The 72,089-nt window shown below is 36.2% G+C and overlaps 3 protein-coding genes across 7 annotated transcripts; 2 read left to right on the forward strand and 1 right to left on the reverse strand.

Annotated features, from left to right (window-relative positions):
* Positions 1-13,350: 13,350 nt before the first annotated feature.
* LOC142625576 (putative RNA-binding protein C660.15) lies at positions 13,351-21,950 on the forward strand. 3 transcript variants are annotated; one of them, XM_075799213.1, is made up of 14 exons: positions 13,351-13,501; positions 13,689-13,838; positions 13,954-14,043; positions 18,963-19,028; positions 19,192-19,257; positions 19,385-19,470; positions 19,588-19,633; positions 19,813-19,867; positions 20,432-20,512; positions 20,605-20,736; positions 20,823-20,950; positions 21,035-21,139; positions 21,235-21,381; positions 21,636-21,950. In XM_075799213.1, exons 2-14 carry the CDS (start codon positions 13,821-13,823, stop codon positions 21,696-21,698), a joined length of 1,083 nt encoding a protein of 360 aa, XP_075655328.1. In that variant the 5' UTR covers positions 13,351-13,501; positions 13,689-13,820; the 3' UTR covers positions 21,699-21,950. The 3 variants fall into 3 exon arrangements, with proteins under 3 accessions (XP_075655328.1, XP_075655330.1, XP_075655329.1); XM_075799215.1 differs by having other exon boundaries at positions 21,235-21,375; XM_075799214.1 differs by having other exon boundaries at positions 13,372-13,501; positions 13,668-13,838.
* An 8,383-nt stretch (positions 21,951-30,333) lies between these two features.
* LOC142623676 (uncharacterized) lies at positions 30,334-34,546 on the reverse strand. 2 transcript variants are annotated; one of them, XM_075797118.1, is made up of 5 exons: positions 33,834-34,546; positions 32,421-32,808; positions 31,396-31,477; positions 30,929-31,150; positions 30,334-30,666 (listed from the first exon to the last, which is right to left on the reverse strand). In XM_075797118.1, exons 1-4 carry the CDS (start codon positions 34,408-34,410, stop codon positions 30,953-30,955), a joined length of 1,245 nt encoding a protein of 414 aa, XP_075653233.1. In that variant the 5' UTR covers positions 34,411-34,546; the 3' UTR covers positions 30,334-30,666; positions 30,929-30,952. The 2 variants fall into 2 exon arrangements, with proteins under 2 accessions (XP_075653233.1, XP_075653234.1); XM_075797119.1 differs by having other exon boundaries at positions 32,421-32,781; positions 33,834-34,545.
* A 13,281-nt stretch (positions 34,547-47,827) lies between these two features.
* On the forward strand, positions 47,828-56,280 carry LOC142624425 (zeaxanthin epoxidase, chloroplastic). 2 transcript variants are annotated; one of them, XM_075797989.1, is made up of 16 exons: positions 47,828-48,474; positions 49,916-50,078; positions 50,293-50,367; positions 50,766-50,866; positions 51,019-51,134; positions 52,284-52,495; positions 52,837-52,928; positions 53,357-53,471; positions 53,564-53,667; positions 54,094-54,139; positions 54,273-54,337; positions 54,435-54,521; positions 54,782-54,836; positions 54,946-55,034; positions 55,123-55,210; positions 56,064-56,280. In XM_075797989.1, exons 1-16 carry the CDS (start codon positions 47,963-47,965, stop codon positions 56,139-56,141), a joined length of 1,998 nt encoding a protein of 665 aa, XP_075654104.1. In that variant the 5' UTR covers positions 47,828-47,962; the 3' UTR covers positions 56,142-56,280. The 2 variants fall into 2 exon arrangements, with proteins under 2 accessions (XP_075654104.1, XP_075654105.1); XM_075797990.1 differs by having other exon boundaries at positions 47,858-48,474; positions 55,502-56,092.
* The last annotated feature ends 15,809 nt before the right edge of the window (positions 56,281-72,089 follow it).

The raw sequence follows: 72,089 nt of genomic DNA on the forward strand, positions 1-72,089 counted from the left end.
CCGTCCGAGGAGTAGATTTGTCCTTGGAATGTTAAGCCGAGGATACACAGTATACGTGGAGGACAGTAGAAAGAGCGGTGGAATGTCTAAAGTAAAGCTGCTACCACCGCCCATATATTAAAGACTCTGTAATTGATACGCTGACTGTATAGATGGAAGGATGACCCTAGTATAGAGCTTGGAACTTGGTCCCAAATCTCAGCGGGCTTTAGGGAAGAATGGATGGGACAAGTATCCAAAAATGAGGATTGCAACCATAAAGTGGAAGATGATGAAGAGAAGAGAAAGAGTATAAATAGGAGGGAAGGCATACGAAGAAATGGGAGGCTTTTTGAGAAAGAAAAAGGGTATGATGATCAATATTTGTATCCAAACTTGAGAAATACTATTAGAAACTATCCTCGGAAACAGTCCGAGGAGGAATTCTCAGTCTTACTCTTTGCAAACGATTCTTTGTTTTGTTCCATTGGGCCCAAAGCCCGTTCTTTTTGTAATTTTCTAAGCCATCCTTGAAATCTAAATTACAAACCCATCCTCTACAAATTCATTGTGAAGAAAGGCCTTTCAAGCCCATTTTCCTCCCAGTCGTGGTTTGGGAATTTGAATTGTGTCCTTACAATTGGCGCCGTCTGTGGGAATTTAGTCTTTAAGGAAGTTTAGGACATCATGGTAGGATCAGGACCACAACGCAGTGCGGAGTCCGTAGGCTCTCAGCGTGAGGATCACTCCTTGCATCCTGATCACGGAGAGAACCGAGAAGGAAGTGTACATACTACACACACCATCAGAAGTGCAAGTCATTCGCAAGGAGGAAGCAGAGCTCCTTATGAAAGAAATGCCAGGGCCATGCAGAAGGAGATTGACGGCCTAAGGAGGAGATTGCGCCACGAAAGGCGAAGGAGAACTCCTCCGGTCTCTGACCCCTCTTCGGAAGGATCCGAGGATGACAATTACGGGCAGAGATCCAGAACTCCCCCAGGTGAATATGTCTCTTTCGAAGAAGACAATCTGCATGGGAGGCGTGGCAGAGACTACCCCCCTAGGGGCTTAGGAAATGACGCAATGGGAAGAGCATTACACCAAATCTCCAGATCACCCTTCGCGCGCAGATTGGAAGAAGGAAGGTTGCCTCGGCACTTCACACAACCGGCCTTCACTCTTTACAATGGTCGGATGGATCCTGTGGAGCACGTAAGCCATTTCAGCCAGAGAATGGCAGTGCATTCCAGGAATGAAACTTTGTTATGCAAGATTTTTCCTTCTAGCCTAGGGCCCGTAGCCATGAGATGGTTTGACGGCTTAAGGGCAGGCTCCATTGATTCTTTCAAAGAGCTTACTAGGGCATTTGGTTCTCGCTTTATCACGTGCAGTAGAGTTCCTCGTCCATTAGATTCTTTACTATCCATGGCCATGAGGGAAGGGGAAACCCTGAAAACATATTCGGACCGGTATTGGGAAATGTTCAACGAAATTGACGGAGACTTTGACGATGTAGCAATAAGGACCTTCAAGGTCGGCCTACCAACGGAGCATGACTTGAGGAAATCCTTAATGAAGAAACCTGTCGAAGCGTACGTCGGCTGATGGATCGCATCGACGAGTACAAAAGGGTTGAGGAAGATCGGCGGCGGGGGAAAAGGCAAGGCGAAGGTTATCCCGCGAAAGGAGGGATTTCGGGTCGGACCGATACAACAACAATAGGCACACGCGGGATTTTCCGGGCAAAGTGGTCACATACCCCCACGAAGTGGTCAACACCGTCTTCGGAAGGCGGTGAAGCGACATTGTTGGAGAAAATAAGGCATGAGCCTTTTTTCAAATGGCCAAATAAAATGGCGGGGGACCACTTTGAGACGCAAACCAAAATCTCCCTTGCCATTATCACCGGGGAGAGAGGTCATACCAGGGGATTATCGCACTTTGTGGAATCATGCTGGAACAATTGGTTAAAGAGGGAAAGTGAAGCCGGTTACTACCGAACCCGACGGGCGAGGAACCGTCAAGAGTGGCGAACCACGACGGTCCTTCATCCAGGACCTCTACAGGTACTATCAATGTCATTTTGCACACTGGTAGGGTAGGCTCGGCTCCTTTCGGGGTAATGTTAGTGGCTCGAACATTGGCGAGGAGTCACGGGATCGGCCGAAGAGGATTAAGGCAAGTATCTGCCGGTCCTAAGTTTCTCTGAAGAGGACAAGATGGGGACCATCCGGCCTCGTGATGATGCCTTAGTGGTAACCCTCGAATAGGGAACTATGATGTAAAGAGGGTAATGGTTGATCAAGGCGATGGCGCGGATATCATGTACCACGACCTATTTAGAGGCTTGGAATTAAGAGTTGAAGATCTTATGCCGTATGACTCACCCTTGATAAGCTTCGAAGGGAGAGCTGTCGTTCCCGAAGGGACAAATTAGGCGTACTGTGCAATCTGGTCCGGAGGTGGTAGACGTAGATTTCATCGTGGTCGATGCTTATTCTCCCTATACAGCTATTGTGGCAAGACCTTGGCTGCATGCGTTAGGGGCTGTTTCCTCAACCTTGCATGTCAAAGTCAAATTTCATTCTGGAGACCAGGTGGTGGAGTTACTTGGGAGTCAGTCTGTGGCTCGACAATGTGTCACGGTTGCAATTCTGCGTCGACCAGAACCAGACTCATTTAAAGGTCAATCCAACTGTAGTGCCGAGGAGGCAACCACCTCGGAGGTCCTCCAAAGAACATTCTGAAGCCGTAAAAGAGGAAGTGCTCAAACTCAAAGAGGCAGGGACTATCAAAGAAGTGTTTTATCCTGAATGGTTAGCCCATACGGTGGTGGTGAAAAAGAAGAATGGGAAGTGGAGAGTTTGTGTAGACTTCACAGATTTAAACAAAGCTTGCCCGAAGGACTCATTCTCGATGTCTCGGATTGATCAATTGGTTGACGCTACTGTTGGACATCCTCGGATGAGTTTTCTTGACGCTTTCCAATGTTATCACCAGATACCTTTGGCCGTTGAGGACCAGGAGAAGACTGCATTCGTCACTCCGACAGGGAATTATCACTATAAGGTAATGCCCTTTGGTTTGAAAAACGCAGGGGCTACCTACCAAAGGATGATGACGAGAATGTTTGAGGCCCAGCTTGGAAAAACTATTGAGGTATACGTGGATGATATGGTGGTAAAGAGTAAAGAAGTTTCTGCACATCTGGAAGATCTGAGCAACACTTTTCAGAAGCTAAGAGAATATAAATTGCGGCTCAATGCCTCTAAATGCTCTTTCGGTGTGAAGTGAATCCTGCTCAGGTTAAGGCAATAAACAACTTACACCCACCTCGGAATCCTAAAGAAGTGCAAAGGCTAACAGGTATGACTGCTGCTCTCAACCGATTTATATCTCGGTCCGCGGACAGATGCAGACCTTTCTTTCAATTATTAAATAAATGGAAAGGTTTTGAATGGACCGAGGAGTGCGCAGTGGCTTTCCAACAGCTAAAAGAATATCTCTCGCGACCACCAGTTATGTCTCGACCAGAAGTGGATGAAATTCTGTTTGCATATATTGCGGTGGCCAACCATGCAGTTAGTTTGGTTCTTATCCGAGATGACAATAACATCCAGAGACCGGTTTATTATGTAAGTAAATCTCACACGGCAGCTGAGTTATTTACCACTTGGAGAAAGCTATCTTGGCGGTGGTACATGCTACACGAAGACTTCCCCATTACTTCCGGTCTCGTACGGTTGTTGTTCTTACATGACTCCCTCTTAAATCAATTCTACGAAGTGCGAGATTATATGGGAAGAATTGCCAAATGGGGAAGCTGTCCTAGGAGCTTTCGATATCAAGTATATGCCTCGCACCTCTATAAAGGGACAGGTCATCGCGGACCTTGTGGCGGAATTTCCTGCCGAGCCTTCGTTAGAAGACTATCAAGAAAGGCATGGGTAAAAAATCAGTAGGCATGATTTCGTGTGAAGGGCCTCCATTATGGAAAGTCCATGTTGATGGAGCGGCAAATCGAGAGGGATCGGGTATAGGACTAGTTTTGATATCCCCGAGAGGGAATTACTTTTGAGAAATCTTTGAGATTAGGATTCTCGGCCACCAACAACGAAGCGAGTATGAGGCCGTCCTCGCGGGGATGAACATGGTTCATAAAATGGGAGGAAAGACGGTGCCAAATGTTCTCGGATTCAACGCTTATTGGTGGTAGGCCAAGTAGAAGGGAAGCTAGAAGCAAGGGATTCCGAGATGCGAGAGTACCTAACTCGGGTCGAGGTATATGCAATCTAAATTTGAGTCTTTTTTACTATTGCATGTATCCGGATGTGGCAATACCCATGCGGAGCTCATTAGCCACGCTCGCAACGTCCTCGGCACGAAAGTCTACCACGAATTATCCTTGTTGAAGATCTGTTGAAACCCGGCTGGGACGGACGGTAACTCCACTCAAATTCTCCAAATTAGGAAGTGGGCCTAGTTGGATGGATCAAATAGTAACATTTCTCAGAAATGACATCACACTGGAGAAAAGTGAGAGCTGAGATAAAGTTCGCGGGAAAGCCACTTTCGTTTTTGGTTATCAGGGACCGAGAAATTGTACAAACGTTCCTTTTCGGACCATATTTGTTATGTATACACCCAGAGGCAACGGAGCTACTTTGGAAGAGTTACACGAAGGGATTTGTGGAAGTCACACGGGGGAAGGTCTTGAGCTCACGAGCCCTTACTCGGGGCTATTAGTGGCCAAATATGCGAGAGAGAAGCGCAAGATTATGCAAAGAAGTGCGACCAATGTCAAAGGTTCGCTCCAAATATACATCAACGGGGAGTCACTGAATCCTCTATCTAGCCCATGGCCTTTTGCTCGATGGGGCTTGGACATTGTTGGGCCCTTCCCCGAAGCAACGGGGAAACGGCGGTGGCTTCTCGTGGGAGCAGTTATTTCACCAAATGGGTTGAAGGCTGAGCCATTATCAAATATCGAGACATGGAAGCAAAAAAGTTTGTATGGAAGAATATCGTTACCGGGTTCGGCATCCCTCGTACTCTCATTTGAGATAACGGTTTACAATTTGATAGCAAAGCCTTTCGAAAATACGCGTGATACGGGCATTACGAATAGATATTCCACTCCGGCTTATCCCCAAGGAAATGGGCAGGCGAGGCTGTCAACAAAGTAATAGTGAGCGGACTCAAAAAGAGGTTGGGTGACGCCAAGGGGAAGTGGGTGGAAGAGCGCCACACGTCTTGTGGACGTATCGAACTACACCACGAAGATCCACGGGTGAAACACCTTTCGCCATGACTTATGGAGCCGAGCGAGTAATACCATTAGAAGCTGGGTTCCCGACACGAGGAAAAGCTCTTTCATTTCGAGATAGCAATGATGATCTATTAATGCGCAACTTAAACAAAGGTGAGGAACGACGAGAAAACGCCATGGTTCAACTAGCTTATTATCAGCATAAGCTCGAAGCGAGAGATATGATTCTCATGTGAAACTTCGACCTCTTGGACACTGGTGACTTAGTGTTAAGGAAAGTTTTGGGTACGACGAAGAATCTGCGTGGGGAAAATTGGGGCCCAATTTGGGAAGGACCTTATCGTATTACTTCGGTCGCAGGAATAGGGGCCTACAATCTGGAAGATTTGGACGAACGTGTTGTACAACGTCCCTGGAATGTAAATAATCTACGAAGGTACTATTATTAAATAAAAGGCACTTCGGCCGTTTTTTGTGGTAAACTACATTATATTCATTATCTTCGTTCGTCTAAGTATCAGAAATTTGAGCTTGGTATGCACAGATCCTCGGACCACATACCTCGTCTAAATTGATATTCTTTACTAAGTGTTAAACATAACCTAAGTTACGTCTGGTCCTCGGATCATCTACTTTGGGAAAATTAACATTTTAAATTTATTCGTCTAAGTATCAGATCTTTGCATGTCTAAATCAAAAGACCATATGCCTTATTTTTACATAGTACAACTAGAGATCCAAAATGAAGAATCAAATACCTAAAATGCATCACTTAATGTAGTTCCCGGCATAATTAAACCTTCCTGGAGTATCAATTTCAATTCAAGTTGTTGCTAATAACTTTGGTAAAAGACAAAGAGATGGTATTTATGGAATGATATGATCAAAACAGAGCAAAAAAGTAAGAATCATCTAAACAAGTAAAACAACATTCATGCTTATATTAAATTCAAAATAAATTACTTTTTCAATCACATTTAGAAATTACACTTAGAGATAAAATAAAAAAAAAAGAAAAAAAAAAAAGAGAAAGGCAGCAGGCATTCATTGTTTCAACTTGATCTTCAGAGGGCCTTTGGCGTCTTTAGGAGATGGAAGCTGGACCGAGGACTCAGCGGCAATTCCTTTGCCTTTGGGATCATCTATCAAGGGTATTGGATTAGCTTGATCACCCAACTCATCCTTCGAAGATTCCTGAAAGTCACTTGAGGGCTGTACGTCTTCAAGCGCCTTTTCTTGTACTGGATCAACTTGCTTAGGAGCATCTTCAGGAAGAGTTGAATCTTCAACCAAATCACCCCCTTGTCCTCAGATGATCCCTGGGCAGCTTCTTGGGCAGCTTCAGGAATGGAAGAAGCGCGAATTGCGGGAGGATAGTAGACATTCTCTGCTTTCCAAAGAGTGGAAGAGGCATCAACCCCAGCTTGGGAAAGTGCCTCATTCCACACTTGGAGGCAGTAATGCCTACATACCTCGGGAACCTGAGCCTTGAAGGTTTCGGTGACCTCCTTCACGCCTATATCATAACCGTCTTGTTCGGCTTGGTCCCTTGAGATCTCGGCCTCTTCTTTTGCTTTTTCAGCCTTTTTCTTTTCCTCAATGGCTTCCTCTTTGCCCTTGATGGCTTCCTCTTTGGCCTTCTCAGACTCGTTCAGATCTTTCTTGAGATCCTCTACGAGCCTTCGTGCTGCTGAGAGGTTATTGTCGGCTTCACGGAGCTTTAGGCGCTGATCCTCGGCTTGATTAGCCGTTGTCTTCAGATCAGCCTCCAAGCCTGCCTTATCACTCTCTGCCTTGGCCAACTTTGCTGTGACCTCCTGCAGTTTCTTCTTGTGAAGGTCCGAGATCTTTTGGGCGGTTTCACGCCTGGCTTCCTCGGCCCTCAGAGATTTGTAGGAGTTGATGGCAATCTCCTCTGCCCTATGGGCAGATTGAACGGCCTACGAACAAAACATATAAAAATTAGACATATATATATATATATATATATAGGAAATAAAAACAAAAGCCAAGGTTTTAGAGAAAGAAAACTTACCATTGCAAGCTCCTTCTTCAAAGTCATGAAGACGGTATGGTCCCTTTTCTTTCTCAGCTCAACCATATCCTCGGGGAGTAACAGCGCCTGCTCCAATGCATCCGCGACGCATGCAGCTGTCCCTTCATCGGAATTTCTAATGGACGCATCCACGGTAATGACCTCGTCGTCCATAGACATGTCAGGGAGCCATACAGGGGCACGCACGACCACCTGTTGGTCGGTTCTTCTTTCCGACCTAGTCTGCATAGTACGGGCCTGCTTTCCACCCTTTTCCACCTCGGGCTCCTTGGAAACAGAGCCCTTTCCTACTTCCACCACTTCCTTTCCTTTCGGCTGATCCCTTTTTCTTTTGAGATCAGCTATGTTGGTGCGTTGAGTTTGGGAGGATGGAGGAGGAGGAGGAAGCCTAGCTTCAGGGCCTTTGTCAGCACCCTTTTCTTGAGTCCGAGGGCGCACCTCTTTTGGTGGTTCTTGGACTTTAGGTCCCTTGTCAGCGCCCTCAAGGACATCCTTTAGGCTGGGCTTAATCTTTCGTTGAATGCCCATATTGTCAAATTCTTCAGTAGTAGCCTCTGAGATTTGGGTAGAGGTGCCGAGGATGGAAGTTGAATCTTCAGGAGAGTAGGGTTGATTAAAAACCTCAAACTCGTCCTCGGAATCTGATACCTCAACTATTTCTTCTTCTTCTTCCTTTACAGTAGAGTGGGAAGACGCGGCTTCACCAAGGGTTAATTTTGTGGAGAAAGGAACTGTGGGAATCCCAACTGGAACGAATTATGGTGGTTGGATTGGTTGGGTGACCAAGGTGCCTTGAGGAATGGTAGTCCCCTCCGGTAGCAAGAAACCTTCAACGGCAACACTGATCCGAGGAAGACGAGGATCGTGGGCTTTGATCACGCACTTCGGCGCCTGAAAAGCTTTGGATATCGGAGTGTAGCCGAGGATCAGATGAGCTGCTCGGAGTTGGCCGTCAGTGTGCACGAAAACCTCAACTTGTAGGATCCTATCCAACCGTCCGAAGTCAACGAGATTGGGATGACGATCCGCGGCGTCTGGATCTGTAGAGTTATCCAAGTAAAAGAGGGTAAGAATAAGTAAAAAGACAGAGGATAATAGTATGTAAAAGAAATTTCACCTGGAGTCCCTTCCCTTGTCGGACAGGGGAGGTCGTCGTGCCAATTTCCTGATATGATCAGGAAGTTATTTTTTAGGCCCTTATTTGATTCAGGCAGACATTGAATTAGCCTAACTTCTGGGTATCTAGATTTTAGGTAATACTCGTCTTTTTTGCTTAGGTAATGGAGGTTGTAAACCCAGTTCACGTCGTGGTGAGTGAGCCCTAGGTTCATCTTCTCATTTAAGGCATCTATGGAACCTAGGATCCTAAAGACATTTGGGGCGCACTGGGTGGGAGCTAATCTAAAAGCCTTAAGATAATCCCTAGTCACGGTTCCCATGGGGATTTTCATTCCCCCTTCGATGAACGCAATCATCGGGATTACAACTTCCCCCGTTTTTCTTTTTGTATAATACTCTTCCTCGTTACAGTACCTAATGGATACATCTGAGGGAATTTTGTACTTAACCTTAAACTGCTCTATTTTTTCGTTTGAATCTACCAGGGACGCAAATCTACCCATTCTTTTTTTGAAAAAAGGGGGGTGTGAAGAAAACTAACTACGCCGAGGATGAAAGACACAGTGAAAAAGAGAAGACGGGGAAGAAAAAGAAACAAAAGAAACAAAAGAAACAAAAAGTTGATAAGGAGGGGAAAGAGTATTGAAGAACTTACTTTTAAAAAAAGAAGAAAGCACGTCACCTCGGACAGGGTACTTGATAGAAAGAGAGAGTACAGGGAGATGGAAAGTGTGGCAGGTACGTTATGAGGTTTCTGTAGTGTGAAGAATTTTGAAGAAAATTAGTATTTATATGACAAAAGGTGTTTTGAAGCGGGCGAATTCCCGCCTCAACACAGGAATCGCTCTCGACCGTTGGATATGTGTCATATCAATGAAACGTGGGGGACATGGAAGCGCCAATAATAAATTCGGGGGCGTTTCGCATACCGAAGCATCGGGAACACGCGATGGGTAATTCAGAAGTTATTTCCGTTAGTAGTATTCCAGGATTCTGCAGGGTAGAAGGGTCTTTTAAGTCGAGATCCTATTTTCCTCCCGAGGTGAAAGAAAAATAAAGAATCTCGAGGGGCTATTGTAGGGGTATTGGGCCCAGTAATTTATGAAGGACGGCCCAACGAGGTCTTTTGGGCTAGAAACCCAAATTCGAAAACATCAAAATGATCGTGGAGTATTTAAGTGTCCCATACCGTCCGAGGAGTAGATTTGTCCTCGGAATGTTAAGCCGAGGATACACAGTATACGTGGAGGACAGTAGAAAGAGCGGTGGAATGTCTAAAGTAAAGCTGCTACCACCGCCCATATATTAAAGACTCTGTAATTGATACGCTGACTGTATAGATGGAAGGATGGGACCTGAGCATAGAGCTTGGAACTTGGTCCCAAATCCCAGCGGGCTTTAGGGAAGAATGGATGGGACAAGTATCCAAAAATGAGGATTGCAACCATAAAGTGGAAGATGATGAAGAGAAGAGGAGGAGTATAAATAGGAGGGAAGGCATACGAAGCAAGGGGAGGCTTTTTGAGAAAGAAAAAGTGTATGATAATCAATATTTGTATCCAAACTTGAGAAATACTATTAGAAACTATCCTCAGAAACAGTCCGAGGAGGAATTCTCAGTCTTACTCTTTGCAAACGATTCTTTGTTTTGTTCCATTGGGCCCAAAACCCGTTCTTTTTGTAATTGTCTAAGCCATCCTTGAAATCTAAATTACAAACCCATCCTTTACAAATTCATTGTGAAGAAAGGCCTTTCAAGCCCATTTTCCTCTCAGTCGTGGTTTGGGAATTTGAATTGTGTCCTTACAACTTGCATTGAAAAAATAGAATGAGATAAATTGGGTGGAATCCAGAAGGGATTACCTAAGAAGTTGGAAGAAGAGAATGAAGCAAAAGCAGCTGTAGGAAAGTCAGTAGCTGCAATAAGTGGAAGAACATGTGCCATCATTGATGCAACCTATGAAGCAGTTTGAGCACCAATGCCATTTTGAGTTCCAAAACCTGAAATTGATGCTGTATGAGCCTTCAAAAAATTGAGAAGTTGTTCACGTTGAACCTGAGAGATTGGACATTGAGGCTGAGTGGACTGTTGACAATTCTGAAAACCAAGACCACCAAAAGGGCCTCCAAGAGTTGATTGTGAAACACCAAAAGGAGTCTGCAAAGCTGTCTGAAAACCAATATCAGACTGAGTAGCACCACTAGATTGAACATTAGGAAGACCATCAAAACCAAAACTTCCTTTAACTTGATTAGCCATGGGCTTACTTCCACCTTTTGATTTATACCCTGGAGGGTATCCATGAAATTTGTAGCATTTATCTGCTATGTGATCAGTAAAGCCACAATAAGTGCAAACTGGCCTCTCCTTCTTGAATTTGCCCCCTTTGCCTCAATTGTTTCGAGCATGACCTTTGATTACCTTGAAAAGATCTATTACCATTCACATACATAGTAACATGATCCAATTACTGAATTGCATTAACAGTGTTGCCTATGCTTCTCCTCTTCTCTTCTTGCAAGATTAATGAACACACCTTGCTAAGAGAGGGAAAGGGCTTAATCAACCAAATCTGCCCAATTATATTACTATTTAAACTTTTGTACCGTTTGAAACTTTGAAACCTTAGCTGCTGCAAACAATTTTTTTTTAATCTCTATTTCTCTTCAAGAAAGGTTCATCTCAAACTCAAAGCTTTGTACGTAGTCAAATAGTCGTCGGCCATGGTTTTGAATCTTTTGATCCTTGTTATTGATTCTTTCAGTGCATGACTTTGTGGATTGTTTCGTATAGAAAGCTACATTTATGTGTCACCTACGAAAAGTTTATGGAGTAGTTGATGGCTATTAGAAGTAGACAAGGTGCTTCTTATATTTGGAATGGGGGATTTGGAGAAAAAATGCATTAAATTTGGAACTATAAGAGTTTGTTTGGATGGAATAATTTTCATAGTTTTGAAACCTTTCAAGAAATCAGAAAAGAGATGATCAAGATTTTTGAGGTCGAATTAAGGTCATCTAACCATGGTCGAAACTGTGATAGCGTAAGGAAGTGCCAGTTCAAATCCTAGTACTAATAATTTTCAATTTTATGAACTATTAAAATACTTTATGAAGCATGTTTTCAAAAGAGGGTTCATATATTGGACCTTTTGAGAAAATGGTACGTATATTGTACATTTTGAGGCAATTATAATTTCAAAGGGCAATTTTGATTGGTCTATAAAAATGGAAATGCTAATTCTGTTGAATTTTTCTTTAGTTTAGCCCGTCTATCCTGAAAAGTGTTAAAAAAAAAATGGTAACTTTTTGTTGATCATTTTTTAAATGCAATTTTTCTTCTTTCGCATATAAAATTAGAATTTTTAGTTTCAAGACTTCTAATAAATTTATGATGGCAAATTGGTGATCCATGATTGACAAATTGGGTTAATTTATTATTAAAATAGAATTTGTGTAGATGCCACATTTATAATTTTCCTTTAACCTCGTTTCAAGGGCAAAATAGTCATTTCATGAAGTAAGGGCAAAATGAGAATTTTGACCATTCAAAAACAAATAAGTTCTAATGTTAAGAACTTTTAGATATGTCACGCAGCCAAGCAAGGGCAGGCTACCAATCGGGTTTAACTTTCGGACAGAACGGGGTAAAGAGTTTTGATGAGATAAGGGATTTGAGGAGGGGGGGGGGGATTTGAGGACACATGGCTAAATCTTAGTGGATCATAGTAGCAAGACCACTCTGCCACTTACAATACCCTATCATATATTTAAGTCTTTTTTGGAGTAATTCTTCAAATCTTACCCTGGTTTTTTGCACACATGCTAAGAAAAATATAACCTTCAACTTGTCAAAATTTGGAGGCTAGATTTAACAAATTTTTTTAATGATTTTTGAAGCCAAAAAATAGGAAAAATCATTAAAAAAAAAAAATCCAAAAATGCTTGAAATGCCAAACTGGAAACCTCCTCTAAAATCATAGAATGCATTTAGGAACATGATATATTATTGTATAAAAACTCATACTTAACAATCATTGAAGAAGAGTTAAATGCCTAAGCTATTGTAGATTTGATAGTTTTTTTTTTTGGTTGAGAAATTGTAGATTTGATAGCTACGCGTATGCACTTGATATGGTACATGTCCTCATTAGGTGTTATTCAATCTTTTTCACAAGGTGGAGGGAGCCTCGCCATTCATTCCAAACATACCATAAAACACCAATTTATTAAAAACACACCTTAATAGTAACTCTATAAACTGATGTGTCAAACACAAATCCTAATTACAAATTCTATCATACATAACCCAGTGTCATCAATCATAAAAAGCAAGTCAACATTTATTTAAGGTTTGTTTGGATACCGCTTATTTGCGAAAAACACTGTAGTAAAATAATTTTTAAAAGTATGAATAGTACCGTGAAACCCAAAAAAGCATTAATATGCCCGTTTTTGTGTTTTTGGCTGGGTCGTGAACAATATCGTGGGACCCAGTCAAAAACGCAAACGCTGAATTTGGGTTGAACATGCAATCCAAACGCACACTTAGCGTATTTTTAAAATTCACCAATCATATTTATTATTACATTAGTTTATAAAAATAATATAATAAATTTGTAATATATATTTTTAATTATCCAGATAGCGTAGGTAGAGAGAGAAAGAAAGAGTGTTACAAAGGATAAACTTTAAATACTTATTGTTTACTAATCACACAAAAAAAATCTAATTCATTTATTTACCATGTTCTTGTCATCCACCAATTACTTATAAAATTTAAAAATTGAGGTGTCTTTCTTTTATTACTTGGCGTTTTATTATTGGGCCAGCTGGTGATATTGCGCAGAAATTGCTAAGGCGAAGCACCGGATTCGTTCTCAATCGCAAGTCCCTTTTAAAAGGGAAAAAGGGACGGCACCGTTTCAATCCTCGAGAGCGAGAAGAGAAGGTCTTGAGCTACGCGTGCGTGCGAACGAGAGAGAGAAAAACAGAGGTAAGAAAGAGACACAGAGACGAGAGACGAGAGGCGAGAGCTTGCCTTTTGCACTGCGTTAGGGTTTTCCCAGAAAAGTAAGGTCAGTGAGCGCGTCAATTCATGAAAACGCGAAAACTAACAAGTTTTTCTCTATTTTTTGGTTTTTTACTTTGGGCTGTTAAAAAAAAAAAAAAAAACCCCCAAAAAAAGCTTAGCAAAAATGGTGAGTTTGATTTGGTATTTGACGTATGTGTGTTGTGAGAAAGAGGTGTGCTTATCATGTGCAGGGCTGAGCAGAGAAAGAGAAATAGAGTGTGAGAGATTTAGAGAGAGAGTGGTGAGGACTGAGGAGAGGACGTTTCTTCTTTTTATTGTGTTAGGGTTTCTTGCTTCTCTTTACTTTCACCAATTCCTTCTCCATGGATCGAAAGCTCGTGGTTAGTGATTATTTTCTTTTTCATAATTCATTCAATTTTGTAGTTATAGGAGAAAAAATTTTTCATTTATTTTTTGGTTATTAATTATGTGTGGTTGTAAATGTTTGGATGATAGGTTCTGGGTATTCCATGGGATGTGGATACGGAGGGTTTGAAAGAATATATGAGCAAATTTGGCGATTTGGAGGATTGCATTGTCATGAAGGTTAGCTCAAGCTTTGATTTTTAATCCCACTGCTTGATCTTTGATATTTTCTTTTGCCAAAGCTTGGTCTGGATTTCTTTTGTTTTTTGAATGAGAAATGTTATTAACAAACAAACTCTACAGCACAATTACAACTTCAAAATGAAAAAAAGAAAAAGAACTAACACCAATATAAAGAATGGCTAAACAAATGTAATGAACCCAAACCTGAGTGCAACAAGTCAAGCTCAACCCGACTAGGAAGGACACTTGTGAAGAAGGCACACCGTGTGAATGAATTGATAAGATTACCAGAGTTTGACAAGCCAAGATTGCAAAGCTCAGTGGCATTACCTGCTCTTCTTTATGAGAGGAGCCAGAGTTTGAATCTCCCCTACCCCTGTTGTAACTATTGGATAATCAAAAACAAAGAGCTAGATGAGCACAATAATTGTTTGTTAGCTAGTTACTAGTTGTTAGTTAGTTAAAGGGACAATCTTGAGCTTTTCTTGATACCCACTTTGTAAGATCACTAGTATGAATACTATGAGCCATGTAACAATTTTTGTAATGATCAATGATGCAAATTCCTCTACTCTCTCTAGGTTCAGGTGACTACCTAGAACCAAGTCAAATTCCCCTAATTCTCATACCACTGCACTTAGCCAAAATCACCAATTCCCATTCCCATCCTTAAGACCCTAGCAAGTTTATTACAATAGATATCCTACTTATAACAGAAAGAGAAATCCCCCCATCTGCAGCAAATAGCCCTATTTAGGAGTGAATTGCAGTTGATCCTTGTTGCTTCCACTGTGTTTTTGACTTCCCATTTAACTAATAATCCACATAATCCTTTTGCCAAATTTTGATATATTGCCTCCTACAAAGCAAACCTGCAAATTTTGAACCGTCAAACTTTTTCCCTCAGATTTTCCTTCCCCCAAACCGTAATATATCATGCCAACAACTTAATGTTCTTGATAAAACAAAAATGCACAATAAAATTCCAGATTCTTTTAGCAAAAGGCCATTAAAATCAGTTGGTTCCTACTCTCAATTATACTTCTGCATGGAGCTTGGTCTCCTTTATAGTTGTCTACTAGAGACAGAATGGTCCAATGGTGCAATATCCCTTTTGCACCATTCTGTCTCTAGTAGCCAATCTATTTGTAATGGCAAGACAACCAATAAAAGCATGTCTAGGAATAATTCTAGAGAACTGTAGCACCTTCCACCAACTCATATCTGGAAATCTGCATCTGATGCTATCCAAGTCTTTGTATTAAGCATATTTACTTGACTTACATGGGATCCCAATAGCTCTATCTGCTTCCCCTACTTTAATGGCTTGCTTTTGATAGAAACCAGCTCTTTTGACCTTGCCGGTTTCCACATCCAAACCACATCATGAAAAACTGGACAACTTAGCGCCTATGCTGCTAGTTGTAGCATATGCAATCCTAAATCCGTACTTCTGAAGCAAGAACACCATCCGGGTGCCACTAGTCCTACCATAAAAAATTATTACAACCATGGCCAAACCTCATCATGAAACACACCAGACAACCTAGCATCTATGCTACTAGCTGTATTGTACACAACCTTCCATACCTGAAGAAAAAGTTCCATTTGGATGCTACTAGTTCTGCCATAAGAAAATATTACAACCATGGCGCACTTTAAACTTCAAAGAGATCTTGTAATGTTTCTTAAATTCAAAATCTTCCTGCATCCCCATTTACCATCTTGAGGTGCATTTACACCCTAGAAACTCATTTCTTTTTAAAGGGTTCAATTGAACCAGGCCACCCATAAAGAACTTGTCTGAGCAAATAGGTTCTAGATATGCCTCATGATTGCATCATTGTTCCACTATTCACTTCTTTTCAAACCCAGCCCTCCGTTTTTTGGACAACACACAAGCTCCCATGCCACTTTAGTACATTTGGCTGGATCATCATTGCCTTTCCAAAGGAAATTATCAAACTTTTGCTCAATAGTTGTAAGTTTTGAACCACCTTTAAAAGGCTGGACCAATACATCTGGAGGCCATAAAAAATGATTGAACCAACCTCAGTCTTCTAGCAAATGAGAGATGCATAGATGGACCAAGTGTCTATTTGCCATCAATTTTTTTGTTTAGCCTTTTAGTTTCTTTGCTTATGTACAAATTTTTAAGCCTCACTTTTTTTGGTACAACTATACTTAACAAACTTTCAGCAAAATGCAATCAACAAAAAGCCAAATGAGCAAGTGCCAAAGGGACACCAATAACTTATTTTAGCTGTAATTCTATCAATAAGAGGTTTGCAGTAAGAAGCATTAGGCTTTGCAAATGTCGAGGGAACTCCTGAGTATATCACTAGAAGTCTGCCCTCTTTGAATGTCAAAATAGCTTGCAGTTGTTTCTTCAAATCTGAGATTGCATGTAAGCACAAAAAAACTTTTTTTCAATGAGTTTGCAAACAATCCAGAGATATTTTTGAATTCATCCAACTCATCTTTAATGAACTTAATTGAGTCCAAATCAGCACCTGAGAAATTAATTAGATCATCAGCAAAGCTGAGGTAAGCTGTAAATTTAGGGAACTTAAGATGAAATTTGAATAACATAGGAGGCTGCACTTTCTGCTGCATTAATCTTGTGAATATCTCGATTGCTATCACAAACAAATAAGGAGACAAAGGACCTCCTTATCTCAATCCTCCACCAGTCTTAAAATGTCCCACCAAGCTGCCACTGAAAGGTTCCTTCATCTATTCAAGAATTGCCCAGACCAAAAGTTGATGAATATGAAGGGTTTAGGGCCATAGTTTTGCTTAGCACCAATTGAGATTACAGCTGGTGAATGGTCTGAAACCCCTGGAGCTAAGAATTCAACGGGAGATTAATTGAAAGCTGTTAGCTACTCTACATTCCCTAGCACTCTGTCCAACTTCTAGGCTACAAATTTACCACCATCTTCTTTGTTGCCCCGCGCGAAGAAGTTACACACAAAACTGTGTTCCATTACCTTGTTATTGAATAAAGACGTCCCAATAATCTTGACCACATTAAAATCACCTGTGATCAACCATGGTTTAGCTTCAATCTGAACTTTAAAGGACTCCGAATGGTCCATTGCTGTCGTCCTTGCACTTTATTGTTTGAAGCACGCCTTAATGAACAAAAGCCATCTAAAAAACCCTTGCTTGTCTTCCACCTGATACTGAATTACCTGGTCAAATTGATACAATGAGGACACTGTCACTCCCTTAGCTAGGAAGCATGGACATGGCAAAATGGGCTGCATGCGTGTCCCAAATGTGTCCGGCCAAACAATAATAATTTTCTTTAATAAATGATGGTCCTATTAGTATTTGATGGGTTAGGATTTTTTTTTTTTTGGAAAAATTAATTGTATTCTCTAAACATTGTTTAGAAGCCATGGATTCACTTTATTATATATTATTGCTCTGAATTGATATATGTTTAACAATACATGAAAAATAATTGCTTAACAATATATAAAAAAAATATATGTAATAATTAATTAAACATGCATTCCTGTCATGTCGTATCCTAATTTTTCAGAAATTGTCATATCGTTGTGTCATACCTATACCCATATCCGTGTCTGTGCTTCCTAGTTCCACAGTGTCCCCATGCACCCAAATCCTGCCTAATGCAGGTAATTGTGTATAAACCCTCATCCACATGCAATCACTTCCTTCACTCTTACTGCATGTGCTTCCTTACTTTCTGTCCAACCAGGCATAATTAATTTATTTTCCTTCTTCCCAAGTTTTCCATGACTTCTTTCTGCCTAAGCTTGGTCTTGATTTTTTCCTGGTGGATTTTTTTTATTGGCTAGTGCACAACCTTAGCTTAAGATGATTTCTTGTAGATACGGCTTTTAGAGTATATGGATTAGAGGAATCAATGGGATTTCTGGGTTTTCTAGTATTTTTTGCGTTTCCTATGAACTTGTGTTATCAAAGTTTAATACTTCTGTTTGTCTATTTCTTCGGTTGGACTTGCTTTATCAGTTACAGCAGATTGTGGTTTCCTGCTTCCTCTTTGTGTTTAGTTTTTGTATGGATTAAATTTTGGCTGAAATTGGTTTCTGTATTGAAGAATTCATGCAAAATAATTGTGTGAAATATTTAAATTTCATTTTCAGTGGAAAAGGCATTTTATGGATTCAAATATAAGGAAATGGCACTGGGACCCTCAACTCTTAACTCCACAAATTTAATTTCTCTCATAATGGAAGTGACCAGTGAACATATTTAGTTATTTTTCTAGTAGTAGATGTTCGATTTGATACATCTTTTACTTCCTTCTACATTCAATTCAAAATCATACAAGAACAAATAATCATGGATTTAATTTGATATATACAATAGAGACATTTGACAACAACATCAGACAACATGTCTTAGCATTGTCCAGTACTTTTACACTTATTTCTACAGTTGAGCATCATAGCTTACCACCCAACGTGTGAAATTCCTGCTTATGCATGAAAGCTTTATGTGGATTGAATAATTGTCAGAGAAAGTTGACTAAAATCATTTTTGTTCCTCACTAGATCAAATGTAAAAGGATGTTGTATGCTGCATCTCAATTACATTTGAAATATTACATGGTCATTAGTTAGGCTGTCATAAGAAGTGGTTTATGTGAAAGAGGTAGAGACTAGACCAGGATATGGTTGAGCCTTTGATTTAACAAAATGGCTAGAATTGGACCTTTAGGAGGCTTCTTGATTGTCCTCAGGAAAATTTTTTATTCAAATTTAATTGTACTCTATTCCTCAGGGATGGGCAATTTGGAGATTGCATTTTCCATAAATACTTTTATACGTAAACTGTACAAAATTTTAATATTTGCTTCTTCTTTTTCCCCATTTATTTTAAAAAGTAATGCAATTCTATTTGTTTTTATGATTTAGGAGCGGTCAACAGGCCGGTCTCGTGGTTTTGGATATGTAACATTTGCATCAGATGAAGATGCGAAGGTCAGTACAAATTTAGAATTGATTAGAATTTGTGTTGTGTTCTTTACTTATCTTTTTTTAGCAGGATATTTTTGATTGATTAGACAACTATTGAAGTTGTACAAATTTGAATATGTATTATGTCTATGATAATGTTTGATGAATGATGTCTTTCTGGCTACAGAATGCATTATCAAGTGAGCACTTTCTTGGCAACAGAATTCTGGAAGTTAAAGTGGCTACCCCGAAGGTTGCATTATAGAATTTAAAATTAGTCATTTTATTTGTTATTGCGATTTCCATTCTCTCACTTTTTCCTCATGAGATCCAATTGTAATTTTCTGCTGACAATTATATGTGATGGTTTCTTTTGGCAGGAGGAAATGAGAGCACCAGCAAAGAAAGTTACCAGGATCTTTGTTGCCAGGATCCCACAATCTGTGACGGAAGCAACCTTCCGAAGGTAATGGAGTTGATTGCTAGATTATCAAGATACTTTACTTTGTCATACCTTTGCTAATTTTATAGCATGAGTATGTTGAGGAAACATGTTGGTCTCTAACCTTCTTTTTTCTACCAGTCATTTTGAGAAATATGGTGAGATAACGGACTTGTACATGCCTAAGGTCTCCTCTCTCTCTCTCTCTCTCTCTCTCTCTCTCTCTCACTCACACACACGCACGTGCACACACACACACACGCACGCGCGCACACACACACACACACACACACACACTCAAATTTATATTGCAATGATTGCTCTGGTTGTAATCAACAAGATGTAATTGATGTCTTTGTTCTGTAGGATCAAGGCTCAAAAATGCATCGTGGAATCGGGTTTATCACCTTTGAAAATGCAGGTCAGACCATCTTACTTAACTTGATGCTATACAGCTAGTTTTTGTATGACATTTGGTTCTTTGAATATCATAATCTTACCTTCCTGATAATTATTGTTCTACAAAAGAAGAGATGTTTTTGAATTTTTATCATTGGTCTGTGAGATATAAAGGTCAGTCTATTACCATATATGAAATCCTAGAAATAACTCCCCCCCCCCCCCCTCCCCCAGCAAGCCCCAGAAAAAGGGGAGATGGCGAATGTGAATGGATTTAAGGTATCTGCTTTTTAAGTGATTTCTATTGACAATCTTGATTTCTAAAATATTATAATTTGACTATACTAGAAGGTATGAGCTTCGGCTCAAATGTCAGCTCCTCCCCTTTGAAGAACAAGGTGGAGGATGAGGTCATGGTCTTGTGGGTTTAAGACCCACTAGGTGTGTGTGTGTATAGCTCACCAATAAAAGAAAAACTACACTAGAACATGAGATAGCTTTACCCTGTTAGTATTCTCTTAAGAAAAAAAAAAAAAACCAAGATTATTTGCAAAATGACTGGCATTATCTGTTTCCGGTCTTCCAGAATCTGTGGACAGTTTGATGGCTGAAACTCATGAATTAGGAGGTTCAACTGTAGTTGTTGATCGAGCAACACCAAAGGCAAGTGGCAGTATGACTAGTCTTTTCTTTCTTAATTGCACCTTCTGCTTTTTTCCTGAATCTAAATTAGGCTATATAATTTATATTCTCAGGAAGATGACTTCAGGCCAATAGGCAGAGTGGCACAGGGTGGATATGGTGCATACAATGCTTATATTTCCGCAGCCACTAGATATGCAGCTCTTGGTGCACCTACTTTATATGATCATCCAGGCCCTGTTTATGGAAGTAAGTACCAGTGAATGTACATGTGTGAAATGTATACCAGTTATATTAATTGATGCAGTCAATTTTCCCTTATTATGTTGGACCAGGGGGTGAGCCCTCTCGAGGAATGGGCAAAAAGATTTTTGTTGGTAGGCTTCCTCAGGAGGCATCCGCTGAAGATCTGCGTCAGTATTTTGGTAGATTTGGTCGTATATTAGATGTCTATGTTCCCAAGGTGAGATTACTATTTCCTACATATTATGAGTGAAAATTTTGATTTAAGGTAACTGAAGATCTTGTGAAATGCATATAAATATAGGACCCTAAGAGAACTGGACACCGGGGTTTTGGTTTTGTAACTTTTGCTGAAGAAGGTGTAGCAGATCGTGTATCTCGAAGGGCTCATGAAATTTGTGGACATCAGGTATGAAATAGAATTCTTTTGTTATATTGCAACCATTTTCCATCCTTAAGCAGTTGTAGAATGTCCGGGTTTTGACTTTTCAACTTGCTTGGCAGGTTGCAATAGATTCAGCCACACCTCTTGATGATGCTGGTCCCAGTGGAAATTTTATGATGAATAGTGCTGAATCCTTTGGAGGCTATGGCGGTCCCATTCGCACTTATGGCAGGATGTATGGAAGCCTGGATTTCGATGACGTGAGTGTATGTATATTGATCTCTTAATGTAGCAATATTTGCAAAATATTCCAGATCTAGTAGTTGTCTTCTGTTGATACTTTTGTAATCTTTGGAACAAGACAGTTTTTTCTGTGAAGAAAAGTAGGTTTTATTTATTTAATGCTTAGTTCTTAATGTATTCTGCAATTAATAAATGAACAGTTCTCAGGCATGTCTGTTATTGTTACTATTTTTTGCTATTTAGTAATGTCTTATATGATGCCATCTTTGTTTTGCAGTGGGGCTATGGAATTGGCAGTGCCAGACCATCAAGAGCAGATTGGAGGTATAGGCCATACTAAAGAGTTTGGCCTGGAGAACTTGCACATTGCTTCTCAGATTTTAAAAATGCATTGCATTTTGTGTTAAATTGTATAACTTAAATATACTATTAGGATGTTCATGACCTAATGGGTTATAGACTCATGTTTATGCACCCATCTCAATGCATTTATATATGTAATGTGCTGGTGAACATAGGTTGGAACCTGCCCTTATGTTTTGAAAAATTGTTCGAATCAATAAAACCAAAGTGATCCGTTGTGTTTGGTTCACCTATCTGCAGTACCCGCGGTTGGCTATTTGCCTGTCACGTTTAGTAACTAATTATTGTGTTATCCAAATTCCAATGTTGCGTTGTAAATAATCAGGAGGTGATTGTTCTGTTCTGTTGGTTGTGTCAGTGTTCTCGGTTTGGTCTGTGGTGTCTGAATTGTTCCATTATTTAACAAGGGTAGAGCCCAAGCAGAGCCGGTGTGGCCTGCAGGGTTGAGCAGAGTTCTTCCAGCACAAAATCAGCTGCATGTATTGTGTTCATGTCTCATTACCGAGAAGAACACCCAGTGCCATAACTGGTAGAACCATCATTTAGATCGAGCTCGTTACATGTTGCAGCTTGTGGCCTGGGTTTGGGGTTCCACCCCCATCCCCATGTGATAGGGTTGTCAAATGTAACGATCACATAAATTCCTAGTGACATTATGACTGCCATTCGTGGCAAGTGGCAAATTTCACATGATTTATCGGTTTCTTTTCACCATAGCTATATCACGTGTACCTTCTAAAGCGTTATTTTCTGAAAGATGAGCCAGCTGATCACATTCTTCATAATGCAACATTCTAACATTGTTAACCTATGCTTTTGCTGGGGTCTTCTACTTTCTCCCTTTACCAGTATGCCTTTCTCAACTAGAGATTATAGCCAGTTTAGATGGAGTAGAATAGAATTGACTGGAATTTACGACCAACTTTGATACTCTTCCTCTTTTTCAATCCAAATAAGCCATTAAGTAAACGTTGCATTATATCTTTGTGGTGGGCCTTTTTGTATTTTTAGGCTGGACTGCTTTTTGCCGCACTGTGGTTCAATAATTTTGGGGTAGGAGAGTTGAGACTGACTTGATTGAAACCCACCTCAAGCTAGCTTGCGCGCAAGCTAGGATTCTGTGTGGGTTTTTTTTTTTTTTTTAATTTATAAAAATAGCTCACAAGCCCAAGTAAAAGGACGAGGATCTTGGGTGTGAAGCTTTATGTTTTTAAGGGAATAGACTTGGTTCATCGCAGCTAAGTTGGGCTGATTCTGAACCAAGTGGTGCACAAAGTGTGGGACCTACAACACATACATACTAACATACAAAGAATATATATGCATTAAGTAGCAAGAAACAGTAAAGAGAAATACATAAGGAAAAAAAATAAAAAATAGAGATCTTTTAGGATGATATGGAATATTTCATTATTTTCTTAAGTTTTTAATAGATCATGCTCACTAGGATGTGTTACAAGGTCTAAATAAGTTCAAAAATCACAAACTTAGATAGCTCTTTAAGCCTCTAAGACTTGTGAAGTTTGAATCCTTTTGGATCCAAGTGTATCCTCTAGTGGCTGTTTGAGGATCCCGAATGGTATTTTTCCTCATTTTTTCTCTTTTGAATTCTCACAGAGTTTTCTTAAGGATCTTTTCCTTCTAATTCACTCTTGTTGAATGCCCTTCACTGTTGGGTGCCCCTCCTTTTATAATGTCACCCTAGGGTTTCTAGGGTACCATTGATTACCTCTATTTGTTCTCTTGGGTACCAGAACCAATATTGTGTCAGCAACATTAGTGGCTGGTCCCTTCCCTATTCTTCATTATCTCCTTCTTTTGAGGTTCCCTCTTTAAAAGCCCTTAGCTGACTTTCCCGTTCTGGGGGTCCTAGGGGGCTAACCTTTGATCTTTCTTTTTCTAAGATTTCTAGATTCCACCTTTCCAAACTCACCTTTTGGCTGCTTTCCCTTTTGCCATTTTTCCCATATGGACTGATTCCTTTCTATCAGGCTGAAAGATCTCTACCACCTTCTTTCATGGTCTTGCTTCTTAGGCTTACCGAGGTACCAGACCTTTATTCATAAGTTGTTGGTTCCTAAGTCTTCTGATCATTTTCAACATCATTCGGTGGCTGATGGGACATATCTACCCTCGTTCTTCGCGTTTTTGGGCATGCCCCTTTGAACTATCTCAGTCCCAACCTAGCCTTGCTGGACATCCCGAGGATCCCAGGCTTCTAGGAATCCCCAAGTATCCTGGTTTAGTTTTTCTCCCTGAGCTCTTCAACGATTTTTCTATCTTTGAGGGCTAGGCTGGACTTCTTTCTTCCCTTTGTTTTGTGAGGTCCAAGGCTTGCCCATTCATGGGCTTGGGTCCCTTCCTATGGACTCTTAATGGGTTTGGGCCTTCCTCTTTTTTGAAAGCCCGCATGTTTTTCTAAATTCCAAACCTTTGTATTGTTTTGGGCTTTGATACAACATTGTGATATTTTGGACCTCAACAAATTTCTTCACTAAGATCTTGATCACTCGCTTATGACAGATTACACTGTTACAAAAAAATGTTATGGCAGGAGGCACATAATATGATAAGGATATGTCTACTGCCAGTAAAAGATAACACTTAAATCGTTTTCTTAACAAGAAAACACAACAATGTGAATATGACGGAAGTACGGTTAATGCTCAATTAATTTCAATAAAGGAAGGGAAGGGGGGATTAGTTTGTTGTATTTAGTTCCTCGGCAGATTAAGTTCAAGAAAAGAACCAGTCTTCAATGTGAGCAATCTCACAGGGAAATCCTGCCGTAGAAATTGCTTACTTTGAAGAAATTAACCTAAATGGCTTGATCCCAAGTCTTCTAACTTGCTAGAGAGTAGGCTATTGAGAGGGGGAGAAGGGAGTAGCCTATTGGTGCATGCCTTATCACACTTTTGTTTTCTCCCTTTTTTTTTTATCCTCTCTATTTTTCTATTATTTTTCTTCTTGCTATTTTCTCACTCGTTCCCTTTACCTCCTTTTTCGTCCTTTTTCCTCCCCTTTTGCTGTGCACAATTAAGGCCTTTTTATATTGCCTGTCGTGATGGGTTTTACTGTTTTACTCTTGAACTACTCTTGGCCTGGTGTGGGTGTCCTTCCCAAGCTACCAACTGGTTTGCCAGCTACTTAGCTAGCATCACTACCTTGCTTTGGCTGCATCACATCCCATTCCTAGAAAAAAGGAGTTTTTTTTTTTTGGTGGCGTTCCCATCAGGATAAGGATTGTGCATTCTCTCTTACTAATTCTTATGGCATGCATCTAGTGATTCTAGCTCATCTTCCCCCTTTTGGGTGGTATGTCATCCCAACAGGACATTTCCCCTAAAAGAGCTGAGCAAGAATCCCAATATAGACTTTCCCTTTCTCCCCACCGCCAGACCATACCCTTTCATACCTCTGACCCATGGCCCACTGTGCCTATAGTGGGTGGTGCTTAAGCCTTGTGCATGCTCCATTCCCATGTGAGCTTAGGGCTTGTCTATCGTTCATGTGTTTGCTGTTGCCTGTGGATTAATCCGATCCTTCTGTGTATCCTGTTGCTTATTTTTAACCATTTGTGGCGTGGAGGGGTCACTAGGTCTTCATCCGTTGCAACTTGTTTCTTCCCTGGGTTGGGCTTTGCTTGGGTATGGGTTCTTCCTTCTTCAATCTGGCCCTGGCCTTCTTTGTGGGTCAACTGACACTTCTGCCATGCCGCTCCATTGTTTCTGCCATGTTATCGTTTAACTTGTGCATGCTGGGCCTCCTTTGGGCTTGCCATATACTTTTCCTTTACTCAGTTCACATCACCCAGTACTTCTGCTGGGTTTAATTTCATACTATCTGGGGCTTCCTTGGCCCATTTCATCCCTTTGGGCATCCTTGGCCCGCTTCACTTTTTTGGGCATTCTTGGCCCATTCCATTACTACATTCTCATGGGTCTTTGCCAAATCTTTCAGGCTTCCTTGGCCCGATTACCATTCTATTTACTAATTCCTTTCTTTGGGTTTCTTCGGCCCATTTTTTGCTTGCTTTCCATTTCTTATGATACCCATGGGCTTTCTATTCCTTCCTCTGGGCTTCCTTGGGCTTGTTTGCTTTCTTTGTGGCCTTTTTACTACTTTATAGGCCTATAGACCATTATTTCTGCTGTTTGGGCTTAATGGTTTTTTCTTACCTTACTAACCCTTCTTCTTTCACCCTTTTTATATTGTTGGGTTTCTTCTTGTTATTGGGCCTTTTTGCCAAAGTGACCATCAACAATCTTTTATCTTTTTTTATAATAAAAAATGTTTATGCATTCAAAAGTAATGAAACTGTGGTTGTATTCTTAACATTCTTTAGGGATTGTAGATGGACTCATTTCATTTGGACATCCCTCCCTTCGTATCCCCATTTGGGGACCTTTTCCAAACTCAGACCTTTATTTGGCCTAAACAGAACCTTCGAATCAAAGAAAGACTTTTACTTTTATGTTGTTTCACTATTTGCTTTAACCATAAGGAGCATATGACTCGCTCGTAATGCTTGCCTATTGCAGCAAGAAATCATATCCCCATTTGCCTAGATTCATCAAATTATCAATTATGTTAACTAGTCACAAACCCACACGATACATGGGAATGTATATAAATATTATATAATGGGGTGTAATATATAAAAAGTAACACTTATTTCAAGTATTGTCAATTTTTTTTAAAGATTTCTGCAAGTATTTTTTATCTTTTTATCTCTACAAATATATCATTCTATTATTTTTTGTGTGTTTGATTAATATTTTTTAAAGTGAACCATATCTTTCTAATTTTTTTTGTAGTGTGTTATATTAACCTAATATACAACTAAACTTTATAAGTTTCAACTCTATTAAGGAATACGTAGATATCATGATAATCAAAACTTATCACAAAATTACAAATTTATCTTAACTAAAATTAAAATGAAACCAAAGAAATAAAAGATAGACCTTATCATAATTTATTATTTAAACAATTGGTAGGCATATTCAAATTCATAGCCATATTGTAGATTATGTTTTGATATAAATTCAAATTCCTATTTCCAAAAAAAAAAAAAAACTAAGTATTAACTCAAACCAAAATTCAACCAAAGCTATAAAAGGCAGAGTTAGGAATGCTTTCAACTTTATTTTTAATAAAGTCCAAAGCAAGCTAGCTGGGTGGAAATCTAGGTTGTTGTCAAGAGAAGGAAGACTAGTGCTTGCCAAGTCTGCTGCTGCCCCCATTGTAGAGTACTACATGCAGTGCCACAACCTCCCTGTTAAAGTGTGTGATTCCATTGACAAGATGATGAGGGATTTCATTTGGGGTTCAACTGAGGAAGAAGGAGAATGCATATGGTTAAGTGGAGCACTATCACACTACCTAAAGAGTTGGGAGGTTTGGGGATTTATTCAATAAAGCATAGGAATGAAGCCATATTAGCTAAGCTTTGTTGGAGACTTGCTTATGAGGAAGGGAAGCCTTGGGCAAACATGCTGAAGACAAAGTATCTTTGCCCTAACAGATTGTCTGAAAAAGGAAGGAAACTGCTTAGCTCTTGGGTTCGGGCAGCTTGCAAAAACGGAGGGCCAATCTATGTGAAAGGCTTGAGATGGACAGTTAGAAATGGTGATTCAGTGAATATGTGGATGGACTTTTGGTTGCCTAATGGGAGATTGAGGGAGCTTATTGAAGGACCCCTGACCAGAGGGGAAGAAGAGCTAACTGCTAGACAATGTTATGATGAAAATCATATTTGGAAGCCTTCAAGCATCTCTTTTAAGCTCCCAGAAAGTGTGCTTAATCCTATTAAGGCCACTCCCTTCTCTTATGAACCCCAAGCTAGTGGTAGTCTCATGTGGGCCTTCTCCAAAAATGGATCTTGCTCCATTCAAGTAGCCTACCTCATTGCAAGGGGATTAAAACCCCTGAACCTGGATACTATGTCATTAGTGGGTTTGGAAGTCTAAAACTCTCCCGAAGATTCAGTTCCTCAAATGGCTTTGTCTCCATGGTAGTCTACCCACGGCTCAAGTGCTGGGTTCAAGAGGTTTAAGCCTTGATCCATTGTGCAAGTGGTGTAATAAGGATTATGAAACCATAGAACATTTGTTTAGAGGCTGTGAAGTTGCCCAACATTTCTGGCAGCAGCTGCAAGTTCCCCATTGCATTAGAAATTCCTTCACTCTTCCATTTAAAGTTTGGATTGAAGGTAATTGTATAGATGGAATGAATGCCACTGTTAAAGGCATACCTTGGAAGGTTCTATTTCCTATGGGACTTTGGCAATTGTGGATTCATAGAAACAACTTTCTGTTCAGGACAGGAACTGTGGATTCACAGGTTTGGCGAAAATGCATACAGGGCAGTGCTGAGATTTTCTCAATTGGGCTTGAAACAAATACCAAGCAACTTAAAACCATTGTCCCTGTGGAATGGGAGAAGCCACCGAGGGGTTGGATGAAGCTCAATACTGATGGTTCAGCTATGAGGAATCCAGAAAGAGCAGGTGAGAGGGGGGGGGGGGGGGGGCTTGATCTGAGACCATGATGGAGCTTGGCTGAAAGGCTTTGCAAGAGGGCTCGGGCACACTAATAGTGTCATGGCTGAACTGTGGGCGCTAAGAGATGGATTGACGCTTGCCAAGGAAATGGGAATACACCAACTAATTATTGAGCTTGATGCTTTAAGTGTTATTATCGTAATAAACAATGAGTCTGAAAATTTATTGATGGAACTACTCTTAATTGATTGCAGGAACCTCTTGAAGGAGTTCCCAAATAATCGTGTGTTCCATGCTTATTGTGAAGCCAACCAGTGCGCTAATGCATTGGCTAAACTAGGAGCGTAGTCCTTGTCTTGTTTTGTAGTTTTTTGTAACCCATCACCAATGGTGGAGTCTATTTTAGCTTTTGATAAAGCTAACATGCATTGTAACAGACTTGTGAATTCTTAGTGTTAAGGTTAGCTCTTGATTACCAAAAAAAAGGGAGAGAGAAGACTTTGTAATGGGAAATTAAAAAAAAAAAAAAAACACAATAACAAAACATACATTTTTCTTTAAAAAAAAACCATGAGTCTTAATTAGAGTTATAAAAAAGAACAAAAATTCACTAAAAGAAAGTATAAAGAGGGAGAGAGAAGACTTTGTAATGGGAAATTAAAAAAAAAAAAAAAAACAATAACAAAACATACATTTTTTCTTTAAAAAAAAACCATGAGTCTTAATTAGAGTTATAAAAAAGAAAAAAAATTCACTAAAAGAAAGTATAAAGAGAGAGAGAGAGAGAGAGTATTCATAGTTTTTGTATGAGAAAAATATGAATTGAATGAGAGAAATGATATCAAATTTATACAAATAAAATAGGAAGAAGAAGAGTCGAGTTATAAAAAAGAGAAAAGGATGAATGAAGTGTAATGGTGAAGTAGAGAATAGTGGGGGAGGTAAAGAGGCAAAAAGGGAAGAGAAGTGTTGGAGAAAGTGTAACGATAGGTGTGTACAAATAAAATGGGAAGAAGAAGAGTCAAGTTATAAAAAAGAGAAAATGATGAAGTGTAATGGTGAAATAGAGAGTAGCATGGGAGGTAAAAGGGCAAAGAGAGAAAGAAAAGGTTGGAGGAAGTGTAATCATAGGTATGTACAAATAAAATGAGAAAAAGAAGAGTCAAGTTATAAAAAAGAGAAAATGATAAAGGAATTGTAACAATGAAATAGAGAGTAGTGGGAGAGGTAAAGAGGCAAAGAGAGAAGGGAAAGGTTGGAGGAACTTTAACTGTAGATGTATACAAATAAAATAGGAAGAAGAAGAGTCAAATTATAAAAAAATGAAAAAGATGAAGGAAATATAACGGTGAAGTAGCAAGTAGTTGGAGGAGTTAAAGAGGCAAAAAAGGAAGGAAAAGCTGGAGGAAACGTAATCGTAGGTGTGTACTAATAGGGAGAAGAAGAGGTTTTTGTTTTTGTTTTTTATAGAGTAGTGGGAAGAAAAGAAGAGATAAAAAATAAGTGGATAATGTAGCTCAATGATTTTTTAGCAAAATGTATTTTGTGTGTGTGTGTGTATACAAGGATGGAAAGAAAATGACCCTCAACGTTGAAAGGAGCTTTCAATATAGACAATGGACAATTAAAATTTATGATGATGTGTATTGCATCACATTTGGCTACAAAGAATTAAATTTGCAATAGACAATCAATAAAGATGACAAAACCAGAAAAATAAAATGAAATAGTGACGTAGCCGCTGATGGTAGCATGTCATTAGTAATCTTGGATTAGCCAGAGTTAGGGTGCCATTGGACTCGACTATTTTGTAACTATTATAACTAAATAAACATATCCCCTTTTTAGTTATAAAAATAAAATAAAAAAGCATTCCTGCTACCATGGGATGCATCACATGCATAATTTTTATTTTATTTTATTTTATATTTTTATTTTAACGGCCGTGAAGTTGACAAGTTGTGAATTGTAAAATTTACAACGGTGTCATTGATGCGTTCATATAATAAAATAAAAAAACTACATTTCATCTTAGTAGATTGTGAAAAAAAAAAATTATGAAATAGATGGTGTCCATGACATTACTCATACGCAGAAGGATGATTACTGAACCGTGTAAAAGAAAATTTGTATTCACACTAAACTATAATGTCTTAAGTATCCAAGAATACTCTCATGGTCTGATGCACAAAATTTTATCATTAAACACATCATGTAATCGTATTGCAACATATGGGATTTCTTGACAAAACATATTAAAGAGCACAATAGCTAGAAGAGCTTCTATACCAGTCACCGATGACAAAATGTGGTGAATCATTGCTTTTGAATTGAACAGAAACTGCGGTCATTCTTCTCATCATATTACTGCAGCAATTTGGCATTTTATCTTAGACTACTTTTAACATCCAAATTTGGCTGGTGAACGTAGTCCTCTCACCTAGAGAGAATGTAGAATCCAATCAACACTCAGCAACAAAAAAAGAATAATGTTAGGAACATAACTTTTTTCACAACTTATTAAGGTAGCAAGTTAGAGCAACATTCATATAAGCTCATCACTGGTACAAATTTTATTACGTAACCAATCATCTACACCAATAGTCAGTGAAATTTTTTTTGTGTCCCTAGATTTATTGAAACAAAAAGTATGAAGCAGCCATGTACAAACTCTGAAGTTTGAAGTCAAAAATTCCATTTACCTGGTGCAAAACATACACGAGGATTTAGGACGCATATGAGGTAAAGCAACCGCTGAAGGAACCCATCTGCACATACTTTTTGAAGGAAAAAACCTTGTGATTAGTCTTTGGGATTTCATCGACTGAAACTGTGCTTCTCATTTTTTGGGCTTTCATCTGTGCAACTCTCAGCTTGTTTAATATCTTATCCATTGATGATGATTTCTTCTTTTCTAATTTCATCTGAACCAAACTCTAGTTAGCATAGGACACAACGACAGGAACTCAATAAAACAAGACTAGAAAGAATCATACATTTTTCAAAACAGAACTTGTTGAACTTTCTATTAGTTCTCGAAAAGAATTTGGAAAAGGATGAGATTGAGCTTAAAAATGAATTCTTTAAAGTATCTTAGCATTTCTGTTGTTTCCAATAGCAAAATGTAGTTGAATTGGTGTATAAAATATAATCCTGAAAATGAATCAACCTCAAGTTTTCGCATTGCTGCTTCAGCTTTGGCCTTCTGCAAGTTTTCCCATGCAGTGATCTTGGCTTCCTCTCTTTTCAACCTGCAAGCCAATAGAATTATTGGTCCAGAACAATGAATCTCTAATACTAGAGTTGATGTCGTACAATGAGTGCTCTTACCAACGTTAATGCAGCACAATATTTTCCAAGGATTTTTGAGGGAAAATAAACTAAAACATGAAATTAGCACCAAGCCATTATAGAAAAATTCTTAGAAATTTTATTTATCAAGTATAAACTTCACATTAGAGTAAAATAGGCACGCCCATATGGACTTATTAAGACAGATAAAAACCCAATTTCTAAAATAGACTTCACTCTACAAAATTAAATTAAATACCAATAATTTAATTAGCTAATATGTTGGGGAGATCGCAAGTTGGAAAGATTTAAATTGAGGGGTTAATACTTAATATAGCATATAAGGACTTCATTCACTCCAAAAGATTAAGCCAATGAGTTTAAACTCGATTATAATATATTAACCATTCACTCTTGTTATTACTTATTAGTATGTCATATGAGATTTCAAAACTTAACTGATCACACCACTCACATGTGAGACTTCACTAAACCGGTTGACCATAAAATGTTGGTCCAATAGATTCCAAGCATTAAGGTTTTCGAAGAGAGAGAGAGAGCTACAAAGATTGGCAAATTCTTAGTAGTAGCAAGTGCAGGTACGTGATTGAAAAAGACTTTGCCATTTGTTACCAAACAGAAAGGGTGACCCCTTCACTCTGCTTGGAAAATCAGTTGTTTCTGGTCTAAACTTTTGAAATCAGCACTCAAGGAAGGAACATAGTTCAATAATTTTCAGTTGTAAGGACAAATTCAATTTAACTCCTTATAAGTCCCAACTGAAGCAGTGAAGAGAACAAGCAGACTGAAAGAGTGGTCTTTCTTCATAAACATAACCCCACAACAGAAGGATTACGTTCAACCGAAGCAATGGGTGCAACATAGGATTTAAAGAAAACATACTTTGAAATGTTCATTTCTGACTCTGCAATATTCCACGATGAAGCTTGAGCTTCCTCAGCATTTTTATTCAGGTCATCAACGTGTGGCAACCCTTTCTTATTCACATTACTAGTACGTCTTTTAGACCACCTAATAACAGTAGCTCGTTTGTCAACCTCCACATCCCTGATTTCTAATTTGGCAGAATTGTCACCTTCTGTTTCCACAATATTAGATGGCAAAGGTTGGTGAGTCGGAGAAAACGGAGACTTCCCTCTTGGGGATGAGTGGAAGCCACACTCAGGGCTCATTTGGGTTGCCATATCTCTTCGTGAAACAGCACCAGAATCCACGATTTCCTCAGTTTCATCAAGTTTCTCATCTGTACATACGATCCAACAGAGACGAGCTAACATGTAAAGAATTGAAGTAAATTAAAAATGCATCATTCAGCAGTGGAATCAATATTACTCCTTTATTTGAGTTCATTTATTTGTTGTTCTCAAGATTGTAAAATGTCATTACCTTAACCTCATGTAACTAAATTATGACATCAATTTGCAAACCGGCTCCTTAGTTCCTTTTGAGAGAAAAGGTATCTCATGCATCCGGCAAACATAACATCCCTCTTACAGTATGTGGACCCAACAACTGTAGAATCCATGGCATGTGGATCCTATAGCTATGGGCCACAGACTGTGAGAAAGATGTTTTGTATAAACGATGCATAACATAATTATTCCTTCTAGGAAGATTCCAATATTATGTCCAATATTTTTCATGATGATATCCTCCATGAAGAATATAGGGAAATAGAACAATTTTATCCCAAACCTTTTACTAATTTAGTGGGATTCCTAGATCATTCCCCTAAAATGACAGCCTAAATCTATGAATTTGTCTAAAAGATGTTCCTGTCAAGTTGATTTGGATAGCTAAGGGCAAATTTGTAATGATAAGACGATGATGGGAAAATGAGAACTTTTCCTTCATGTTGTGTGAGGCCAAATTCTATACTGGCTGATAGGTATCTGACTCTGACAAATGATTGTGTCCATAAAGCATCCCACGCACTTGATCACATGCATTGCCCCTAGCACATGACACTAAATTTCTGGTCTTTGACACTATAGCTGTTGGTGAAGTATTCAATTCACAGCGATTTCCACTTCCGCAACTGTTTGAAAAACAAATTAAACATCCTAGCCTAATATACCCCCACAGCATTTTTCAGAACAAATTTCACAACTTTCAAGCTGTTATTGATTTTCATGCGCACCCACTAAACATCACTTTATTATCAACTATTTACAACCAGCCGCCTCAACAGTTGTGAAAAAAAAAAATTGTGTCTCTAGAGAATATCTATGCAGGTTCAATTCATTCTCTAAAACATGCAGGCGAAAAAGAAAAAGAAAAAAAAGAACATCATACCTTGAGAGCTTGGCAATGAAGGCTCACTCAACAACTCTAACCATCCAGGCAAACTAGGTGATTGTTGTACCCAGTTAGTATTTTCAGATTGCATTAAATAAGATTGTTCTCCATTAGAATTACCATAATGAACAACAACACTATCAGCAGCCAATACTCCAGCTGATAAAGGAGAACCCACCATCATATTCCTCACACTGCCACCTTCAAATCCCTGCATTGCTGGTGAATAATTGGAGTAGTACACAACCCCTGGAGGCGTCACAATTGGACCACTCTTGGACTTAGGCCTTTTATGAGGCTGTGAACTTGAATGTTTAACCATACCATTTCCTGAAACAGGGCTACAAATCCACCTCTCAGCATCTTCCCACTTTGAAGGCAAAGTCTTTCCACTATTAAATGGCAACAAAAAAGAAGAAGCACTACTTGAATTCCTTCGGCTTCTATTACTTGACAATGGTACACGTTCTGAGCTCCAACCCTTTTGGCTCCCAACACTTTTATCCCGGTAACTAGGAGCTCCTGGGCTCGGCAATGATCCCAAGTTGTGGGAAGTAACTGAAACTTTCTTCATGGTGTTCTGTCCAAACGAAGCACTGGTTGTCTAGCTAAAGCCTTGAACTCACCAAACAGTGAAGCAGGTCTTTTCCTTTTAGCTCAACTTAACTCTTACTGCAAAAGAAAAACTCATTGGATAATAAGATGGTTGAAACTGGAACCTGGGCTCAGTTTTATATGCATTTGTCTCTAATACAGCTGTAGCTTTGACATAACACTTTTTGGCCTTAGTTTTGTAGGGGAAGCAATCCTAGTGTACGTAGATTTGATTGGATTTGGACCACACCATCACTCTTGAAGGTCCCAAAGTTGTACACCGCCAGATTTTGGATCAAAACATCAAATCAGAGAATCAAACGCAACGAAGTGGACGAAGTTAACATTAAAAAAAAAAAAAAAGAATGGGATTAGAAAACGTAGTTCATACAAATTATGGAATATGTTAATGCCTTTTAAGGATGTGTTATTACGGGTTTTAGCTAATAAAAAAAATAAAAAAATTTGCATGAATTAATGAAAGGAGTTGAAAATAATAAAATACTATTAAGTAGAACATGAAACTCTAAAAATTTACTTCATTTAACTTCACATTTTATAAAACTGGTCAAAAACTAATATTTTTTTTATGAACGGTCAAAAACTAATATAAAGCAATTTATGACCCAACCCAAAAATTATATATATAGAATATAGAATAAATAGCAGCAGTAGTAGGACATTAAGTAGCTACAGGTTCTGTTTTCAATCTTTGTCGAATGGATGGACAATTCATCAATGTTGTACAATAGAGATTGCAACAGATTTTCAAGAATCTCACGCCAAGACCACAAGTGGTGGGAAGTGATTAGAGAGACGTTTTTCTTTTTTCTTTTTTTTGATGCATGAAACACGTTTTTCAAGGATTACCAATTTGCAAGGGGTTCACGCACGTCATCATTTTGTGCTAAAAGGTCAGGGGTTTACACATTGGACAGTTTCATGGTCAAATAACAAACGACTGCCGGTCTGCCCCCGGTCGGCCCAATGTATTTCATGAATTTTATTAGAATTTAACAATTCCATATTCTTTATTCAATTTTTTATATTATATTATATATATATATATATTTTTTTTTGGTGTGTTTTAAATCGTTTTTATTTTTGAGATATAAAATTGTTAATTTGGTTTTATTAAAACTTTTTTTAAAATTGTTAGGAGAATTAGCTATGGATGATTATTTGGCACATTCATAATATTTTATTTTTTGGGAGAAACAAATTAAGGTTTTAATTAAGTTAAATTTCTATTGACACAAAATCTTGGAGGCTTGAATAAAGAGAAGTCCACAAAAAAATCAATTATCATACATTTGGGGGTGGGGCGGGGGTATAAGTTTATTTGAACAAGTGGGGTGTTAATAGAGCTGGAAGTGAATCAAACTATTTGTGAACAATTTTGGCTCAATTCAAGAAAATATTTGTTTTTGTTCAATAATTAAACAAATAAGCCAAGTTTAAGTTTAAGTTTAAACTCAACTATTAAAAAGTTCGGCTCAAATATAATAATGTGATTGTGAACAATTTGTAGGTATGGGTTTTTTTTTTTTTTTTTAATGTATATATAATATTATTTGTTAACATGTGTAAATGTATAAGAAACACTTATATAGACTTAAGATTGGATTATATAAGTTTAAAAAAAAAAAAAAAATTGAAACTCCCAAATTCAACCTAGTATAACCAAATGGAGGTGTTTGAGTGGGCTTTGTGGCCATAGTTTGTGTATTAGGTGAAACTAGAGTTTTTCCTGGTTTATGATTTTTTTTTTCTTTCAATTTTCATGTGCAGATGACAATTGGCTTCCATAAGGGAAAAATGGGGTAGCAACATTGTTGTCGCATGCGTTCATAGATGGTGAATCCCATCATGGGAGTTGAGATCAAATGTCCCTTTCGATTTGTTAATAAAATGAGTAGCTCCAGAAGGGCAAAACTGAGAGAGAGAGAGAGAGAGAGAGAGAGAGAGAGAGAGAGAGAGAGAGAGAGAGAGAGAGAGAGAGAGAGAGAGAGAGAGAGAGAGAGAGAGACCAAAATTTTCTAGTTGATCTTTACCCTCATCAACTCTTTTCAATCCCCCCCCCCCACTCTCTCTCTTTTTATCAAGCTACTTAGAGTTAGAGATTTCACATCCCCAACTCCATTAGCAGGTTTTTTTTTTCTTTTTCTTTTTCTTTTCATAAATACCATATGGCACATCTAGTTAGCATTAGTGCATTATCATAATATTGATCGTTGTTTTCAACCCAAACTTTTCATTTATCATTAAACGCTAATAACCTTTTTGACATTATAACTGAAAGCTCAAATAGTGTGAAACACTATAACCAATTTAGACCTCCAATTTGAAATTATGACTTAATTACTTTTACTTTAACTTAACTAAGTGTGGAACAAAAGTAAATAAGTCGTAATAAAACCGGAACACTACTGTAAGGTATAAGCAAGTACAATAAACAATAAATGTAAAGCTTAAAGAGTAGAGAAGAGAGGTGCAAACATAAGATAACACCGAGACGTGTTATTGAAGAAGAAACCGAAGTACTCGGTGAAAAACCTACTCGCGGCCCTCTAAGCCGAAATCGATCTACTAGTGAATAAAGTTGGAGTACATGAATAATAAAGAGACCTTCCAAGCCTAATCTATCCAATGTACTTGAACCCTCCAAGTTCTTGCTACCAACGGGCTTCACGGAGCCATGTCTTCACTAGTTGTTCGGATCCCGCAATTAGCTCCAAATTGCATCCGCCACTTAATGGCTTCTTCCAATGCTTCCCATATGCACCAAAATTTTTCTCAACACTCAGATTAGGTGAGATAAGAGTTTGGGCTAAGAACCTCTCAAGGATGTATAGATGGAGAGGTAGAAGTAAAGGAAAACTTTAGAAATATTGTGTAGATGATTGTGGGTATACAATCTCTAACTCTCAAGTGTCTAGGGTTTTCTTTCTCAAAAATTTCTTGAAAAAACTCTTTACAATTTCATGGGTAATGAGGGCTTATATAGTGAGAAAAGGCATACTCAAAAAGCTCTAGGTAGAGAGTTTCGCGGGTCACTCGTGATTTGGCTTGAGTCGCGAAATGACTTGTGAAATCTAGCTTGGCAAAGACTCTTCAATTTTTAGCATGTGCTTCTCATGTAGCCTTTCGCGGATTGGCACTCGCAAGCTAGTCATGAGCTAGTCACAAATTCTTCATCTTCACAAAATCTTCACCAATCTCTTACACATAGCCCTTACATTAAATCTCACAAAAATACAAGAAAATAATTGAACAGAATTACAATCAATTTGACACAGAATTAAAGCCAATATAAAAAATAGTTATAAATTGCAACTTTACAATAACAAAAGGGTAAGAACTAAGAATTAAAAAGATACATTTAAAAGGTTATGTACCATTTTGAAATATGAGAGAAAGATCAAAGACCAAAGTGATAATTTATCCTTGAACTTATAACATTTGAGTTAATCAGATAGAATGCTTTTTTTTGTTTAAGAACTTATAAAAATTAGATTCATCATTGTATTGTTAATAATTATATAATTTTTACTGCAAAATGAACTATTTATATTATCAATAAATTACAAATAATTATTTGATATATATATATATATATATTTATACAACATAGAAATTTTAATTTAGGTTAATCTAAGTGTATATATGCATGAGTTTTGAACCCTACTTCTTGTCCCCTCCCACCTTATAAGAAATTAGTACTTGTCGAGTGACCATCACGTTAATAGTGCGCGATGGTTGGTTTGATATCTTATGAACTTGTTTACAAGTATACACAATCTAATATCGATTCTATATTAGGTATATTTTTATACATGTAATCAAGCCTAAATTTGACCTTGGTTTTGTCCCATTCACTAAATAAATAAACAAAAAACATCTTTTTTTTTTTAACAAGCCCGAGCTGTTTTCATTTACCGTTCTAGTATTTTTTTTAGTGAGATCATCACGATATGGTAGTGTTTAGGCTGGTGCCAGACCCGTGACACCCTAACCAGTCGTTGTCTTTATACATCGATCATTTAAACACTGGTTCATGATCAATTGGCATAGCGAAATTGTTTGCTAGTTACCAAGGCAATTATCGTTCATCGATCGACTAGCAGTTCATAAGAGACCAGTCTGCATGTACAGCCAAAGATTTCATGTCGTTATACCTTCCTTTTTCAGTGCTTTTGGGGGTAAATAGAAGGGTTGAAAGACTTGGCAGTAGCATAATTCATAAATGGTTTTCAAGAAAAGAATGTATATATAGAGAGAGAGTTAGCTGATTGAGTCAATTTTAAAAACAGAGTCGTTTTTTTTACCAGGGAAACACTAACAGCCAATATAGGCAGCATTTGGAATTATCGATTGGAACCATTATATAAAGCCTGAAGGACCATTTGGATTAACTGTACAGAGGGCTATTGTTCTAAGCCATCCAAACTATTGCCAAGATTTTGCATTTTTGCTCATGAAACCCTACAAAAGGAATCCTGACAAGCTCACATGCATTGTAAAAGTTGGTTTTAGCCAAAAAAGAAACTTGGTTGCTTCTTGCAAATTGTCCCACGAATAAGCAAAGAACCCATTTATATTGCCACCATTATTGTTCGGTGGTCTAACTAATATATAACTCATTCACCGTGAAAAGCTTCATTGCACATGCAATGTTTTTTCGGCCAGGAGTTGAATGCCTTCGGTTCTTACTTCTCGGGCTTGAGTCTTTTACGTCCTGATCTCTCTTGTGAGAAAGAAAATTTAACCTAGATGTCCAGGACCACCATAGCCAATCTGAACTATACAACGTGGTCTTAAAAAGAAAAAGAAAAACAAAACAAAACACATGGAATTATATTGCGTATCATATATGGAAGTATCCATGCCCTATTCACGTTATCAACATGACTGTAGGGACAACAATTGTTCCTGCAAATTTTTATTTTAATTTTTGGGCAAATTATGTTGGATCTAAAATAATATTATCAACAATATTAGCAATTTAAAATAACAATTATATACAAGAACATAAAATTTACTTGAAAAACTCTTTCTCTTTGAAGGGAAAAATTTTGGGACAAACTCCGAATCAATTTTACTATTATCAAATCAAGTACAACAATTCTTGTGTATGCTTCATGGTTAAAGAAAAATCTCTCTTATTTTTCTTTGCTCTCTCACACACACACACTAATTATCTCTTTCAAAAGCAGCAAGACTTTACTCTCTCCTTTTTATTTTTTTCTCCATGCACAACTCTCTCTTGGCTGTTTTCTTTTTCTCTAAGCGGCTTCCTTTTGGCTGCTCTCTCTTCTTTTTCTTTTTTGTGCAGCTTGCTCTTTCTTTACTCTTGCATATACTTTCTTTGTGTCTTTTCAAAGACGGCAGTACTTTGCTCTCTCCTTCCTCTTGCATTCCTCCCAAGCGAAAATTCATTTTCTCTCTCTTGGTTTTACGCTTTATTTTCTCCCTCTCTTTAGGGAGGACCCTTGGGCAAAAGCCATCAAATACTTTATAGCATTGTTTATTTATAAGACTATTTTGCTATTCCCTCTTAGACTAGGAACGCATTACCTCTTTAATAAGGAATTTATTTCCTCTTGGACTATGAATACATTACCTCTTTAAAAATGAATAGACTTTCATTCCACACCAAAAAATAGTCTTTCCATCCACAACAAGGAAACCTAAATTAATTTTTCCTTCTTCAACTAGAAAACCTAATTAACTTTTCAAGTCACAGTTGGAATTTGAGGCAATTTACCAACAATCTTCACCTTGATTTAAATTCCATCAATTGTCCTCAACTATCTTCTTTCCCCTTGGGATAGCTCCTTCCTTAACCAAGTAGTTATCTTTTTCTTTTGGGATAACTCCACTTTAATCAAAGCAATCCCTTCTCTTCCATCTTAATTCACGCAAAAAGTCATCCACTAAACCAACCAAGCTCTAATACAATTGTTGGTCTTTTCTTTCACAATATTGTGCACAACTGATCTTGATAGAGCTAATCAAGTAATTCCCAATACCTGTTGATCAAGAAGGTTCCCTTTTTCATCCTTCATATTATCAAGTTTCTTCCCAAAAAGAGGAAGATGCTGATAATCAAAAGGTTGATGTGTCTAATTCAAAGTCAAATATTGCCAGCCAATAGTCCAAACATATCGCCATAAAAGAATCCAATTCAAATTATACTTGCCAAACATAAGTCAACCAATATCACTCCCTTGATTCTCTCCTCTGTGGCACATCCCTTGACTTTAGCTAATTTTCTATAATTGTAATTTGCTGTAATTATATTCTCTACAATTTAGGGAAGTTTGTCTATAATCTTTTAGTATTAATACAAAACAGGACACGCCTCATTGAGTGTGGTTTTTCAACCCAACATACACTCTATATTCTCTATTCCTTTAGATGCAATTTCTTCCCATAGAAATAATCTTTAATTTGCATCCTCCAATATCCAAAGTCTGTTCCATCAAACTTTTCAATTCCTGAAGCCTTGCTTCTTCTTTGGCCATCGCTTCTACTCTAACCTTAGCTCTAATACCGCTTGTTGGGTCCCAAATAATATTATCAATAATATTAGCAATTCAAAATAACAATCACACACAAGAATACAAAACATTTCTCTTTGAAGGGAAAAATCGCAGGACAAACTTCAAATCAATTTCATTATTATCAAATCAATTATAATAATTCTTATGTATGCCTCACGGCTAAAGAAAAATCTCCCTTATTTTTCTTTTCTCTCTCACACACACTAATTATATCTTTCAAATGTGGCAACACTTTTCTCTCTCCTTTTTATTTTCTTCTCCACGCACAGCTCTTTCTTGGCTATCTTCTTTTTCTCTAAGCGGCTCCCTTTTGGCTGCTCTCTCTTCTTTTTCTTTCTTGTGTGGCTTCCTCTTTCTTTGCTCTTGCACATATTCTCTTTGTGTCTTCTCGAAGGTGGTATGTACAGGGCTCATGTGAAGACCTGTAAGAAGAAGTTCAATGAGATTAAATATTTTGAGAATACTCCACAGTTAAGAGTTAAGATTGGTGATGATGTCAAGATGATGAAATTCTCATTGCCTAATAGTGCTTTAGAAAAGGAAGTGATAGCTGATAAAGACTATGAAGATGCTAAGGCTACATTAGATGATGATGAAGTGAAAGACCTTGGAGGTCATGAGTAGGAGGAGCAATATTCTCCACTAGAGATTGTTGAATTTCATGAGAAGAGGATTGCTGGAGAACATCGAACTGTTAGCTTCAAGAATAATTGGGCTTCTGATGAGAGGGAGCCAAGAGATTGGATTAAGGATATTCAAGATCAAATTAATTCCTTGAGAATGAAAGGTATTGACATTGATGAGGTGTTCTCAGTGCTAGTGAAGATAATAAAGAAGGTCAAGCCTTGTGTTAGCTTGACTGACATGGATCTAAACTAAAGAGTTGGATTGAAGATCTCCTTTCTCAATAGGTTGGAGGGGGAGATTGTTGTGGGTCTAGCCCAAATTTGTGGCAAGAGAGCCATGAAGCGAAAAACTCCTATTAGAAACAGGAGACCTCATGAATTTCAATTTGTGTTTGAGTAGGAGTTTGTGTGCTACAAGGATGGTGTGGCAGTAGGGTTATATATAAATAAGGTTTATTAGGTTTTATGTGCTATATAGTGAAGGAAAAAGAAAAAGGTGTTGTACAAGAGAGAGAAAAAAAAAAGCAGCCAAAAGGGAGCCGCTTAAAGAAAGAAGATACCCAAGAAAGAGAGCTGTGCGTGGAGAAGAAAATAAAAAAGGAGAAAACAAAGTGTTGTTGCCTTTGAAAGAGATAATTAGTGTGTATGAGAGCAAAGAAAAACAAGAGAGGTTTTTCTTTTGCCGTGAGGTATACACAAGAATTATTGTAATTGATTTGATAATAGTGAAATTGATTTAGAGTTTGTCCAGATGTTTTTCCCTTCAAAGAGAAAGGGTTTTTCACATAAATTTTGTGTTCTTGTATGTGATTGTTATTTTGGATTGCTAATATTGATGATAATATTATTTGGGACCCACCAAATTACAATAAACTCATTTGTGATTTGACCTGTTTTTACCTTACCTATCCGTTGTTTAAAACTTAACACTTTACCTAACAGTATTTAGCTCCGTTTGGTCTTTGTTACCCAGCTTTAACTTTTCCTTTAAAAAACAATTTTTACCACTAAAACCTAACATAACACGAATCAAAAGGTTAGAGTTTTTATTTTTGAAAGAGCTTGAAGTAGGAAGTTGAATTTACTGTTTGGAAGATCTCCTTGCCATAGTAGAAAATGGCATAATGACCCAAGTTGATATCTCCAATGTAACCAAGTTTTTTGAGTTATGAGATTGCTCCACAAAACAAAATAAAAATAAGTATCGTTCAATACAGAAGGTTGTTTTTATCCTTATTTTGGTGCTTTGTTTTTTTAAATTCTTGTAATTCTTGTATTCCTTAAGAACAAATTTGATCTTAGTGGTTTTCTGCCTTTCACCTAAAATTAAAGACCTTGAGAAGTCCTTGCATTACAAAATCACAACCTAGGAACAAAAAATAACAACTACAACTAGAAAACAGGTTACATAACTTAGATTGATTCTCTGCCTCAGTTACAGCTAAGAGCTATAGTAGGGTAAATAGGACTTGCAAAATAAAACCTTCAATCTCAATTCTCAACTCTTATATTGGCTGTAGAGTAGGATTTGAGTTTGAGAGAGAGAGAGAGAGAGAGAGAGAGAGAGAGAGGATGAAGCATATAAAAATTGATACCCAGCTCTATCTATTTAGTTTCTTTACAAATTCCCTATTTGATCTTGTTTCTTTTTATATTTTTTATATTTTTGGAGGAGAGAGGTATAAAATATAAGCAAAAAATCTTATTTACCCATATTTTTAATAGAGGTGGGTAACGGAGACCAAACGAAGCTAAACACAAATGAGCAAAGTATTAAGTTTTAAACCACGGGTAAGTAAAGAGAAAACAAGCTAAACTACAGATGAGTTTACTGTAATTTGCTCTTAATTTTTAGTAAATTACATTAATGAAAATGTTAAAAACATGTTCCTATTTTCAAAAAGAGATTATATTTTGTAAGGACATAGTGTAAAACCCATGTTTTAAACTCCCAATTCTAATATATTACATCATCTTATCATATATTTAAGAATAAGTATAACCACACTCAATCAATTCTAATATCCATATATAAATCTAATCAAATTGAGAGTTTATTCAGATGTTATTAGGAGTGGTAGGATGTATTGAATATTAAGTAAAATGCTGATGTGGCAATCTTTTATTGGATGGTGTAAAACATGAGTTTTATACCTCCATCCTTACTGAATTTTGACTCTTTCAGATTTGATTCTTTATTACTTAGGTTTTACTTTTCTTGATTTTCTTTACCAGTAGTAATAGCATGATTTAAGATTGTTTTGGACGAGATTTAACTTGAAAAATGTGTATTTTTTCCCATAAAAAAAAATATATATATATATATATATTTATATATATATATATGTAATTCATTTTGTTATTAAAAAATCTGTCTCAATTATACCTATACCTATGTGTTTTAAATGTTTTTATACCCTTATAGGGTCTAGTTAATGTATATCTTTAAGGCATCTACCAATTTTAGGAATTTTTTTATGAAAATTTTAAAAAGTTATCAAAAAAGTTAGTCACTTTTTTTTATCTTTTTCATTTTCTTATAAAAAAAGTTTTAAAAAATTGTTTATTAGTGAATACCAAAAAGGCATATGTTAGTAAAAGCATACAAACAGATTTCATCAAATAAACAAATTATTTCATCAAATTTATTATGAATCTCATACACAAACAGATTTATTAACCACAAATCTCAAATACCAATCTACAATAATAATTATAATGAAAGCAGTAAAAGCACACACAAATTTGGTAACAAAATGGCGAACTAATAAGGAATATTTTCAATAGAAAAACCACATGGGAAACCAATTTTTTTATGGAGTTTTTTTTTTTTTTGGAAAGAATTTTTGTATGGAGTTCGTATACCCCTAACCTTGCCAAACATTTTTATTCTAACTTAAAATTTAGCATTATTACACGATGATGTCTACAAATATTTAATTCTTAATAGTTTGGACTTGGATTTTGGATTGAAACTCTCTCTCTCTCTCTCTCTATATATATATATATATATATATATATTATAGATGTGGTAGATTTCTCTTTATCATTAAGTCAATACATCAATCAATTTTTTGTTTAAGCGAGGTTCGAACCTCATATATTTTATTTGATGACAAATTTTTTTTTGACAATTGAGACTAAAACTCTGTACTTTAAGGTCAAGTGTATAAATTTTCAAAGTACAATAAAAATCAAAATAAAAAGGAATGAACATTCTTTCTTCTAATAAAGAAAGTGAAATGAGTTATTCACTCCCTCACTTAGTTCTTTATTATGGCTCAATGACCATTTAGTAATATTATCCCCACCATCTTCCCCCTTCCTCAATGCAAAGGGAGGAAGTTTGATTTGAGAATATTGTTTGTTAACAGGTCACAAAAAGAGTCGGGTGATTTTCTAATGGGTCATGGGTTTTTAAATGAGTCAATGGTGATTTTTAATCTTATTGATGTTATTACATTTAAAATTCGTCACATTGTTATTTTGTTAGCCATGTAAGCACTGAGTTTAACAATTTTTTACAAAATAATTGTACTCATGTTTCTAACTTAAAAAACTGATAGCACCGCTTTAAATGATAATGATTTTGATTTTAATATAAAGTTCACCATCATAATAACCTCCCCCAATCGAGTAGGTGTTAGTTTTGCTTCATAAATAAAATAAAATATATATTTAAAATCCGAAATATCTAGTATTTTGTGTGATGAGTGAATGTGGATGTTGCTTCTTGTGGTGTTCCAATTAGAGTGTATGGCGATTACCCAAAAAAAAAAAAAAGAGTGTATGGCAGCCAGCAGCTTGGAAAATATATGATCGATACAGTTGGGCCTTTCCCAAGGTTATATATCAAGCTGCATGCCCAGGCCCAAATAATGGATTTCAGGGAGGAGGACCACACACGTGTATTATAAATAGGCCATCTGTATTTGGTGGAGGAAAACTCCAATTCATGGAGTCGTCGTGCTGAGTAGCAAAATTAAAATATCTTCAAACATTTAATCCAAAAAAAAAAAAATCTTCAAACAAGTCAAGGCTGACAATAATGCTGTACTCCAATACATGATACAACATTTTATTATATAATGATGATGTGATAAGTTGTAATTAATTATCATATTCATTATTAATACTAGCAATTTCACGTCAATTCAATTGTTATTGAATATCCTCCTAAAAAAAACTGTTATTGAATAGAGTTATAAAAAAAAAAAAAAAAAACTGTTATTGAATAGAAGACTGAGAAAGACTTTATTTTTAAATAAAAATATTATTTTAATTCTTAAGGATGATATAAAAGTTATTTTTTAAACTTTAACTATCTCTTTTTCTTTTCTTTTCTTTTTTTCTCTCAAACTATTGAAAGTAGTAGATTTTATATCATTCAACTTAAAAAAAAATTATTTTTTCTTAAATTATTAAAAAAAAAATTTCTTTAAATTTCAAAAAATCTATTACACAATGTGCATGACCAATAATTTCATGCTACTCCATAAAAAAAAAAAACTCATGCCACTTGTTAATTAATATCATGCTTTTTTTTTTTTTTAAGAAAGTAATGTACAGCCAGATATATTTGATTCTTTAATATTAAAATAAGAGTCAATTTTTTTAAAGAAATATTAGTGTCACTTAATTATACATATAAGATAATAATTACAGAGAATAATATAATGCTTTCAATTGTTTTTAGATAGGTATTAAAATTAAAAAAAAAATTTAGGAATGAAAAAAAAATTATAACAATAGATTATAAAATTATTTTGTAACTAATTTATATGATAAAGACCACTTTTTAAATTATATTTTAGCGAAAATACAATTTTCGTAGCAGTTAATTAGATGTCTATTCTTTTCAACTTGCAATCAATTTGGTCCATATCGTCAAATCATAGTTTTTCCTACACTTTCTTGAAAACCAAACACAAATCAAATTCACTAATCTCCAACTCTAGTAGACACACATATCAACTAGCAACTAAGACAATCTAGATTTGGACCCATACTGATTGCAAATTAAAAATAACATGGGTTAAAGTGACTGTAAGTTGAAAGTAGCATAAACTAAATTAATTATTACCAAAATATAAGGGCTAAATTGGTAATGACCCTAAAATATAGGGACTAAAAAAAAGTTAGCATTGAAAACCACTATTTTTCATTGCTTGACTTTAGCAATGCCTCCACACAAATCTTGGAATCACTTTCTACGATAACATTAAAAAAAAAAAAAAAAACTTTTAACTACTGTCCTCCAAGTCCGAAAATGGTTGTAAGAGTATTTTTATCATTATCTCATTTGTAGGTACTCTTACGTTACTTAATATATATTTTAATTTATTTTGCTAAAGGCCAATTTTTTTAATCAAAATTTTAAAAGACCCCTGAAATTTAGAGAAAATATTTACATTGTTTTAAAGTTGTGCTCTGAACTCTCACCTATGAATGAGCTCTATGCATTAATCCTTCCACTAGGCTCGCCCCTGAGCTTGGAGCATTACAAATTCGGTAAGGTAGGCCGAAGTGTTGGGTCTTTGACCTTTGCAACTACCAAATGGCACGGATGGGATTTCTATAAGGATTTTACTAATGTGTTATTTTAACTGTATACTATTTTTTATAAAATTTTATCAAAAATTGGAAAAATTGTCAAATTTATTTCAACTATTAATAAATTTTTTTTTAAAAATAGTATATTATTAGGTCGCCTTCAAACACACGTTAAATAGACCCTTACTATAATACGACCAAATTAGGCCCCACAAACAGCCAATGACATTACCACCACTACCAACGCTACCCTTAAAAAACATGAATTATATACCATTTGTTTTTAGTGAAAAAACAAAGGCTGTTACTCAATCAGTTTCCATTTAGTCTGAGATAGAGTATTATTTTTTTCTCAGAAAACAACAGCCACCACAGAAACGATCATCGTCTTGTCTTGCCAATTTTTTTTTTTTTCCCTCTTGGAGAATATGCAGTACTGAGGTGAGAGAGTGAAAGCAGGGTTCACCAAGGCACTGCCACATGGCATTGAAATATCCACGATTGGTGCTCAGTGCACCACAATTGTTGTCCTTAATATTTAGTGGAAATTTACATATATTTTATGTATCCTCCAAAGGATTGGATTGGATTGGATTGAATGGACCACGTGCACCTAAACACACACAGTTAGACGCACACACAATTACACGTACACACTGACACAGTGGCACAATACACGCACTCTTTCTCTCTCTCTCTCTCTCTCTGTCTATTTCTTTTTATGAGCCGGAAAAACTTGGTTTAACCACAAGCTGAACAAGTCTTTCAGTTCCCAAGAGAACAATTAATGGCTTCCGCTGTCCTTTGCAACTCAATCAACTCGAGCTCCACCTTAGTTTTCTCAAGAACCCACCTCCCAGTTCTCGTTTCCAAAGACTTCCCAGTAGAATTCCCACCTTATGTACACTTTAACCCCCACTTCAAAACCAGAACAAGCAGGCACCAGAGGAAGCTGGTGCAAGTCAAAGCCCAAGTGGCAGAGGCCCCAACTGTGTCACCACCAACGCTAAGTGATGTGGAGCCACGAAAGAAGATTCGGTTACTTGTGGCTGGAGGTGGGATTGGTGGGCTGGTTTTTGCTTTGGCTGCAAAGAAGAAGGGGTTTGAGGTGGTGGTGTTTGAGAAGGATTTGAGTGCTATAAGAGGGGAGGGACAGTATAGGGGTCCAATTCAGATACAGAGTAATGCTTTGGCTGCTTTGGAAGCTATTGATTTGGATGTTGCTGAGGAGGTTATGAACACTGGGTGCATTACTGGGGATAGGATTAATGGCCTTGTTGATGGGATTTCTGGTACTTGGTAAGTTGTTCAAAATTATTTTGCTTTTTATGAGTTGGCTCTTCTACTTTATGGTGTGCTCGAAGTTTGTATTCTTTTTATCAGTGTCAAAAGAATTTAGGGGAGGAGTTGCCAATTAATGATCCACAAGACTCTTAACAACAAATTAGTTACAATTATTACTCTTCAAAAAAAGAAAAAGAAAAAAAGAATTAACCTTGTTAGCCATTTGTGGGTTCCAGTAGAAGTTGCCAATTAATGAACCACATGACTCAACACGCACAACTCACAATCATATGACTCAATCCAATCAAATCCACGTACTATAAGTATCTTCACAGAACTGATGCAGTGAATAGTGATGTTGTAGTCTGCACTTGTGGTTTCAAGTGATGGTGAACCAAATTACAGATATTGTGATTTGAATACATTCTTCATGAGCATTTTGTGGTAAATTCCTGGTGTAGTCTGTATGATGCCATTATCTGTTAACACAGTTATTCTTACAAATTTAATTAATGAAGCAATGGAAACTGAAGTTCATCCCACAGATCAGTATGCTGCAATTGCTTCAGTTTGTACGGAAAGGCCTGTCATGGATAATTGAATCTCTGCTACTATACTGCAGCAAACTAGCATTCTGTGAGTCCTAATGTTATTTAATTGCCAACAATTACTACCAGTCTACCATGGATTTTTTTGTCCATAATGGTGAATTTGAAAGCCAGTAATTTATGTTGACAATGGCATAGCTTTGTGTTCCAGGAAGACCGAAATTAGAGCTTTCCCCTATACATCTTAAAATTCTTTCACCCATATCTAAGAGAGTGAAAAGAAAACATAATTCATCTAAGAGGAGTGGCAGCCATGATTGGATGAGTTAGTTGAACCAAATTAAGGAAATTACATGGCTACAAAATGATCCTTTCATCTGCAAATATGAATGTAAGGTAGCAGCAGAGTGATTCAGGCTAAGGGAGGTCTATCCAAGATAGATATCTAAAGTGGTTCTCTTTTTTTTTCATTTTTTTTTTCAGCTTCTTTTATCCCAATACCGCGTCTAGTTCTAGTAAGGCAGCGTCAGTGCTTTATCCATTTTACTATTTTAAAGCTTAATTTTTCTTTTGTTTTGATATTTCTTCAGACAATCTTACCTAGTTCAGAGACATATTTGCATGCTTCAACCAGATTCTGGCTTTTATTCCAAGAAGTTTTACAATAAAAGGCCTAGAATTGCAAAGCATATGTATGATGAGAGAAGGATAAAACTAAACTGTTATTTAAACAAAAGAGATGAGGCAGATTGGTGATTAGTTCCATAATGCTTCAGAAGTAGAAATGTTCCTTTTTAACATAATTTCTTGTCTTATTTTGGATTGTAGTAGTTTTTACGGTACCTATTGCTAGAAACTTCTAACTATAAGCATCTAGTCACATATATTGATATGTAGTTGATTATCAGGTACGTCAAGTTTGACACATTCACTCCTGCAGCAGAACGAGGGCTTCCTGTCACAAGAGTTATAAGCAGAATGGCCTTGCAACAAATTCTTGCTCGTGCAGTCGGGGAAGATGTCATTATAAATGGCAGTAATGTCACTAATTTCGAGGATAATGGAGATAAGGTAATAAACATAGTATGAGCTGTTAACTTGTTGAAGTTTGTCCTTCCATTATCACCAAGGAATGTGTTGAATAGAAAGTTCTTTTCCACTTGTTTTGTTTCTTTCTTTATGGAATATGCATCTAATTAATTGATGTGCTCTACATGATAGTGTTTCATATATATCTTAGAATTTTGACATTTTATTCTTTTTTCTTTTTAAAATCCAAATTTAGGTTACTGTGATGCTTGAGGATGGACAAAGTTATGAAGGTGACCTTCTGGTTGGAGCTGATGGTATATGGTCAAAGGTATTTTTTAATGCCCTGTATATAAAGAGATGCCTATTTTTAATACATTTTTATTTGTAATTCACTTTCTCTTTCTTTGATATATAGTTTTTGTTTACATATAACAATATGAAAAAGCGTATTAGTGTGCATGAGGGGATTAGGATACGTGTTAATGATTTATGGTAAGATAACTTAGCTCAAATTTGATCTTACCAAGTAGCCATGGCAGCCTGGTCCATGAAATTTTCTCCTCATTATTTCAGAAGTCCTGACAAACATCATCTTCCAACAGGCTGAATGAAGTGTTTTTTTTTTTGGATGAGTGAGACACATATGATATGTTCTAACATTTTTAGGATGTCTTATGATCTAACAGGTGTAATTTCTAATATTAGATATGGTTTTCTTTTCAATAGGTGAGAAAGAACTTATTTGGACCAAAGGAAGCTGTTTACTCGGGCTACACTTGTTATACTGGTATTGCAGATTTTGTGCCTGCTGACATTGAAACTGTTGGGTATGTTTCATTCCACTTGAGTTACATGTTTGCTTTGCATCTTCATTGCCTTACACCATAGGCTACTAACAAGCATTTGGATCATTGTCATTCTTTTTTCATATAATTCTATATCAAGTATAAAGGCTTATATTTATACTTCTCTTCTGAAGGTATCGAGTATTTTTGGGACACAAACAATACTTCGTTTCTTCAGATGTGGGTGCAGGAAAGATGCAGTGGTATGCATTTCACAAGGAAGCACCCGGTGGTGTTGATAGTCCTTGTGGTACTCACTCTTCAGATCTTAAGCTTTTCAAACTACCAAGCAGTAGAAGTGAAAATAATGCCAGGATAAAAGAACAATATCTGTTTTTGTGAATGTGTGTCTGTTTGTGAATAGGGAATTCATGCATCTATATGAACAGACTTTGGTGATCGTGCCAAAAAAGAAAATGGACACAATTAAAACAGAGTTTGCAGGAAATACACAAAGTAATAATAGATTGTTAAGTGTTAGTCAAGTTGGTTTTCATTCTCATATCTTCAGTCTGGATGGCGGAGAAGATTTTGTTGTTTCAAATTAATGTCACAATCTCTTACGTTGGGATCACAAGATGGGTGAAAGAAAAAGGATTTTCAGTTTAAGCACTAGATTTTTTCAATTTTGCGTAGGGTGTGGAAAAAATTGTACAAATTATGGTTTATATAGGTGCACAATAGGGTTAAAAGATGCAGCACAAAACCTATTTCAAAAGGCAATGGGAAAACTAATCATGTGATCTCACTTGAGGTAGTGACAAAAGAAATCTCAAATTCGTTATACTTTTACTTAGCAAAACCAAAATTTTCTCAATCTGTAGCAAGTTGACTTCAGAATTGCAATAGAAGTTTACTGGCCTACCTGTGGTGGGCATTTGGGAAAGTCGGGCCGATCGGGTGGCTTTACCTTTTGCTGGAATAAGAATATTTTTTGCTTAAGTAAAGTTTTCCAGTCTTCATTTCTTCAAGGCAGCTCCAAGACAACTCATAACAAACTTTTACAGGAATCAATTACACCCAATCATGAAATCTGATCACAATCATTGTCATGGAATTGGCCAACACTCAAATCCTAATCAGAGTTGCCAAAATTTCAATGAGAGACACATGTAGGTTTAGTATATCTTCCTTATAGCATGAACTATATGAAGGAAAGGTTCAAGTTTCATCTTAAGCGTCATTAAATTATTTTTTTTTTGGGGTTAAACTCAAAAGATAATACATATCTGAGAATTCTGTCCCTAACAATAGAATGTGTGTAGACATTTTTGCTGTGACCAGAGAGTTGGGGGAAAAATTGGATGGTGTTATTTCGGTTATTTTTACTTATTATTTACAGATTTAGAAAAAAAAAAAAATGTTTACTTATCATTTGTTATTGTTTTCCTTTTTACAGGTAAAAAGGAAAGGTTGCTTAAAATATTTGGGGGCTGGTGTGATAATGTAATAGATCTGATACTTGCCACAGATGAAGATGCAATTCTTCGACGTGACATATATGATCGTATACCAATTTTAACTTGGGGAAAGGGTCGTGTGACCTTGCTTGGGGATTCTGTCCATGCTATGCAGCCAAATATGGGTCAAGGGGGATGCATGGCCATTGAGGTATGCCTTGCTTTGTTTTGGTTTGATACACTTTATCCCATTTCAAGTTAATGATCATCATGGTTTACAGTTTTATCAATCCTCATCAACTCGAGATATGCGTTGCCCAAATCTTGGGATGCGATAAGCAATTTCTTCTTCTTCTTCTTCCGTGTTTTCATTTTCCGAAACTTCTGCAGAAACTTTTTTTTATAGGTCTCTTCATTGTAGACTACAGAAATAAACAATGTTTATCTCAGCTTTTCATTAGATGGTCAAAAGGATTTGGGTCTACGAATTCAGCAAATCCCAATTCAAGAATGAGGTCAAGTGTGTTTGAACCATTTATGTCATCATGACAGGATGGTTATCAACTTGCAGTGGAGCTTGATAAAGCATGGAAAGAAAGTAGTGAATCAGGAACTCCTATTGATGTTGTTACTTCTCTTAAGAGGTAATATGCAGTTTACTATTCCAAAGAAAGTTTAATTTTAAGGTTAAAACTGCATAGTTACCTAATATTTGTATAACTGTGAAACATTATAAAAGAAAATTAAGGGGAAAAACATATATAAGAAAGAAGATGGGTGGAACATTTTAAAAAAAAAATTGAATGAATGACCCCAGGGGGTGAGGGGAAGAGTTGAACCAGTGATCTCCATTTCATGAGGTGTGGTCCTCAGTCAGTATGGTGACCTTTGGGGTTAAACCTTTAAAAGTTGGAAATAGCACTGTTGTGATGAGTTGCATTGATAAATCACATTTTGCATAATTCTCAATTGTAAAGTTTGGCTCGCTTGGAGTTTGATAGACCACAATTATATGAAGAATTAATCACTGACTCACTTTGATAACACATGCCCTTTCTGTTTGGTCCCCCAGATATGAGAATGCTAGAAGACTACGTGTTGCAATTATTCATGGAATGGCAAGAATGGCTGCGCTTATGGCTTCAACTTACAAGCCTTACTTGGGCATAGGACTTGGCCCGTTGTCGGTAGGATTATTCATAAATGCACAACATAATCAATAAAATCAGCCTGGCCAGTATGTTGCATGGATATTGATAATGCCTTTGCAACCTCACAGTTTTTGACGAAGTTTAGGATACCACATCCAGGGAGAGTTGGAGGGAGAGTTTTTATTGACCTGGCAATGCCCTTGATGCTAAGTTGGGTTCTTGGTGGTAACAGGTAAGATCTTAAGAACACTTTTTTTAGTGTGCTCGAGCTGTTATCTTGATTTCCTTTGTGGTAACATGACCGGTTATGAAACAATCATTGATTTCCATGTGTTAAAGCTATTTTTCTACATGGAAGCTTCTGAAGTTTAGATGTCCCATAAAATGTTTTAGTCAGGATTTTAGATTTTCTTCAATGTTTTAGAAATTTTATGTGCATTCTGAATAGCTTATGAACAAACTTCTTCCAGTTTTAAGCTTTCATGCTTCTATGCATTTATACATCATTCATTAGAAATCTGGGCCAATGGTAAGTGCAAGAACCAGTAACCATAATAAGGGCCGAAATAAGGTTTATTTCATGATTTTCTTAGTGAAGGAAAGGCGATTTTCGGTGTCAATGTTTTATATTGGCAATGAACCATATTTTTCTTTGCAGCTCAAAACTTGAAGGAAGGTCGCTATCCTGCAGACTCTCAGACAAAGTATGTTGGTCAAGTAATATTAATTTTGTATTCAACTACACAAAAAAGTGTAGCCTATTTCATTTTGTGATAAAAAGCAGCATTGGTATCTATTCTGATCTAAATGCTGATATGTGATTTATTATCTGTGAAGGCAAATGACCAGTTACGCCAATGGTTTGAAGATGATGATGCATTGGAGCGTGCCACTAATGGAGAGTATGTCCATGAACCAATATGTTTTTGAATGTCATGTCTTGGCATATCTTAGTTGATGTATGCGCGCCGCTATCATTGTTGTCTGTCTTTTTTGTAGGTGGTTTTTGTTGCCATGTGGAAATGAAACAGGCATTTCACAACCTATTTGTTTAAGCAGAGATGAGAACAATCCCTGCATTATTGGGTATGAAATTTTGGATGAGACCTACTTATTTATAGTTTGATAAAGCCTGATTTTCTGATTTATCATATACGAATCCTAATATTTGAGCAACTATTCTATATCTTAAATTAAAATAGGGATCATTATCCCATTATTTGACAATCCTACCCAATGCACCAATTTTCTATTGTTCTGTTCACAACTACCTTCTATCACCCATATTTACTAATAATTTTTCTCATGAAAAATAACTTTTTTCTTATGATTTATTTCAATTGCAGGAGCATAGTACACAAGGACCTCCCAGGGATGTCAATAGCAATACCTTTGCCACAGGTGACATAGCTAGTTGCTTTCTTAGCTTCTTTATTTGATTAGCTGGAACAACCTCACTTTCTCTGCCTTTGGTGTTCAAGTTTAAATAACCAGTGTTTTATTATATTAGGTTTCTGAAATGCATGCACGTATTAGTTATAAGGATGGTGCCTTCTTCTTGACTGACTTGCGAAGTGAACATGGTACCTGGATCACAGAGTAAGTAATGGAAAGCAGGGCAGTTTCGTTTTTGTCATTCTGATTATACAATCTTCCTTTTGCTAATTTTATTCTCTTACCTGTGCAGTATTGAAGAGAGACGGTATCGGATACCTCAAAATTTTCCTACTCGTTTCCATCCATCAGATGTTATTGAGATTGGTTCTGATAAGAAGGTGTGGATTATCCCTACAGTCAATCTTACTGCATGAATTCTAATGAATATCATATCATGTCTGTTGAATTTGGATTAGGTGCATGCTGGCTGACTGAGCATGCTTAGCTTTGGAAACAAAATATGCTTACATAATTGACAGATACCAATGAAGTTCTATTTTTTGGGTGGGTTGGATTTTGAGGGGGAAGGGAAGGAAGCACGTCTTAATTTTACTTCAAAGAGTTAGAGGTTTTATTCTGTATGCATATATTTCATTGCTTATGCAATCTTTTTAAAGTATCAAAATTAGGTAAAGACAAACCTGGTCCTGGGGGATACTGCTTGCCAGAGGTAATGACAATCAATTCCTGCTTTTGGAGGAAAAAATTGTAGGGATGGCCTTCGTGTTTGTCTTGTTCAACCGGTGAACAGTCATTATTTAGTCCTATCACCACTTTTATGCATTTTCTCTGAGCTAACATAACTGTTTTGAATTGGTCCATCTTTGTAGAAACCGCAAACATATTTAATTAGTGAATAGCATGTTTTGGGTTACGTTATCATCTTTGAGAACCATAAGAAGTGTAATGTCAAGTTTTCTTGTTATTATTCTTCATGACTGTATCCCTCTTAATTTATTTCTATATCAAATATGTAGTGAAAGTGAATTCCAACTCGTAAATTACGTAGTTTCTAAATTTGCCACTTTGATGTTCTTCATTAAAATAAAAAAAAATAAAAAGATTTTTTGTTTCTAATGATTTTAAGTTTCTCTGCTAGTTAGCCAGCCTGCAATATAATTGTTATAAGGCATGTCTTTTCTTCGGTTATTATTGTGTTGTTTACATTCTAAGCATCCAAGAAACGTGCAGGCAAGATTTCGAGTTAAGGTATTGAGGACTTCTCCAAAGGATGCAGCAGTGGATAGTGGAATCCCCCAGACCGTGTGAAAAATCTTTTTTAGTTTCATTTTCTTTAGTATACACAGGAGTTGTACAGCATTTATTCCGAGTGGTAAAGCAATGTAAATCTGCCCCATTTTGCTGAGTAATAATAAGGATAACTTATACAAGAAATATTATATTTCTACCTCTTCTTTGTGTCAGTCAAAGACTCAAAGCTTGAACATGTTTTGCAACTTATGTCAAATGCAACAGCGAGTTCCACTCCCCCCCTTATTTTTGGCCCTTCTAACCTTCATAAATTTTATGATATATTCACTTTGAATCCAGGTTTTATTTCCTATATAAACTTCCAACTTATAATTGAGTTCACTTGTTCGTAATATATGGGCTTTTCATTTTACCCTCACCTGTTCGTAATATATGGGCCAAGAAATGTAGAGAACACAAACAAGCCAGACATAATGATGTCCGAAATTTTAAGGTGTAACATGTGTAGGTTTGGGTGGGTTTAGGGTGGGCATAATTGGGTTGGGTATATAAAACTTATTTGTCCATTAAAATCTATTTAACTAATTGTTACTAACTCAAACCCAACCCAACCCAATTATTATGGGTAAACATCAACCCACCCAATTATCAAAATTACCAAAATGCCCCTAAAATGTGAATGACCAAAATATCCATGAAACCTACAAAATGACCAAAATACCCTAGAAACCCAAATAAATGACCAAAATACCCCCAAAACTTAAAAATTACCAAAATACCTCCAAAACCCAAAAAATTACCAAAATATCCCTAAAATCTAAAAAATACAAAATAAACAAAATAACCCTAAAACCCAAAAAATGACCAAAATACTCTTGAAACCTAAAATTACCAAAATGCCCCCAAAACTCAAAAAATGACCAAAATACCCCAAAACCTTAAAATCACCAAAATACCTCCCAAAACCAAAAAAATGACCAAAATATCTCTGAAACCAAAACCCAAAAAATGACCAAAATAGCTCAAAAACCCCAAAAATAACCAAAATACCACTAAAATCTAAAAATGACCAAAATACTCCCAAAACATAAAAAATAACCAAAATACTCCTGAAACTCAAAAAATGACCAAAATACCCCTGAAATTTAAAAATGAACAAAATACCCCTTAAACCCAAAAAATGTCCAAAATACCTTTGAAACCTAAAAAATGGTAAAATAACCTCAAAGCCTAAAAATTGAACAAAATAACCCCGAAACCTGAAAATGACCAAAATGCCCCCCTAAACCTGAAAATCACCAAAATACCCCATAAACCTAAAAAATGATCGATATACCCTCGAAACCTAAAAATTAACTAAAATACCCCCTGAAACTTGAAAAATGACCAAAATATCCTCGAAACCTGAAAAATGACCAAAATATTCTCGAAACCTAAAAAATGACCAAAATACCCCGAAACCTATAAAATGACAAAAAAGCCCCTTAAACCTGTAAGTCGATAAAAATACACCCTAAACCTAAAAAATTACCAAAATCCCCCCTAAAACTAAAAAATTACCAAAATACTCCCCTAAACATAAAAAATGACCAAAATGCCCCATAAACCTAAAAAATGACTAAGACACCCCAAACCCCTATTTTGGTAACTTTAGAGACTTAGGGTGTATTTTGTTCATCTTATAAGATTAGTGGTATTTCGGTCATTTTAGATATTTTGAGGGGTATTTTGGTCGTTTTATAGGTTTAGAGATATTTTGGTCGTTTTAGAGGTTTTAGGGTATTTTTGGTAATTTTAGAGGTTTCAGGTTGTTTGTGGCCATTTTAGAGGTTTTGGGTTTATTTGGGTCATTTCAAAGGTTTAGGGGCATTTTCGTCACTTTATAGGTTTGAGGGTTTTTTTTTTTTCATTTTTTAGGTTTTAGGGGTATTTTGGTCATTTTATATTTTTAGGGGGATATTTTGGTCATTTTTAGGTATCTAGGTTATTTTGATCAATTTTTAGGCTTCGAGGTTATTTTGGCCATTTTTTAGTTTTCAGGGGTATTATGGTCATTTTTTAGGTTTCGGGGTTATTTTGGTCATTTTTTAGGCTTCCGGGTTATTTTTGGCCAAATTTTTAGGCTTCAAAGGTATTTTGGTAATTTTTAGGTTTCGAGTGTATTTTGGTCATTTTTTATTTCAGGGGTATTTTAGTAATTTTTAGGTTTCATGGGTATTTTGGTAATTTTTTAGGTTTTAGGGGTATTTTGGTAATTTTTTGGTTTTGAGGGTATTTTTGTCATTTTTTGGGGTTCGGGGTTATTTTGGCCATTTTTTGAATTTCAGAAGTATTTTGGTCATTTTTAGGTTTCGGGGATATTTTGATCATTTTTTGGATTTCAAGGGTATTTTGGTCATTTTTTGGATTTTGGGAGTATTTTGATCATTTTATTGGTTTTAGGGGTATTTTGGTCTTATTTTTGGGTTTTGGGGGTATTTTGGTCATTTTTAGGTTTAGGTGTTATTTTGGTCATTTTTTCGGTAGAGGGGGTATTTTGGTAATTTTAGTGGTTTTAGGGTATTTTAGAGTTGGGTGATTTGTAGAAATGATACTTTGATCATAATTGGGTCTAATTGGGTACCAAATTAAAACCCAATAAACATTAATGTTTACATACACTTTAATATGAGATGTATTCAAGTTACAATTGGGGTAACTTTACAAGAGTTACTCTTTTTAGACCATAAATTTCTATGAGATCTAACAGTTAAAAAAATGTCAACTGTTAACGTCATTATTAAACATTTATTGATTGCTACACCAACTAAATTAATTCAGAATTTTTTTTTTATTGTTTATACCTTATTTATTACTCCCTCTGTGCCACTTTGTTTGTCCTCTATTCCATTTTGGGATGTCCCAAAATATTGTCCAGTTTCTAAAAATAAAAGTTATTAGTTTACTAATGTTCCTATTATACCCCTACTTTATTTTCAAAACTATTTGAAAAGAAAACTAACTAATATTTTAAAAACAATCAATCTAATTAGGGTACTTTTTTAGTTGTCTCATTAAGAATAACTCATTTTTTAAAAAAGCTAATAAATTTATTTAAGGGTAGTTTTGTAAACTTATACATTTTTATAAAGCAGACAAGACAATATATGATGTTCCCTTAAAAAGTTTAACTTTTCAAATAGGACAAACAAAGTGGGACGGATGGAGTAATTATTATAATCACATTTAGCAAGAGAAGATTATGTAATATTGACTATTACCTCTTTAAATGTAGAGAGAGAGAGAGAGAGAGAGAGAGAGAGATTCATTTAACACTAATGTTTTTTTTTTAAATTTTAATTATGAAATCATTAGAATCCATAGGTAGAGAAGATGAATTTGAATTAAAAACAAATTCTAATCATTAACGTTGAGGATAAGATTTTGATAGTTTCCTCTTCTAGAAAAAAGAAAAAAGAAAGAGATCATTTCTATCTTATGATCTTTACAATCCGATAATTTTTTTTAATCTCTATCTCTAAAGATTGGACTTGGTTTAATCTATTTTCCCACGGTTAAAACAATAGCTAAGATCATTTCTATCTTCATCTCTAAGGATCAGACTTGTTGTGATGTTACCCAAGTCTCCATAGCAAGACCGTTGGAATAAAAAAATAAAAAAAATCATACCATAATGATAATAGGTAAGTATTATAAAAGAATAGGCCATGCTAAAGAAGATCGACCCCTTAGAAAGTTACGACCAGCACTTGTGCAAGGTTAGGGATAAATTAATTAGGGAGAGAGACAATAGAAAAATAATATAATATTTTTTACAATTAATTTGGTTAGCTGGTGCGGCAAGTAATACATGTTTAACAATGTCATAGCCAATTGATTTTTGTTAGATCTCATAGAAATCTACGGTCTAGAAATTTAATATATATATATATATATATAATTTAAATAGTCATGTCATCAATCAATTATTTAAATTTAAATTTTTGTAGTTTGAAATAATGCATAAAACATTTGTTTATGGATCAAATGGTAAATTACATTTGATTGATATGAAATTTTGCATGCATGTTAAGAACATGTAAAATATGTAATTCAACGGTTGGATTTTCAAGATATGAATTCAATAATAAGTTATATATATATATATATATATATATATATATATATATATATATATATATATATATATATATATATATATATATATGATATTTGGGATGGGGGATTTGAAAATACTAGGAATTGTTAACTAGTTGAAATAAAAACGTTTGACATGTTTGGATGCACATTGATCCTTCCCTCAAAAAAAAAAAAAAAATGCACATTGATCTGCGAATAGTGAAGGAAGATTTTCTTTATTGTGTTCCTTTGTAAGAGAGAATTTTTTATGTATCTGGAGTTTGAGTGTGAGTAGGCGTGCATGATTATTATAAGAGAAATTATATATATGTAACAAAATCTCACGACATTTTTATACCATGTTTATTTTTAATTATGGTGGGTTCTAGTTTAATATTTTATTATTTTATTTTAACCTATGAGGAACTGATTCCTCAGCTGTTATGAAAATGTTGTGATAGTTTGTTATGTCTCTAGCACAACTCTTATCACAATCTTCCTATTGTACTACTAAACCTTCATTCGCGATATTATTCATACTTTGTGTTGGGTTATAGACTTATCTCAGTTAATTAATTCAATTACCCTAGTTGATTAATTAAGTCAAATTATATTCAAGATCGTGGAGGCACCAACAAATTACAATTCTAATCTAGAGTGTAGCGGAAAATAAATTTGGCACAGTGATTTATTGACTAATTGGGGAACTTCAGGTCACCACTCCTAATAATCCACTTGTGTGGGCCTTTTTTGCAAGTGTTGGGTTGGGCTGCCTGCTGCAACACTTGACCCAAAGATTTCTGGATCAGGGAGTTGTGATCGGTCCAAGAGCAAACCTTCTTGGTCCGGCTTGCGTGCAAACAATGCCCCTGTTGATCAGGCTTTGGTTACACGTCCATGGCAGGTAAAATTGTTATATTAACTACGGCTGACAGATATAATAATGTCAGTAATGGAAATTCCTTTAGCATTTAAATAAAATAAACAGTGGGCTTTGATAAGGGGTGCCCGTTTTACAAAACAACAACAAAATAATAAGTATTGAATGAACAACAGCAAGTCTATTAAAGGAAATAAATGTCAGTCTGCCGTGTTAAGTTACTACCAAGTCTAAGTCAAAAAGGAGACCCACCTCTTCAATGCGACTAATTTCTTATGAAATGAGAAATTAGCTGCTTTGAAAGGACGGGCCTAAATGGCTTGAATTTTGCAAGGTCCTTTTCTGTTACCAGAGAGCATGGGTTGAAGAGGGAGAGGGAGATTGACCCATTCGGTGCATGCCTGCCACTTAGTTCTCTCTATTTTCTTTTGCTTTTTCTCTCTATTCGTTAATCCTTTCCTTTCTTTCTTTTCGTTTTTACTCTCCTTTTTATTTTATTTTTCTGATTCTCTCTCTGTTTCTTCTTGTTTTCTTACTCTCACTCTCCTTTTGATTCTAGTGATTATCCCCTTCCCCCTAGAGGTTTCGCCTCCCCCTTGTCGTGCTTAGCAAAAGCTCCTTATATAGCACTAGCCGTGCTTGATTTTTACCATTTTAGCCCTTAATCTTTTTTTGTCTGGTGTGGGTGTCATTGCCGACCATCACTAACTGCTCAGCCCCCCAGCCAGCGCCACTTATATGCACTGGCCGCGCCTCTCCACCTCACCAGACAAAGAAGACTCTTTTGTTTGCTAGCTTGCCGTGACACTCTTACCTGCCACGGTGTAAGTACTCTCCTTCTCTCTGTCCCTCATGGCATGCACCTAGTGGTTCCAACTTAGCTTTGCCTCTTTTGGGTGGTATGTCATCTCAGCAGGACATTGTCTCCAAAAGAGCTTGAGCAGGAAACACAAAAATGGGTCTTTTTCCCCTTCCCACCGCCAAACCACACCTTCTTACCTCTGACCCATGACCTCACCATTTCCTATATTGGCTGGGTACAAGCTGATGGTGCCTAGGCCTTGCGCGTGCTTTACCTACATGCTCATCCAAGTTCTGCCCGCTACTCAGGTGTCTGCCGTGGTCTGAAAGTCAATTTGCTCCGTCTGCCATTCGCCTTTAACTTCTTATGGCGTGGGCTACTTTTCCTGACTTTGCATTTATGGTTTGGTTCTCTTAGGGGCTGGGCCTTGCCTGTTTGTGGGCTGTTCTTATGCTCCCATCCCTTGTTATTTGTTTCCTGCCGCATCCCTCTACTATGCCTGCCGTGAGGTTTGCTTAACCCAAGTTTGCTGGGCCTATATGAGTTTTTCTATTCATTCTTTTTCTGAAGGCCCAATAAACTCCTTGGGCCCTTTACTACTTGTGGGCTCCCTCGTCCCACCTCCTTTCCTTTGGGCATCCTTGGCCCGTTTACTTTCTTGGAGCATCCTTGGCCCTTTTCCAATTCTATACTTTCCATGGGCTTTTACTAACTCCTTGGCCCAAGTGCTTCTTACTTCCTCCTTGAGGCTCATGGATTCTCCATTGCCCCTTACTTTCTTTACTTACATTGTTTTAGGCCTGCCGTGACAGTCATGGCCCATTCTTGCTTTTCTACATTCATACAGCCCATGGGTTTGTTATTTCTTTCTTTCGGGCCTTCTTAGGCCCACTTACTTCTTCAGGGTCCATTTACTTGCTTTGTGGACCCATGATCCATTATTCCTGCCGCTTGGGCTTAATGGCATTTTCTATCCTACTTTCTTCTGCCCACGTCTTTGGGCTTTTCCCCCTGTTGGGCTTCTAAAAATGAGCATCTACACCACCTAAAAATGAGCATTTACACCAAAATGAGCATCTACACAATGAATCTTACCTTCCTAGCCTATCCCAAAGTACCTACCTACAGTAGAATCCTTACGCTATTCTCTAATTAGACTTGATTTTGTAGAGACTTATTCAATTGCACAAGTCTCTAATCTATGACTAGCTTCCAGCAACTTGAAGCTTGTTTTTGGATGCAAAGTTCTTCACTACATACTTGTAGAAGAGAAAGCAACTTAGTTATAAAACCCTAACGTGCACAAGAACACAGTAGCTTCATAGGAAGTATGTAGATTCTTTGTGTGAGTCTCTATGTATGTTGATGGCTGTAAAATAAAGCTTTTATATCATTTAGTAGGTTAGTGTACAAAACCCTAAAAAAACTAAGTCATCATGAGTTGAAAATTAGATCTAAGAAATCTGGATCTCCAAAACTCAATAGATCGAGAGGTATAAGGATTCATTTATTCTTGATAGAAGCAAGTATCGAGCTAGGTTTCGAGCCACCAATTTTCAGCTTTTCACACTTGTTTCTTTGTGTAGTTTTCATGATTTCGATAGTACAACTTGTAAAGTCTTTTCAACATACTTTATGATATTCTTGAATCCATTTAAAATTACTTATATAAAAGCAAAATGCGTTTTGTCATAGGATATGACAACTAAATAAAATATGACCCTAATTTGATTCGATAGTGCATTTCAATTGTGAGTCTCTACTACGTTTTATGTGATTCGATAGTGTGTCTTTGTGTGTTTTTCTGTTCTATTTTTTGAAATCTATTTCACTATAATTAACCAAATTTACAACAACTTGGTATTAGCGCTTCCACTCTCTCAAGAAACTATATTATGTGAACTTCTACAAAAAAAATTTTTAATTAGAGCTTCTACTATCTTGAGAGAGAGAGAGAGAGAGAGAGAGAGAGAGAGAGAGAGAGAGAGAGAGAGAGAGAGAGAGAGATATATATTTGGGAAAACTTATACACTTTTCTACTATAAACTATACCATATTTTACACTTTACCCTCTGCATTATTGAAATGCACATTTGACCCCTTAAAGTTATAATTCTATGACACTTAACCCTCTATCGTCTGTTTTGGGGTTAACTCTAACAGAGTTTAGCATAAAAAAATCAATTTACCCCTCTCTCCTAAAAAAAAAAAAAAAGTAGAGTGTAGATTTGCCTTTTAATGATACTTTATGTTAGATTTAACAAAAAAAGTGATGAAAGGAGGTAAAGTGTTATGCATATTTTAGTTTAGGGACCCGATAATGCATTTTTGCAGTTCAGGGGAAAAAGAGTAAAACGACTAAAATATAGTTTAGGATGGAAATGTCTAATTCCCTTCCTCCTTTCCCCCAACCCCCCCCCCCCCCTTAATTACATTAAGTATTTTTAACTAATATCGTTATGAATTAGGGATGTTTATCCCACAGTAATACCTATTTTTGCTTAAATCTATTAGTACAAGAAGTCATTTAAGCATTTTTAAATTAATATTAATCAAACAATAAGATTTTTTAAATAACGAATGTTTTCAATTATATTTTTAATATAAAAAGAACATTTAATTCATTTTTTTAACAATTAAAATAATTTACAAATTGATATGATTGGTTAGTGTTGCATCAACAACATAATAAACAAATTCTTAATTGTTTTTAAATGATACTGTAGTTAGTACAAATTTTGCTCATATAAATCTATATAATGTCTATAAACTAAATTGTAGCATTTATTATTACTATATTCCCTTTGAGCCACATCTACATAACATTTTGGTTTACTTCGATTTATATTTCAATTTATTTTGGACTAATTGAGCCTTAAATTTAATCTTTTTATTTGTTACATTTTAATTTTTTGGCTCAAAAATTCATTTTTTTCTCTTAAATTTTGGATTGAAAATTAGAAAAAGTTTATTCTAATTGACCCAAACTCTTTAATTTTGGTATAAAAAAAAAAAAACAAAATAGGCATTAGAAATTAAAGATATAGACCCTAAAACTTTTATACACACACACATATATATATATATATATAACACATGTACTATTTAATATACAAATTTTACATTATATTTTTATAAATTAAATAATTATATTACAACTTGATATAATTTATGTGCTTATAAGATATAAAAGCATATTAATCATGTCCCAGGTCATGTCTTCGTATCAATCAAGTACAACCCCTTTGTTAATCGAATTGAAATTAATCACATATATGTCAACTCAATACCAAATATTTATAATAAAAGTTTGAACCTTCGAGAATGTGTCATTGAATGCATGTACTTGGAGAACTTGCGGAACAAACTCTGAAGCACTTATTCCTCAAAAAGAAAGAAGAAGAGGAAGAAGAAGAAGAAAAAAAAAATCATCTGAAGCACTTTACAGAGAAGCCAATTAACCCTACCATTTTATCTCGCGAAACTAGTAGCCCTGTCTACTGATGCTGCTGACAATACTCATTTTTCATCATGAACCAACCACCACCTTATATGAGTTGATTCCTTTGCTTTCTTTTACCCTGTCTAATCACTAATCAGTATCGTACCAGCAACAATTTCTTCTGAATGTGATGCGCGCACACGCAGAAATGTTCCAGAGAAGCTGCCTATATACAGTCAATTATTGGACAAAGAAGCCCTTTGTTAATCGAATTGAAATTAATCACATATATGTCAACTCAATACAAAATATTTATAATAAAAGTTTGAACCTTCGAGAATGTGTCATTGAATGCATGTACTTGGAGAACTTGCGGAACAAACTCTGAAGCACTTATTCCTCAAAAAGAAAGAAGAAGAGGAAGAAGAAGAAGAAAGAAAAAAAATCATCTGAAGCACTTTACAGAGAAGCCAATTAGCCCTACCATTTTATCTCGCGAAACTAGTAGCACTGTCTACTGATGCTAGCTGCTGACAATACTCATTTTTCATCATGAACCAACCACCACCTTATATGAGTTGATTCCTTTGCTTTCTTTTACCCTGTCTAATCACTAATCAGTATCGTACCAGCAACAATTTCTTCTGAATGTGATGCGCGCAAACACAGAAATGTTCCAGAGAAGCTGCCTATATACAGTCAATTATTGGACAAAGAAGCCCCTAGATAAATATCACATGACTCCATTGACAGTGCAACACATAGCTGATAGCACCTATTGGAATGTACAAAACAAGTAGACTATTAACAGAAGCTACGAGCACAGCACACAAGTGTCAAGACTTGAAAAAACACTGGCACAAGAGTCCAAAGACACTCCTCCTCTATTGTCAACGTGTGGTCACCATCTCAAGTCTTCTAAAATCGTCCTCAAACTTTTGAATAATCACCACCAGTTCTCTATCACATTAAATTCCAAACCAAATACTGTCTCCTTTGCATGACAAAAATAGCACCCATAGACACTCCCTCGCCTATTAAGAGTGAGTGAAATGGCCCTTTCTCAGGACAACTTGGACCACCTTCACCACCCCTTACCCAGACAAATCAAAGACATACTTTTGATTAATCCTCATCATCTCTTTTTGGTGAGTAGACTAATCTTTACCATGCACCCCACTCTTGCCTAGTGCTTTATCACCATACATGTTAATAATGTTATCATACCTTTTCTATCTTAGCTTGATTTGAGGCTATGATTAACCAGAAAGAAAGAAAATATCTTTTGTAACAGTTACACTGATCAGTCTCTAAAAGAGAAAATTATTATGTAATTCGGATCGAGATTATACTCCGTTCTTCTCAAAGAGTATAAAATAAAATTACATTGCGAGTGCATTAGTTATATAGATAATTTAGAGCATCCATATAAGTGGATGTAAAAGTTTCTAAAATAAACATAACTACCAATTTTACACATTTTGAGCAAAAAAACACCCACATCAGTGGGTTTAAAAATGTCTAAAATTTTGTAAATTCATCCCCGAGTTACAGTAACCGTGTATATTAAAACGGTCACTGTAGTTCGTTTATACCATTATTTTATCATTTCCGTTCGCTCCTTTTTTTCTCTCTCCTTTTCGTGCTCAACCAACCCAGCTAAAACTCAACTCCTCATCCTCTTCTTTTTCCTCAGATGCATACAAACACACCCACACACAAACACATCCACACAGAAAATCAACACAGACACTTGCTAAAAAAAAAAAACATAAATACACAAACATAGATCGGCGCTTGATCGAAGCGTGGATCGAAGTGGTCGGAGCTTGGATCGGAGCTACGAAGAGTAGATCAGAGCTCGGAGCGAGTGGATCGGAGTGGATCGGAGTGTATCGGAGTGGATCGGAACTTGGATCGGTGCTCGAAGCGTATCGGAGTGGATCAGAGCGTATCGGAGTGGATCGGAGCTCGGATCGGTGCTCGGAGTAGATCAGGGCGGATCGGAGAGTTGATCGGGAGGGAGAGTTGATCTGGGTAGAGAGAGAGAGAGAGAGAGAGAGACCGAAAGAGAAATGAAGAGAAGGAGAGAAATGAATCAGAAATGAAGAGAAGAAATGAAGAGAAGGAGAGAGAGAGAGAGAGAGAGAGAGAGAGAAATTAATCAGAAATGAAGAGAGGCGCGCGTATAGGTAGTTGGAGAGAAATAATAAAAAAAAAGTGAGAAAATTATTATTTAATTAATAGAGGTGGTAGGATAGATGAACTGATGTGAGTGTTTTGTAAAAGTAAATGTGTAAAATCTTAAAAGTAGGTTTTTTGTGTAAAATAGACTGAATCTTTTAAACGAGCTGATGTGGTTGCTCTTAATATACTTGTTACAACAGATAATTTTTCATGATTAGTAAAATATGTGTGGACCCTAGTGCAATGCAATGTTGGTGTTGTGTCTAATATTAAATTCACCACACCAGCAGGCCCATCTAACATGTTTAATGTTACATCATGCATGCATTATGGTTTCGTATTTGTACAAATATATTTCATCCACAATCCTCATAAGATACCTTTTGTAAGTGCAAGAAGTGACGTTGTCACACTCACACACCACGTTAGGGATCGCAGAGGGTGGCATGTGATGTGAATGGGAGCGGTGGATTTCGCACGTGACCTGAGCAACGGTCGGTGGTGGTGGCAGTGACCGTTGGAGCATTTATTGTATGCTTAGCTTTATCTGTGTCAGTGGTTTTGGGACTGTTTATTGATTGTCTTTTTTTTATAATTGTGCTCTGTCATGTCTAATACTCTAATTATTGATGTTAATAAAGGATTTGAATGGCAAATTGTCAATATGGGACGCCGCCGGGGGGGGCATCCAATTAATTAATGTTGCCTCAAGACTTTCAATTGCACGTTTTCACTGTGAATTATAGCATATGAAATTGTACTAAAGAATCAACCAAAATTGGCCTTTCTGATAGGGTAGATTTTTTTCCCCCTTTTTTGAGAGAGAGAGAGAGAGTTTGATAGGGTAGTTGTATGAATATTAATTCTACCATCCACCATTTGCCGGATAAAAATGAAAAAGTTAACGAAAGTTTTAAGAGTATTGAATTATGAAATATTTTTAACAACTTTTTTTATGAAAAAAGGAAAAAAAAATTTACAATATTTTATATTTCTTGTTAAAGTAGTATTAAAAATTTTCTAAAATAGTTCATTAACAAATACTTTAGGGTACTCATTAACAGCACCCCAATAAAAATAAAGATAATGAAATGTATTCTCTAGATCTAATTTGTTATAGTCATATTATACCACTTTCTTATGTTATTTTGTTGACTTTATTTCGTGTCAAACTTACAATTTTTCAAGTTTGGATTTTGATACAATTGCACCATGTAATTACCGCATATATGTGAGAGTTTTACTTTTTTACCATATTAACTTTTACATCTCACTTGCATGTGATAATTGTATGCTACAATATTCTTAATTCATTAGGTTTTACAACTAGGAAGACTTCAAAAGAAAATTTCTATGACTAAAAGAAAAATATTAACTTGTATTACAAATTAATGGTTAAAGATATCAAAGTCTAATCCTAGTCAAGGACTACATTCAATCTTACTTGGAGTGCAAGCAAATAAAACTCTAATCCTAATTTTTTTCTATTTGTTTGCTAACTAATCATAATCTTACTTGTATTGCAAGTATTGTAACCCTGGTTAGTTTATGAATTAGCCTACCCTATTATTTTCTTGTACAAAAAAAAAAAAAAAAAAAAGGCCCCATTGGTAAAGTGGACAGCTTTTGTTGTCATGTGTTGGGCTTTTTGCATTTTTATTTACTCTTAACTGTGCAAGACCTTGGCTCATTTGTTCCCTTATAATCGCTATAGATTGTGTGTTATTAGTGCTAGGTTTATGTGGCCTCCATTAATTTATGTCTTTAATACCCCTATCAAGATTCTCTCCTTTATCATCGATGCCAACAACTTTGGTGGTTCATCTTGAATCATTCCATGTCATGGACAAGATCCAATTGCATTCAATAGGTACATGCATCTAGTTTTCTGGTTTCCTTATGATCAAGTGTCTTTTACTATCTTGGTCGAGTATCATGTACCATGCCAACCACAGTAACCTCCTCTATAAGCTTCTTCACTAGTTATGCATATTTATCATCTTTTATGGTCCATTTAGATTGAGGAGGAGCGAGGAAGAGTAAGGTAGAATAGAAATGACTCAAATTAGCCTATTTTCAGCTAACTCTACTCTACTTTCCTCTACTCTCTCCTCAATTCAAACAGGCCCATAGGCCACGTTAATTAGACAACAAACTCTGATCAGTGATCTTTATTGGCTTTTTTTATTTATTCATGTGTCCCTGTCTTCTTCAACTGTAGTGTTTTAGACCATGAATCTAATTAGTAACTTTCGTAAGTATGGCATGCATAGTGCCCAGCATTCAAGCCTTAATCATCGTGTGTATCTCGCCATCATTCTAATCTGTCGTCTACACTTCATTTGGTGACTTTGGTCCAGTGTGCGTTTGGGTTCCGAATAAAGCTGGCTTTTTGCTTAAAATTTTCTATTGTTTGCGAGTCTCACATGGGACCTGCAAAAAAAAACTTATTTCTAATTTCGGTAACTTAATTTTTCCCACAACTAGGTACTGTTTTTGGTAAAAAAGCTACGGCCAGGTATTGTTTGTAAACCCCACTATATTTTTTGCTCACATTTTTGCTTATTACAGTTCTCGCTCTACTTATTATTTTGCTACAATACTTTCATAAAAACAATTAGCTTATTTTATTTAGTTTTTTATCTACAATACTTTAGACCATGCATCTAATTAGTAACTTCCATAGGTATGGCATGCATAGTGCCCAGCATTCAAGCCTTAATCATCGTGTGTATTTCGCCATCATTCTAATCTGTCGTCTACACTTCATTTGGTGACTTTGGTCCACTGTGCGTTTGGGTTCCGATTAAAGCTGGTTTTTTGCTTAAAATTTTCTATTGTTTGCGAGTCTCACATGGGCCCTGCAGCAAAAAAAAAAAAAAAAAAAAAAAAAAAAAAAAAAAAAAAAAAAAAGCTTATTTCTAGTTTCGGTAACTTAATTTTTCCCACAACTAGGTATTGTTTTTGGTCAAAAAGCTACGGCCAGGTACCATTTGCAAGTCCCACTATATTTTTTGCTCACATTTTTGCTTATTACAGTTGCCGCTCTACTTATTATTTTGCTACAATACTTTCATAAAAAAAATTAGCTTATTTTATTTAGTTTTTTTTTCTTATCTACAATACTTTCAAGGCCAAAATGGGGTTTTGCCCCTTTTAGCAAAAACAAGTAGCAAAATGTCCATGTTCTGAAACTATTTAGTCATATGCCTCTGTTTTAAACTCGATTTTCTAAAAATCGAGTTTTTCGTCAAAAACTTGATTTTTAGAAAATCGAGTTGTAGACAAAAAACTTTTTAAAAAAAATTTACATAGAACTTGAGTTCCATGTAAAATTTTGCCAGTAACTCAATTTTCATTAAATCGAGTTTCAAAACAGAAGCATATGGTTAAATAGTTTAAGAACAGAGGCATTTTGCTACTTATTTTTGTTGAAAGGGGCAAAACCCTCCATTTTCTCCATACTTTCAACAAAAAATTTTTAGTAAAAATTTAATAAGTTGTTTTCAAACAGAAACCAAATTTAAAAATCAGCCTACCATAAATATATTACTATGCGCTCATTATGAAATATACTAACTTAAAAGTAAAATTGTAGGCTCATCAAAAAAAAAAAAACAAAAAGTAAAATTGTAGCTGTTAGGAACTTTTGTACTGCAGATTTAAATAGTCATGCCGAACCATCTTTAATTCCTTCTCTCTTTCTTCCACATTGTCATGTTACATTATTTTATTTTATTGTTATTTTAACAACAATCATTTAACTATCATAAAGTTCCATGTTTTGTTTATTTGAGAAGGTTGGATTCCATTGCAAATCATTATCATCTTACTGTGCGAAATGGATACGATTACTGTGAAGAAAAACGGTCTTCGAAGTGGTCCATTATCATTCAATTCATAAATAGGTGTATTGTTCACGAACAGTACGATGTAAATTACCTTCATTATGAACTTCGTATACATTCACCGATCCAAGAAATGTCAGCTCATTCATAATTTATTGACTGATAAAAGGACGTGGAGAGGTGATGCATTCAAGTGCATTTGTTGTGAGATCGAATATAGATGAGAGAGAAGGGGAGGAGTGATGGTTAAACTGAGACCATGTAGTATTTTGAATATATAATAGATTACGTATTAAAAAAATTAAACCATACATATACACATAAACTTAGACTAAATATGTTATTGGTTTTCGGTGTGAATGGATAATGTTCTTTGTACATTAATATCATAATTTTAGCCAATTTATTTTACTTTGCTTAATAAAAGTTACAAATTTTTTTTCCAAAAACACTTAGAAGGAACAAAATGTTTCTGTTTTTTTTCAATAAAAAAAATTCACTCTTTCAAACTTAATGTGTATTTGACTTCAAATTAAAAAGTCAATTTATTTTATTATATAATTTATTTTTACTACTATTTAATTTATTTTTGCTATTATTTGTAACTTCACTGTACTTTTTGATATTATTTATAGGCCTCATAGTATTATTTTAACTAATTTTTATTTTTATTTACAATATTTTCAGAAAAAAATTATCAATTTTAACAAAATAATCGAAATGTTAA

This window comes from Castanea sativa, chromosome 2 (assembly GCF_040712315.1).
Source record: "Castanea sativa cultivar Marrone di Chiusa Pesio chromosome 2, ASM4071231v1".
In the NCBI taxonomy this organism is placed as follows: domain Eukaryota; kingdom Viridiplantae; phylum Streptophyta; class Magnoliopsida; order Fagales; family Fagaceae; genus Castanea; species Castanea sativa.

Bases quoted from the DNA above. Each gene is read 5' to 3' on its own strand.
- LOC142625576 (XM_075799213.1), top strand. The intron at 14,044-18,962 runs GTTAGCTCAAGC...TTTATGATTTAG, and splicing joins AGGATTGCATTGTCATGAAG to GAGCGGTCAACAGGCCGGTC. The intron at 19,029-19,191 runs GTCAGTACAAAT...TTCTGGCTACAG, and splicing joins CATCAGATGAAGATGCGAAG to AATGCATTATCAAGTGAGCA.
- LOC142623676 (XM_075797118.1), bottom strand. From the start codon at position 34,410: ATGAAGAAAGTTTCAGTTACTTCCCACAACTTGGGATCATTGCCGAGC. The intron at 32,809-33,833 runs GTATGATGTTCT...TTTACATGTTAG, and splicing joins TTCATTGCCAAGCTCTCAAG to CTCGTCTCTGTTGGATCGTA. The intron at 31,151-31,395 runs GTTGATTCATTT...AGTTTGGTTCAG, and splicing joins CAGCAATGCGAAAACTTGAG to ATGAAATTAGAAAAGAAGAA.
- LOC142624425 (XM_075797989.1), top strand. From the start codon at position 47,963: ATGGCTTCCGCTGTCCTTTGCAACTCAATCAACTCGAGCTCCACCTTA. The intron at 51,135-52,283 runs GTACTCACTCTT...TCCTTTTTACAG, and splicing joins TGGTGTTGATAGTCCTTGTG to GTAAAAAGGAAAGGTTGCTT. The intron at 52,929-53,356 runs GTAATATGCAGT...TTGGTCCCCCAG, and splicing joins GTTGTTACTTCTCTTAAGAG to ATATGAGAATGCTAGAAGAC.